We start from the raw sequence: 72089 nt of genomic DNA on the forward strand, positions 1-72089 counted from the left end.
ATGGGTAAGTTCAATCGAGTAATACTATGAAGTAAACACCCTCCTTTGGGATCGCGAGGCATATACGCAAAGACAAGGTGCTTACCCACACTACTATGAACCGATAATGGAGGCCGTGAGATCCAACCCTTGTATCTCTCTCCCACTAGATGTTTTAAATTAAAAGTTTTTAAAATCAAGAACCATAATAATGCTAGACACTTTGAAAACATAATCCTAATCTCATTAGGAATAAATTTCATAATCGTAGCATTAATACATATAAATATATAAACCAAGGCAAGCAACAATGCTACGTTCATTATGAATCTTATATAAACAATTTGCATATAAACCCATATATATTTATATATATATAATATATACGGATTGGATGAATCCATATATATATATATATATATATATATATATATTAAATGATATACAGATTGAATACAGTCAAGGCAATAAACATGCTAACAGGCCTTGTCTCATGCAAATTATTGCAATATATAAGATCACATGCATGATGGCCATGCGGTACAATAAGCCAATAATGTCATTCATAAATAACATAAGAAGTTACTGTCAATAAGCCAATTAAGACACGGCTTCACACAAATAACTACCAAGCCGTACATTAACATAAGTAGTTATTGACAATAACTACTCTTTATGAATATCGTATCTTAATGGTAATGGCCAAGAGAAATTCTTTTTGAAGATGAAATTCCATATTAATAGAAATTCTCTTCACATCAATGCAAAGTCAATCACTTTCCAAATTACAAAATCAAAATCCTATAAACGTGATTATATAGAACAATCACTATAGATTCAAGAATCCCCTAACACCAAGAAAATGATTTTCTTTGATTCTTAAATTCAATCACATGTTATACAAGCATGATATGAAAACCTGGCTCTGATACCAATTATTAGAAAAACTGGTTTTGTATCTCATACAAAACATACGGCAGAAGTAACAAATATGGATCTATTTCATTCATGATTGATAACATGCACTATGCAAATTTCAGAATTTAAGAACAAGATAGCATACCTTGGTGTGGAGAAATTCAAAAACAAATATTAGAAGCACTTGGGAACACTTTTAATCTTCACTCCAATTCCACTTTACGCCCAAGAAGTGTGGTCTCTCAATCAGTTTCCAAGGGAGAATAATCGAGTAGCTTCACTCACACATACACACATTTTCACAATGATGTCTCTTTCTTATTATTTTTCTAATAAAAAATTATGTATATTTCTCCCTTTATAACTAACTGATTATCTAATTGGGCTGGCCTATTGGGCCTTTTCAATTGGGCTTTAGTGTGTGGCTTGGAGTGAGACCAAAAGAGACCAATAAGACACTAGCTTCAATGAGCCTTGGGCTTTTTTATTAACTCTTGACAAGTCCAAAGTTACCATTAATTATATTTAATACCACTATATAAATATAATTGCACTCTAGGTCTTATTAATAAATTATATCTCAAGACTTAATTATACATGCAACCCCTTCATAAAATATTCGTAATAATATAAAATCATGAATATAGACTGCCACTTTGAAAATTACTACATCTTAATCCTTGAGTACCCGATTTAATCTTTCAAGTTATTCATTATATATTTATAAAATCCAGTTTCATAAATATATACTTTAGTAACTCTTTACTAAAGTGGTTAGGCCTAACACTCTGAATAACCAAACTCATTAAACTTATCTCAAGGGAATATTTTATATCTCCGTTAAGAGATTATGAATTCCATCTTGAGAATATATGTTCCATCAACACTAAATGTGGCTGCCCAACATACTGAAGTTTTGACCGTTACTTTAGATTTCACTCCTGATATATCAAAGCAACTTACATATCATGATCAAGTTCATTATTTTCTCAGGATTAAGAGTTCATGCAAATAGAAGTCACGAGATTTATTATTCATTTGACAGTTGTTAGGAGAATAATAAATCTCACAGCGGTCTAGTTCAATATGTCTTAACTCTTAAAATATATCAACATATCAACTAGAAGTCTCCACTTTCATGATCAAGACAAATCATTTTAGTTGATACGTTATAGTTTTCGCAGATGAAATGCCCAATTTCATCACCGACTACGAACTATAAAATCTAAGTTTACAAAGAACTTGTGACTTATATCTTCTATGGCTAAATCATATAAATTACATACTATACATCTCATGGACTATATGATAATGTCTCAATATTCATGTTACCATTATTTTAGATAATAATAAAACAACTTTATTAAACACAACATTAAGTCATACATAATGTCATACATAGCATCATACAATAGGATTTAAGGGTATACATTCTAACACACTTAACTTTTTGTGTTTGGCGGTTCATAAGCTCTTGTTTTAAGCCTTTTTTTTTTTTTTTCTAGGTTCTCTTCAATCTTCCACTGTGCAAGCTTTCAAGTAGTCTAAAAAAAAAAAGACCTAAGTGCCGATGACAAAAGGCCAAGTGTTTGGTTGCCCAAAAAATAAAATTAGACACTTGGTGTTGCCATGTTGGTATCAAATAATATTGGAATTAGCATATTATTTGTGTTGGTATCAAATAACAATCTTCCTAAGCTTTCGACTGGTCAATGGATACCCATACCGAAATGTCACCAACAATCAACTCTAGCATCTTCTTTGGCAATGGTTAAAGGGACCTAGAAGTGGCCATGCGGCGATGCCTCTGGCAGTGATATCAGCCTCTCCAATGGTGTCTCTCAATTGCACTAACGGCTCTTCTATTACACGATGATTTGGGCTTAATTTTCCTGGTAGTGATAGGATATAAAAAGAGAGTGGGATTGTGTGTTTCAATTCCTATTTTCTTGTTTACAAAATTTTAATGTGGCAACCAATTATCGGAGAGTGTAAACAAGGGCTTTTAGAACATTCGCAAATTTTTGTCCATTTTGCAAAAAAAATATACTTTTTCTATTTTACACACCCACTTTTATAAAACACTCGCCTCAATTTGTTTATTCTATCATTTATTTTATTTAAATAATATTTTTCTCACTTTTTATTATTATTTATCAACTCTCCCTTTTTAACCCATTTGAAACTCTCTCTCCATTCACACTGCCGCCTCTACGATGAAACTCACCTCTCCTTCTCCCCCTCTTGGTTGAAATCGCCTCTCCCTCTCTCCCTCACGATCGCAAGCTACGATATACAAGCACCACAATCACTGATCAACAATCCACAAGCAACAATCCACAATCAACGATCCACGATCCATGATCCACAAGCACTATTCCAATCGACCCAAGCACCAACCCACAGCAACAAGTTCACAAAAATTCTCTCTCTGTCTCTGTTGGTGTGTCCATGTGTAGGTGTGTTTGATTTTTGGTTGATTTTGTGGTGTGTCTATGTGTGGGTTTGTTTGATTTTGGTTGATTTGTGGTGTGTCTGTATTGTGGTGGTGGTGGTAGGCAGTGCTGGGTTGCGGTGGTGGTAGTTGGCAAAGCTGGGTTGCGATGGTGGGTCTGTTCGTAGTGGTGGGTCTATGTGTAGTTGGCAATGCTGAGTTGCAATGGTCAGTCTGTGTGTGGTTGGTGGTACTGAGTTATCAGTTGCAGAGATTATGGGTTGAAGAGAGAGAGTCAGGGGAAAAGAGAGAATGTGAAGGAAGAGAAAAAATATTAAAATAATATATAGAAAGCTACAGCAAGCGTGCATATATACATGGTACTGTAGCACTTTGGGATACATACACACTTTTGCAAGCACTAGTGAGGGTGTTTTTTTGATTAAATTGTGTAAAATTAACCCCTTTTTTCTATTTTTCAAGCTTTGATGCAATTGCTCTAACCACATTCTTATTGAATTTAAACTCTTCAAACCTTGAAAGCTTAAACATAGAAATTCAATTTTCGTATTAATCGTTTCACCTTCTTACCTTCATTTTGAGGCTTGGACTCCATCTTGGATTTGCTTGAATACAGCTAGGTGTTGTTGAAAAGCTTGCAACATCAAATTTTTGTTTGTACCATGGTGTAAGGGTGAGCAATAACCACTCAATCTAACCTAGGCCAGCCAACTTGATCCAACCAAAAGTGTCCCGAGAAGTTTTGACCAAGTAGGCGTGGTGAAGCGTAAGATAAATTTGAACAATCTAACCCAAGCAAAGTGTGCCTAAATGGCTATTTGTCTTCTTCCTCTCTCTCACTTTTTTTTTTTTTATAAAATTTTTCTTGTTACCAATCTTTTTCACCATCATTGATCGATGAGCCCTAACAACCATCATCTCCTCTCCTATACTTTTCCTTTTCTTCTTTCTTACCAAATCACAAGTCGTAAACAAGATCTTGCCATGTATTTGACTATTCCTACCTTTTGTGCTTAACTACCTTTTGTCCCTCATTTCGATCAAATTCATGATTATTTGTGTCCATCTTTGCTTGTTTTAACCAAAGTGACTAGTGCATTCGCATTATGAGTAAATTAGCTTTTTCAACAAAAATGACTGGTGTATCTCTAGAAATGTAAAATGACTATAACACACAATTTTGCACCCATAATTTAATATTAGGAAATAATTAAAATGATCATTCTAAGTAACCAAAAAATCATAATTGCATTTCATGCATTAAATCATTCATCCCATATCATAAAAATGATCTTGATATTCTAATGATCGCAATGATATGTCCAGTTCTCAAATCGGACTATCAGACTAAAAGATATCACAAGAAAAGTTTTCATGATTTGCATGCATTTAGTTAGGTGATACAGATCATGTGTGATTAATTGAGAATAATTTTGATTGGTCAAAAATTAAAATCAATTAAATAATTTATGTGATTGGTTGTTGATTTTGATTGAAAATAAGTTTAGTTGCATAGGAATAAAATGGATAATATGACAATATGGTAATTGTTGATCATTATCTTTCAAATAATTATTTTCTAATGATTTAATTATCAAGTTAAAATGGATTTTTTTTGGTAACATAAATTTAAAAACCAAATACAGTTCCCGACCCAGAAATACCAACAAAAAAAAAAGTCCAAAATGAACCAGAAGATGAAATTGGGCCATGCACTGAGGAGTGCCAATCGACACTTCCACAATGCCAATTGGCATAGGTAGTGAATTAAGCCTAGAAACAATTAGCTCAGGTTTAGGCCTATCAGATTTTAATTTTTAGAGATAAAACTTGACCTAATTCATATCTGCTAATTTTCTAAGCAAGCCTAGCTTATTTTTTAAGCAAACACACTTCTATAAATAGAGGAGAAAACTCAAAATTCAACACCCTCTCTCCCCTTACATTAAAGAAATTCTAGAAGTTTTGCTTTAGGAATTTCTTTTTTGTAAGTGATACTATTTGAGATATCAAAGAGGTTCATCTTCTTTGACCTCTAAAATACTCCCCTCTTGAAGAACACATTCATGCAGGTATTTTCTTACCTTGTTTCTTTCCTTCATAATTTTATTCTGTTCTTGTTTTCTTTTAATAAACATACTCTTGTTTCTTTTGATTTTTTTTATGAATGTGTGTTTTGTTTCTTTCATTATTCACTTAATCATGTTCTTAAATTGTTTTTTGCATACTCTCCCTCTATCCTTTTTTCAAATTCACATGCTTAGTTTAGGTTTGAACACATAAATTAATTGACATGCATAGATTTAGGGTTAAACTCCTTTTTAAAGTTTAGATCTGCAAGAAATTTATTATAAAAGCTTCATCCTTTTTTCTTTCTAATAAAAATCAGGTCTGTATTTTTTATTAAAATACATATCTGAATTTTTTTTCAACAAAAGCAGATCTGTATTTTTCATTAAAAGACAAATCTAAATTTTTTCTTCAACAAAACCAGATTTGTATTTTTCACTAAAATACAGATCTTAATTTTTTTTTTTCTTTTAACAAAAACCAAATCTGTATTTTTCATTAAAACACAAATCTGAATTTTTTTCTTTTAAACAAAACTATATATGTATTTTTCATTAAAATACAAATCTGAATTTTTTTTCTTTTTTTTCAACAAAATCAAATCTGTGTTTTTCTTAAAAATTTACACTTCCATAAAAAGATTTGTTTTCTTTCCATTTAAAATTATAAAAACTAGATCTGAATTTTTTATAAAAAAAAAAATTCATTCTTTTCATCATAGAAACTTTGATCTAGATTTTTCACCAAGCAATCTCATCAAACTTTTTGTTTCTCTTTTTGTAAAACAATGTTGCAGATCTAGGACTCTATAGTAGATTAATCTTAGATTAATAATTTAACATAGCATTTGTTATGTTTAAATAATATCATACAAAGGGTACTAAAATGATCATCTTAGAGTCTAGAAGACTGGACTTTGTCCGAGCCAAATGAGTGCCTAACACCTTCCCATTTTGTAATGTAACCCCCAAACTTTAGGTTTTTGGTTCGTAGAGTAGTGCTTTATTTTCTTTTGATAGATTGTAACTAGGAAAAAAAGCCTTGTAACCCTTTTTTTTACTAGATTGTAACTAGGAAACAAAGTTATGTATAGCTCTTTCTATCAAGTTATATTCATTTAAATTAATGAGATATTTGTACTATTCAAGATATTTTGTACTCTTTTTTATAGTTTTCTTATTTTTCTTATAAAACAAATGGCGACTCCATATAATCCCAAAAAGAGAGGCGCTGATGCTTAATCTCTTTTTGAGAGCCAAGTTTGGTCTCTCACAATGACCATTTTACCTTTACTTTGAGAATTTTAATGAAATAATTGATTCATACACTATTTGTAAAAAAATTTTGAAGTTGATAAGAATGTGAGGTAAAATCCTTGGTTTATACCCTTCAAAAAAAAGCACGTCACATTAAATTTTCACAAACTCATGAATAGGATCTACCGCACGTAATACATTCTCCTTTATTTCAAAAAATCAAATCCATCATCCCTATCACAAAGATTACAACCCGCTAAAGATGCTCCAACTCCAGGCTACCGGAGGCACTGACGTAATTTGAAAAGAGATTCCTTCAACCATCGTAGACGTTACTGTTTGCATGGTGGTTAGCTTGATCTAAGAAAAGATCAACGTTCGGGGTCTTTACTTTGCAGCAGGTCTGTGACCCATGCACCTTTTATACACATCCTAAGTATTAGATCAAAGAAGAGAGGCAGAGAGTAATGGTTTGGTTTATATCAAAGAAAATAGGGATTGTTTGAACGGAGAGAAAAGAAGAAACGAGTTTGGGTCAAGAAATGAGGGTCTTGTGCATTTGTTGTGATCATTTTCAAATTCATCTTTTATCAAAAGATGGATGGAACTATTGAACTCATGCATATTCTTGTTGTCATTGCCTTTGTTCTTATGCTTTGAGTTTCTTTTAATTCACTCTAAAGTTTATTTGATAAAAGGAACTATACGAAGTTTAGGCGTAGGTGTGGTCAATGATTCTAAAAGCAAAATTGGCTGTATAGGACGGTGAGCCATGATGGATGGTGGAGAGTTGGTGCAACGACCCGACGTCTTCTTGGTTCCGTGGGTCTTAGGCAACTTCCCCAAGTGTACTGGTTCTACTAGAAACTTAGTTTAGGGTTTTAGTTCTTTAGAATAAAGAGTGATTCAATGTATTGCAGCTTAAATGTAATGTGCAATTGTTTGTAAAAATTTGATGTGACAAAGTATTATTAGAGGGTGTAAACATGGGATTTTACACTAAATTCTTATTAAATTTAGCATGCATTTGCCTAATGCATTTGCAGCATTTTGCGTTTTAAAACTAGGACCCACAACATTGTTCACGTTTTAGCCAACAAATGAAGAAAAATGCAACTACAGTGTTGAGGGCACTATTCACATTTTACTACAGTGTTTTTAGTTTTCAATTTTCAGCAAAATAAGAGGTATCCAAACAGATCTTTAATTTCAACTTAAAAAGGCCTATTGATATTTTTTCAACTAGAAATAGACCCACCTCGATATAAGCAAGCATCATGGGTGTACAAAGTTTTGTTTCCTAGTTACAATATAGAATTTAAAAATTACTAGAAAAAACATATTCTACTAAGTTTTGATCTAAGTTCGGAGGTTAGGTTATAGAATCAGAAATGTATTAGGCACCCAACCCCTTTGGTGAAACTCGTCTTCTAAACTTTGGTGGCCAATGATCATACTATATCATCCAAACAATTTATATCATTTGATTAAGAACGTGTGATTGCAAAGAGATTGAAACAGGCATCGATAAGAATGATTAAACCCTATTCTAGGCATTCACATAATTGAAATTGGAAAACATGATAAATATATGTGCTATGTGTGATAAACTCTAATCTAAGAGCATATGAACAATCATATCACTAAGTGCAGAAAAGTAAAGAATATGATGACCTAGAAAGACCAATGAAATTGTCCAATTTCAAGTTTAAAAAACGTGGGGAGGATTCAACCTAAACTATCCTCAAGGCAACAAATTCACTATGATAGAATGAAAGTTTTATAATAAATTCTTCCCTACATCTAAAGCTACCTCTTATAGTACTTACTCATATGACCACACTCAGCTCCGAATCCACGGACTCTTCTATCTAAATTTGTCACACACAAACGCCCACGTTTGTAATTCTAAGATCCCACTCAAAGTTTTAAATCAGCAACTATGAATGATCTTTTAGCAGGGACTTCAGATCTACCGATTCTAATAATATGTAGATGGAATTCTAGTAGTGACTTTGAAAGGAGAATGCATAGTACCTTTTAGATCTTAGAAGAGCACCTTCAAAGTCTCTTCAAAATGTGTCTTAGGGTTTCCTTTAAATACTAGGAGAATTAGATCTAAAAGCCTAATCACTTAATGGGCTTAATGAGCTATTAGGCTTTAATTAATTTCTGCAGATTCGTGTCTTGATCGGTTGAACCACAGTCTCGATCAGTCGAACCTGGTATGTTTCGAATTTCCTAAACCTACAGCTTCTCTATTTTTGTATTGTGACTTGCAACATCTTGAGAATTGTCTAATATACCCTATAGATTTAAGAATATATATCTAGACAAGTTTGTGTTCATGGTTTACCAATTGTTTTTAAATTGTTAGAACCTAACAAATTGAAACCCTAAACATGCAAAACTAAGAACAACCTAGATCTAACATGCTACCAACCAAGAACACGTGGAGAACTAGAAACTAAAGCATGCTTGAATCTAAAAAGCTAGGTCATAATTAAAAAGAGGAGGTTTAGAAACCTTTCCTACACGCATCAGCACTCCTAAGCACTCTAAGCAAGAAAGCTTATCTAGAGGGAGATTTGTGAATAGGAAGTTGGTAGATCAAGACTAGGAGGACCAAGCTATCCCTTCTAGTGATGAATTGAGATAAGGAGATCCAAGATACTAAATGTACGTTCCTACTACTCACTATAAATAATAGAGAGAGAGAGAGAGAGAGAGAGAGAGAGAGAGAGAGAGAGAGAGAAATTTCATGCTTTTCTATGAAATTTAGGGTGCTTTGAACTATTGATGGAGAGGGGTATTTTAGGCAATGCGGGACTCAGAAAAATTAGGTTTTAAGTGAAAAAGATAGGGGGAAAAGTCAAACTGAGTGGGGAGCAAGCCGAAGCTAAAGATGGAGACCTGGGGGTTCCAGTCCAAGTGTCGATCAACACTTAGTCGTAGACCCTCTTGGATCTTTTCCTTTTTTGTTTCAGTTTTGATCTAATTCCTTCCAAATTTCAGCCCTTTTTTTTTTCCAGACTTTCTTAGTACTTAAGTTCAGCAAATTAATTCCAAAAACTTTCAACTAATTAATCAATTCTTACCTATTGTGCAATGAATCAATAAATGTTTTGTCTTCCGATTAAATCTAGTGCATGCAACCTTTTAATAAACTATATCATCAACCAATAATACTATGACACATCATATCCTTTAATTTAAATTAAACAAAAAATAGGCTAATTAGAATTAAGAGATCATAGTCACGTATAATCGGAACTTAATTCATGCAAATGTACTTTACCGTTAAAATTTGTTTCATTGATATTTTTCAATTTGGTTGTAAGACTATGGCTATTAAACTGTCAATTTGACTGTTATGGCTTCAATATTTATATCATGAATTGTAATTGGATATCAAACGGTCAAAATTACAGTTCTTCCCTATGTTATGGAATGCAATGAGCTACATAGTGCAATACAAGTAAGGTTAAATGAGAGTTGCAAAATTGGGTGTCTACAAATCTCATACAAGTGCAAACCCAAAGCTGGCAAAGCACAAGAACAAAGGCGATGGCAACAAGAATATGCATGAGTTCACTAGTTCCATCCATCTTTTGATAAAAAGTTGAATTTGAAAATGATTACAACAAATTCACAAGGCCCTAATCTTTTGGCCCAAACCTATCTCTTCATTTTTGTCCCATTTCCCAAACCCTATTTTCTTCAATATAAACCAATCTCATAAGTCATAATCTCAAACCCTTTGCCTCTCTTAGATCTAGCACTTAGGATGTATATAGGAGGCGTGTGGGTCATAGAACCATGAAGTGAAGGCGACAAAGGTTTATCCTTTTTTCCAGATCATGTTGACCACCACGCAAATAGCAGTGTCTCTAGTGGCTAAAGGCGTCTTTTTCCAGATTACAACAATGCCTTTTCTTGCTTGGAGGTGGAGCATTTTTAGCAGGTTGCACGCTTGGCAATAGGGATGATGGGTTTGATTTTCTAAAATAAAGGAGGATGTATTGTATGTGGTAGGTCCTATTTATGAATTGTGAAAATTTGAAGTGACATTTTTTTTTTTGAGGGTGTAAACCAAAGTTTTTACACCACATCCTTATTAAATCCAGGCTCTTTTAAGTTTAGTTATATATTTAATGCATGTCTAGTTTTGCTTTTTGATAAATCAAAAAGTACATTAAAGGGATTAAAACTGGTTTAGTTGAAAATGACAGACATTTGGCGAATTTGCTAAAACATTTTAGGAGATCCTTAAAGTTGAAAACAACTATAAGGCTAAAGCTCTATATTTGAACCTTTTAAGGGATGTAGAAAAATCTAGAGTATTCATGCTTTATAAATTGGACAAAGGTTAGCTAAAAAATTAGTCGTAGCCTAAGATTACAATCTTACTCAATAAAATAAACATTATTACATATTTTAAAAATCTAACAGTTGAATTGCATCTTCTTAATGCTCTTAATACACATGTTAAATTTTGTGTTAATTAGATATTATTTACTATATGATCTATAAACTTATATTTTATGCATAATTTTAAATTATAAAAACTTTCAATTTAAAAAATTTATTGATGACATAGCTATTAATTTTTTAATTTTCTAGAAATTTTGCAAGCATTAAGGACATAGAAGAAAATGTAATCCAATAATGGATTTGTCAAAATTCACCTCCAATAAAAAGATATTGAGTAAGATTGTAATGTAAGGCTACAACAAATTTTGTAGCTAAACTTTGTCATCTAGAATTTTAAAGTGTTATTCAATGTAATTTTCTGAATATTCAATATGCTAAAGAGCTTCTAGCACTCTACTATTAACACTCTACTATGGACACAATAAAGAGTCACCACCTAGTTTTTGCAATGGTTTAAGAACCATATATATATATAGCGTCCTCTCAAGTAAGGACCTTTTGATCTTACTACCAAAGATATGGGTTCGGAGTTAAGGTATGTTTTTGGAAAGGTGCTAGACACCCAAAACTGCCCAACCTTATTAAAGGCATCTCAACATTGTATCTATACTCACATACACACTAGCATACATCTAAACACACAACATGGCATCAATCATCCATAACCATACATTTATCAAACAACCTAACATTCATCTAGCATGGCACATCATCACATCACAATCCCTAGCATACATCTAATCATGCATATCATGACATCACAAACCCTAGCATACATCTAATCATGGAATCTCTTAACATATTACATCATCCAAGGCAACAACAAAACAAGGCAAAAAGATAGGCATGACAAACCAACATAGACCATCACATGTATTCCAAACTTTTAGACATGAAATCAAACATCAAACAAACATATTACATCATTAAAATGCATGTTTATACCAATGCATAACTTACTTCACTTACCTTGTAGCAACTCAGCACCTATGACATTATGCATGAACATGTGAATGAATGACATGGTATTAAAAGCAAGAAACTTTAAGAGAAAGCCCTAATCTAGCATACCATAACAAACAAACATGTGAACAGAGAAGTATAAAGCTTAAAAGCATACAAAAAGGTTAAAACAGAAGCATAAGTTATGAAATAAAAGAATAGAAAGTAGAAAAATTGAATTAGGGATTCTAGGCACGAGTATGCTTGCGCATACATAGGCCTGCGTACGCATACTTCGAGCCTACAAATGCATGCAAGAAGCATGCGCATGTAGGCATACCCTAAACCCTAACCCAGAAACAGAAACACAGAAAAAATACTTGAAAGCTTAAATCTAACAATCTAACATGATTTTAAGATATACAAACACACAAACCTAGACTAAACAAACATATGAAAGCATAAATCAAGTAAAGAAACAAAACAAAATGAAATTAAAAGCAGAAAATGAAAGAAAAAGTTTAAAAGAGTACCTCAAAGTAAAAGCTCCTAAGCTTGATTTTTGACCATTCCCCTCAATCAAATTTATTGTAAATCAATAAACATATGATTAGTAATTTTAAAATTCAAAGATCAAGGCCAAAAAAGGGATTAATCAAATAAAAACTTGAGGATGTTTTATGAAAAACTTCCTCTTTGATTCACCTTTTCTAGTGAATTTTAATGTTTTCTCGTGGGATTCTGTGTGTTTTTTGAAAGGTATCATGTATGGCTATTTATATTGTGAAAATGGGGGGGGGGGGGGGTTTGGAATGGCTCCCAAATGATATGGGATCCGTTCAAAACCTTAGTTTTTAATGTAGAAATCTTGTCTTTCTGGTGCTTCTGAAACCCTACCTGCGTGCACAAGCTCATGCCTGCATACGCAGACCTAAGGTTTCTTTTGGCCTTTATTTTTCAAAAATAGATTTTTTTTTTTACTCATTAAAAAGTTATAGTTTCCATTTTAGCATCTCTCAAGTCAATTTGTAATTTGATTGGGCTCTAAACCAATCTTGGGTCTTAGAATTTCAGAATCTTTGGGGAACAAGAGCCCAAGTTGTAAAGGATACAAAATGTGATGTGTACATCTACAGTTAAACTCAAATTCCAAAAATAAAATTAAACGGATACTAAGGTTGTGTTTGGCATTGGCTTAAAATGCCAGTTTTTTTTACTATTTAGCTTATTTTTGCTACTATTCAGCTTAATTTGCTACTATTCATGGGTCCCATTGCACTTTTTGGTACTATTCATGGGTCTTACTATATTATTTCAGTTACCTTTTAACTTTATCTACAGTACTTTCAGTCATGGTTTTAAAAACCGAACCGAGAATCAAATCGTTTTTTTCAAAATTTTCGGTTTTTGATCGGTTTTTTCCCGGTTATTGACCGGTTTTGAGACATTTAACCGGACCGGACTGCACCGATTTTCCCGGTTGAACAGGTCGGACCGGCCGGTCCGGTCCGGTTTTTAAAACAGTGTTTTCAGTAAAAAGTTTTCAGTTTCATCTAAATAACATATTCTCAAACGAGCTCTAAAACTAAGAGCATTAAATGTACCCTATTATTTCAAAATTTAGAAGTTCAGTGGACACCAACTACTTTATTTGATTTTTGATAAATGAAGCCAGTTGTCTTTACCCACCCTACCACGTAAAATTCTACTTCGTGTTAATTTGCCCCACAATTATTACAATATTTTCAAATAAAACACGTTTTATTTATATAAATATACTTGAAATTATCACTAAATTTATCCCAGCAAGCCAAACTTATTTTTAGCATGACTTTAATAATATTATCCAAGTGCTTAATAAGACAATATCACCACCAAAAAAAAAAAAAATCTTAATATCCATTTATTTAAATAAGTTAGTATTGATTTGTTTGTTTAAATAGTAAGAATTTAAGATATGTAAAATTTACAATTATAACCCTTTCACTTTTAATATAATTAAATTTTAAAACGGACCCCGAATCCACATTTTAGATTGCATATTAATAAAGATATAGAGATCATTATTTTTTCATCCTTTCTAATGATGGAATTAATAACATGTTGAATACATTTTTAAAAGTAGGATTCTTCAGATTTTCATAAATCTCAACATATTACAAAACCCAGAAACAATCCAAATTACTAGATTTCATCTTTGAAATCTCTTCTTACTTTCCAGCTAAGGAACCAAACCTAAGGCACGTGTCAAAGTGATCATCTTCCTACAAGCTTCAAGACCTAGCATTCTTTCTAAAATTCAAATGAGATAAGTTATATTCGTTGCTTATATAAGCAGCCTAAGCTGTAGGAGTAAGCATTACCATAGAATTTGAGGTCTTAGCTCTAATCAGTACGTAGTAAAGGTATTTAAATTGCAAAATTATTATATATCTTTTTAGTGTTCGCTACTTATATATATATATAAAAAAAAATCTATAATATAAATACAAATTATTTAAGGTTGATATGCTAGTTTAAATTATTTATATTTTTACTTATATATTATACACTACACTTACATATATTCTATACTGAGATGAAATGATGTGTTGTTTCATAAAACTATTGTACTCTCTAGTCATTGGGAAATAGGAAATTAAGCATCGAAAATAATAATTTGTTTCCTAATTTCACATTAAGCTATATTTGTTACCACTTACTAAATTTTTAAGAGAAATTAAAGTTTGATTGCCCACAGAATATTGAAACGAGGAGAGATAATGTTCGGAAAAGGAGTATCAAGTTCAAAGAGTATGGAAATCATTGGCTCTGAAAAGAAGTTTTCTGTGCTCATTGTGGATGATGACCCCATCATTAGAAAAATCCATAGTGCACTCCTAAGCAAATTTACTAAGGAAATTCAAGATGTCAAAAATGGAAAAGAAGCAGTTGATCTTTACCGATCTGGGGCTTCATTTGATATTATTTTTATAGACAAGGAGATGCCAATCATGAATGGGCTCGAGGTATGTTTGTCAGAGTAGAACCTCACATTTTTTATAAGAATTTTTTTTTAAGGAAATTTTTTATTAGAAAATATGATGTTAAAGTAAACTACTTTCGATACAATAATCTTTTTTTTTTTATTTTTTTTTTTATACACGATACAATAATCTTTAAAGGTAAGGATATGCATGCATTTTCATATATTGATTCAGAGAACTTACAAAAGCAATATATTAGCATAAATGGTTGCATTTTCTTATGTAAGTTCATAATCTTTGTAACTAGGTTCACAAGTGATGATAGTATAAGAATAATTTAATAATGCTTTGTTATTATTCATAATGATAGTTGATAGGATTTTTCAATAACTCATATAATTTTGATTTGTGGAACACAACTTTTTTTTTTTTTTTCTCTATTTAGAGAATTGGGTAATGCCAATTAATTACTAGACTCTTGACAATTTATGTCAACATAATTATTGCAACTTTAAGCAACTATTCACAAGCAAATATGTAAAAATTTTTCTTATGTCATATCAGTATGCATTTTTTTATTGATTCAATAATTAAGGTAGGGAAATTTGAATCCTAAACATCTCTATTGGAATCACCAAAAAATGTTAGTTAAGTTACAAGACTATTAACTATCATCAAATTATTATTATTGCTATTATGTTTAGATTCTTATATATAATATATACTCTAGCTAACGCTCATAAAGGCTCATATTTGTAACTTGTGCAACATCAAGTAATGTTGTCTCAATTTTTTAAATTTATCCTACTTTTAATAACTTCATATAAGAACATGTGCCCCTAATTATATTTTATTTATAGGCGACAAAGGAGCTACGAGCTATGGGCGTCAATAGCACAATTGTGGGAGTCACTTCATGTGATTTAAGCTCTGAAAGAAATGATTTTATTGCAGCTGGTCAAAATCAGTGTTATGAGAAGCCATTAACCATTGAAAAGATCGAGTCTCTCCTGAGCGAGTTAAACAAGAATAACTAATATGCTAATGGAGATAGCAGATGAACCATGTGATCCTTTGTTTTTATGCAATGGGCATATCAAAACTATGTTCTTATGTTAGTTGCTTTATGTTAGTAGAAATATGAAACTTATAGAATTCATAGTTGAGTTAGTAGAAATATGAAACTTATAGAATCCAAAACAACTATGGATTAAAATAAAATGTATGTTTTTATTTTATGTATAACTATGAAAATATTTCCTTACCTTATTTATTCAATGTTTTATCAGTACTAGCAACAACAATATGAAAAAAGAAAATGAAAAAAAAAATCGAACATTAGTTAAATACCTTTGTTTTTAGTAGTGGGTTTCAGTTAGCTCAACTGGTAAAGTCTCTGATGGTTGTATAAAAGATATGGAGTTCAGTTAGCTCAACTGGTAAAGTCTCTGTGGGATTAATCCCCGTCTACACCAAAAGTCGATTGGTGTCTTAATCTGATGATAATGAATGTTCATTAAGAGCAGATGCCATAAGTTGAAATTCTCTTTCAAAAAAAAAAAAAAAACCTTTGTGTTTAGTAAACTTATCAACAAGCATGAAGATTTGTTTTAATTCTTCTTTGCTATGAAAAAGATAATTATACCAGAAATCATACATAACATATTAAAGTTAAATGATAATTAGAATCAAAATTTAATTGAAATTAAACTCAAATTGTAGTATAATTTTGTGTCAAATATTTATTTTAGTTTTCTTAATTTTGGTGCCAAATGAACAATTCATAGTCCTTAGCGAGAAGACTGATCGAGATGAACAGTTCACTACTTAGTTAAGGTTATCTCAATGCCACTACTATTTGTATGTTTTCGTGCTTGAACATAAATGACAATCTAGTTTTATTTGACAATTTAATTTTGAAAAATTAAAGTCTATATTCTTGTGCACCCTTCTCAAGTAGTGAAAACAAAAAATCATTAGGGATCGTGGCGCCGTTTGGTGGGGGTAATTGTTTGTCTTTCCACGACTTCCTATGCCACATGCTAATGACTAATAGTGTGGTGGGAGCCAAAATAGCCAAGTTTGTCATAATAGCTTGGGCTTTGTGGTGTAATCGGAATGAGGTGAGGAATGGAGGCAAACAGAAAACGAGGTGTGAGATAATTGGGCAGCCACGTACTTGGCTGAGTACACTGCTGCAGTCGAGGCAACATGCCTGCCAGCACCAACGGTGGAGTTGCATAACTCTTGGTCACCCCCACGGGCACCTTTGTTCAAAGTTAATGTCGATGGGGCCGTATTTTCATCGCAAGGGGCAGTGGGCATTGGTGTGATTATCCGAGATGAGGAAGGAAGGGTGGAGGTAGCTCTAGGCAAGAAGATCTCTGCTCCATTGGGCGCTGTGGAGGCAGAAGCTAAAACTTTTGAGGCCGGAATCCTTTTTGTCAAGGACATCGGAATTCAATAGTTTATCTTGGAAGGTGATTCTATTATTGTACACCGAGCACTATGTGAAATATCAACCCCTCCACTATATGTGGAACCAGTTATTTTAGGAATGCATACATTATGCAAGGACTTTTGTCGGGTTGAATTCTCTCATGTGCTTAGACAAGGTAATAGACCAGCCCATTTACTAGTCAAACATGCTCTAGGCATTGTTAATTTCATTGCATGGATTGAGAGAACCCTTATTTCCTTGAACAAACTCTTATCCACAATGTAATTGCTTTTTCGCATCATTAATAAAATTTCAGTATTCGTATAAAAAAAATTATTAGGAATGTAGGGGGGAAATCTTCAAATTAAAGAACATAAAAGCATAAAAAAATTCTTGATGATACTATCTAAGTATCCCCTGAATGTAATTTTACATCTCACATAACTCAAGTAGCTAAAGGCAATTTATAAACTACAACCTCGTTGTACTTTGTGTTTTCAATCACATTTTTTAATCTGCAGTCATATTTGAGTATATGAAAATTCCATGTTGAACAAAAGATGACAACACATGCTAAAGAGAAAAAAATTTATTTCACAATATTGACAAGTTGACAGTACACTTTTACAAAGACCCAAGCCACACTTGCTTAGACACGCAAGACACTTTATTTTTGTTTTTGCACTTCTCCACTTATTTACCTTTTGCTAGACACACATCAATTCATAAATATACCTGCATACACACTAGCTCTTGACTTTCTTTTCTCCACTTCACTCACTTCACTTCACCTTACACCATTTCACACTTCACGACATAGGCACCATCACCCCTATTTATACTAGATTAAGGCTGGTTTAACTCATCGACTTTGGACTTTCTAGTCCATTCTTTACCAACAGTAAAAGCTGCCCTTCACCAAGCTTCTAGATAATTTTATAAACTTGTGGTTGAAAGTTATTTCTTCTAGGAAGTATTTATAGAAAGATAGGAAATATCTTGGAGATAATGTTAGAGAGAGAGAGAGAGGGAAATTTTATAGAATCAATGAGAGATTTCTAGAGGCAAGAGAGGCGGTGTTGATTTCTAACACTCCCCCTCAACACTAACTCTCTATCAATTTTTCCTTGATCATCATCTTCTAGTAGTGCTGCATTTGTATACTTGGGATTAGACTTTCGTTGTCTTGACGACCTTCTGAATTGTGGCTATGGACTTTCGTCTTCTTCCTTAACTTCTTCAATTTTTAGTGGATTCTCCTCTGGAGTCCTATGGTAAACACCAGTTTGACATGGACTTTGAATAACTTCTCTAAGCTCTAGCTCAACTTTATCTTCAAAAAGTTGTATTTCATCAATTGTCGTGAGCTGGTCTTTCCTTGAATGCTCTCCTGTGCTCTCAAGATTTTTGTCTTTGATTTTCTTTGGCAATGTTGCTTTTTCTTCCAAATATCACATTCCTTGAGGTGTAATAACGATCATTCGTTGGGTTATAATACCTCTAACCTTTCCTTTGGCTATTGTAGCCCACAAATATACAATGAACCACCTTCTTATCGAAATTACAACGTAGATAACTAGGCACAAATACATAGCAAGCCAAAGACTCGAAAATGACATACCGTTGGTTTGGTCTTCCACAGCTTTTGAAAAGGCGAGACAAACCCAAATCTTGCTTGTGGAAGTCTGTTAATCACATGAGTCGCTGTCTTCATACACTCTGCCCAAATCTACCTAGCACATCGTTTGCGTGTAACATGCTTCGGCAGGTCTCTACAAGATCTCTATTCTTTCTTTTAGATACACCATTTTGTTATGGAGTGCCTGGACAAGTAAATTGTCATGTGTTGCACTCTCGTAGATACTTGCAAAATTCATTTGAAGTATACTCTCCCCTAATCTCCGTACGTAGGCATTTAGGGCAGTATGGTAGAGGAGTTTGAGTAATATTGTTCGGGTGTTTTTGATATACGTGTGGGTGAAAAAGTGTGAAAATGTGTGTAATATTGTTTAAAATGTGAATTATTGTGTTAGAACTAACATGCTAATCAGGGGCTTAATCTTTTTAGCAACTTCTTTTTCCACTTTCATTTGAAACTCTTTAAATTTTGATAAAGTCTACGATTTTTCTTTCATAAAGAAAACCCATACGTACCTTGAAAAATCATCGATGAACGTCACCATGTAATGCATCCCACTGATAAACGCCTGCTTTACAGGTCTGAAGACATCTATATGGATAAACTCTAGGGGCTCCTTTGCTTTAAACTTTGACTCCTGATATGGCAGTTAATGTGCCTTCCCGTATTGGCACCAACACAAACTGTGTCTTCTTGGCACTCCCATTGAGTTAGGCCCTTAAGCATAGACTTGCTCATCATCACCTTTAATTTATGGTAGATGACATGCCCGAATCTTGCATGTCAAAGATCTGCAGTTTCATTTTTCTAAGTTTTATCCACATAGGCTGATTTGGTTGACATCACATACATAGAGTCCATTCGTTTGCCTTCCATGGTTGGTGTACCAATAACTATTAGCTCTTTGTACACCTTAATATCTTCAGGACCAAACAAAAGCCTTACCTTCATTTGCTAGTTGCGTGATTGAAAGCAAATTTTTCTTCACTCCAGGCATATGATATACCTTCTTTAAAGGTACTTGATTATTATTGCTGCTGTGAGGGGTGATTACCATCTCACTAATGTGTGCTATTGGAAATCTTGTATTATCGGTTGTTACTACCCCCTTCCCTCCGTTATACTAGGATACATTTTGCAATTTTTCCTTGTCACTAGTCATATGGTTTGCATATCCCGAGTCAACAACCCAATACTTTTTATAATTTGCTTGGTTGTGACTGGCCGCTACAAGTGCCATCTTTTTGTCTCCTTCCACGATGGTGGCTGCTAATTTCTCTTTTTCTTCTAAAGGCTCTGTCACTACATGAAATGCTTCAACTGCCCAGTCTCCTTTGCTGTCATCTTCTAGGTTGCTGGACGTCGCTATATTTCCTTGAGCTGTTCTCCGCTTGAATCGATAGTCTTGAGCAAAGTGGCCCATTTTTCCACACTCGAAACACTTGACATTATGATTTTTGCAACCCGTGGATCACAGATCATTATTGTTGCATCTTCCTTGAGCTCCTCGATCTTGAGTCGGTCTTTATATTGACAGCTAGAGTGCCTCATCTTCATTCTTTAGTGAGACCCAGCCATTTGCTTGACCAATGCTTTTTAGTCAGCTATCAAATTTTCTAATTCTACTAATGATGGTTGGATAGGCCAACCTTGAATGGCAGCTACAAAATTTCTATATTTGAGTCTCAAGCCATGAATGATTATCCTTCTTATTCTTAATCAGAAATATTTGACGCAAAATCTAATTCAGAGATTTCGCGACATAGAGACTTTACCTTGGTGAAGTATTGTGTGATCGTCATGTCTCATTGTGCCATTGACATTAACTTGTTCTCAAGCAATTGTAACTTCACATCATTCTTCTTTGAAAATAGTGTTGAAAAGGTGTCCCACACTGCCTTTGGTGTGTCTACACGCCTGATGTGCTTGAACATCTTTTCTTCGATGCTTGTCTTGATTGCAACAAAGCATTCCTGACTTTAATCTTTCAATTCTGTAAAGCTTTTGCATTCTCAGGAGGTGTGGTTTCGCCACTAGCTACGATCTCCCACAAATCATGCCTCTGTCGCAAGTAGAATTCCATGCAAGTCGACCATGAGTTGTAATTTAGGTTATTGAGCCTTCTAATGCTACCGACAGCTTAGAGGTCTATCATCACAATTTGGTAAGATCTTTCACACCACCATATAAGCTTGGTCCCAGACCACAAGCTTCAGAATCCTAGACTATACACAAGCAAAATGAACACCTCCAAAAATACTATCTTAGACGGATTCAAATCCTCTAGAGTTCTTAGGGTACTCTACTAGTAGAATTCATTAAATCCTAACCACTCTTTAATGATTTAATGGTCTAGATTCTGCCATGTCAGCATTTCATTAACAATCATCTTAATTGTTTTGTTTACAATATTATTTTATTATTTTAAGAATATTATTAATGAAATGCTGACATGGCAGAATCTAGACCATTAAATCATTAAAAAGTGGTTAGGATTAAATGAACCCTACTTGATAGAGTACCCTAGGAACTCTAGAGGATCTGAATCCATCTTAGACACCATAAATACAGTCCTTGACCGCCTCATATACTAGATTGTTGAACAAAAAAAGACAACTTGTTGAAGAGAACATAATTTATTTCACAATATTGATAAGTTGACAACACACTTTTACAAAGACACAAGTCACACTTGCTTAGACACACATGACACTTTCTTTTTGCCTTTGCACTTCTCCACTTATTTACCTTTTACAAAACACGCATCAACTCACATAAATATACCTACACACACCTACACACTAGCTGTTGACTTTCTTTTCTTCACTCACTTCACTTCACCTTACACCACTTCACACTCCACGACATAGGCACCATCACTCCTATTTATACTAGATTAAGGTCGGTTTAACTCATTGACTTTGGACTTTCTAGTCCATTCTTTACCAACTGTAAAAGCTGACCTTCACCAAGCTTCTAGATAATTTTATAAACTTGTGGCTGAAAGTTATTTCTTCTAGGAAGTATCTAGAGAAAGATAGGAAATATCTTGGAGATAATGTTAGATAGAGAGAGAGGGAAACTTTATAGAATCAATGACAGATTCTAGAGGCAAGAGAGGCGGTGTTGATTTCTAACACTCCCCCTCACCATTGACTCTCTCTCAATTTTTCCTTGATCATCATCTTTTATTAGTGCTGCATTTGTATACTTGGGATCAGACTTTCGTTGTCTTGTTGACTTCCTGAGTTGTGGCTGTGGACTTTGAGGGAAAATATTTTTGTTTCTTTCTTATTCATTTAAATTAAGGTTTGTGAAGGGGAAAATTAAGGGTGGGATATTATTTTTCACTCCCTTAAAATACATGCATATTAGGCATTCCTTACACAATCATATAAAATTATCCAAGCTTGTAAAAGATTAAGTTAGAACTTAAAACTTATAAAAAATCACTTAGCAAGCAAGGGAATCATAACTTTGTTGGGTGTAAGCATGGTAAATGACCTTATGACCAACATATTCCACAATGGACTGAAATGTTGAATGCATCCCGGAGGCCACATGGTACATTAGTTAATGCATTTTAGTGCATTCAACGTTTCATTCCTTTTGCCAATATGGAAAGCAAGCATACTACATTACCAAACAATTTCTTGAGGGTGTGCCCACGAGATCCACCAAGCAAGGATTCTTAAGAAAAAAAAACAAGATACATCAAGCAAGCATAATATAGAGTTTCAATAATTTTTTTTTTAATTTTTAATAATGGGTGGATCGCATGTGCATATACTAATACTAGTACTACTTTTCCTAAAACTCGAGACTTTTTTCTTTCTTAGGGTTGAAACCTAAATCTCAAGTCTTGTTTTGGAAATAAATAATAAGCTAAAGATACATTAGTTATTTAAAATTTGAACTTTATTAAAAATTATTATATAATGATTGACACGTAATTGTTGATAGGATAAAATATTATTTTCTTCTCTACACTTTATTGAGAGTTATTTTTTTGTCTTTAAACCATTGAAGATGTTTTTCTTTCTACTTTTAAACTTATAAAAATATATTTTTTAATCCTTTCCACTTTTTCTGGCCTCTAAATTATCTCCTAAATTATTGAAAAAAACCACTTTATAAGATTAAAGACAATGGTTACAAACCTACAATAACCACTAAAAAAATTAATATGTTTTCATAACAGCTATATTGTATGCTGCTTATGTTCTTAAAACATATGTTAAATTTTTTATCAATTGGATGTTATTTATTATTTAATTCATAAATTTATTTTTTATCCATAATTTTATACTAAAAAAATTTAAAATTAAAACATTAATTGATGATATAATTATTAATCTTTGATTTTAAAAAAATTTTGCAAACATAAAATTGATAGAAGATATAAGAAAAAAAATGTTATCCAATGATGGATTTAAAATTTTTTTTTTTTGAGAATGAGGATTTATAAAAATTTACATCTGATAAAAAAAATTAAATAAAGTTGTAACAAAACTTTATCCTATAATTAAATTAAGTATAAAAAAAAAGAAAATTTTAATGAAATTTACGAACTAAAACAATATTTTAGCCTAGTTGAAACACCGCACGTGCGGTTCATGTTGCCTTATCATCTTCCTCCCAAAATTCAAAAACTCCCATATATCCCCCACCCCCACTCTCAAAACCCCTGCTTTCCTCTCCACTTCACTCCAAAACCCTGAAACTCTGAAACCACCCTTTCTCAATGTCTTCTACTCATTTCTTCTTCTCAACCCACACCTCTCTCCTCTCCAAACCCTCTCCCCTCCTTTCCCCTCTCCTTCCAAAGCCTCTCCTCATCGTTCGCTCCTCCGCAGTCTCCTCTCCGGAGAAGCGGAAAAAAACCCGAAGTCGAAAGCCTCAGCGTCAGCTCTCGAGGGGCGACGATTCGTCATCGTCTTCGTCTTCGTCGGCATTTGCTCTGGCGTCGGCCTCGGCGGCCGAGAAGAGCCTCCGCTTCATCTTCATGGAAGAGCTCATGGAGAGAGCGAGAGACCGCGACTCTCTCGCCGTCTCCCAAGTGATTCACGACATGATTGCCGCCGGCCTCACCCCCGGCCCCCGCTCCTTCCACGCCTTGATCGTGTCCTACACTCTCAATGCCGATCACGAAGCCGCTGTATGCATTGCCACCATTTCTGTTTTTTTTGTTGATAATACTTGTTTACGGAATTCACATTACTTATGGCATGTTTGGATGTTTAAAAAAGGAGGGGAGTAGAGTAGAGGGAAGGGGAGTAATTCAATTACCTTGTTTGAGAGTTTTTTAAGGAAGGAGGGAGAGGGATTTGGAGGGGTTTGGAGGGGTTTCAACTACCTCCAACCCCCTCATTTTTAATTCCCCCAAATTGGAGAGATTTGGAGGGAGAGTAGAGCACATAAAATTATTTATAAAGTAAATTACCTAATTTACCCTTATTATATTTATAAAATTACAATGTTAAAAACAAGGGGAAGAGCTAATTACTCCCTTCCCCCTTACTAATTATAAAAACATCCAAACAAGGTGGAGGATAATTATTCTCCTCTACTCCCCTCCCCACTACTCCCCTCTCCTCTACTCCCCTCTACTCTCCTCCCTCTCTAAACTCCCAAACAGGCCATTAGTGTAAAATTTGTAGGATTAACTGATATTGTTAATAATGATATATTGTGATTGCAGTTTGGGTTACGCATTATAGTGACAAATTTTGTAGTGCTGGTAGCAACTATTGTTCTTATTATTATTGTGATTAGGCTAAAATTCGATTTAGTCTCTTGACTTTTGCTTCGATTTTTTTTTTCAATTTGTCAAATTAGTTACTAAGTTGTGCTAGTATCTCACTTTGTAAATTTGAGTCAATATGGTACTTCATGTTGGTAAACGAGGCCGTTTAAACATTCTATGTTTATAATTTAAAATTTAATTGAAAAAATTCATAAAATGTGTTATTTAATTGATATTGTTGCTTGATGAGTATTTATTATATAAAAAAAAGTGTTAATGGCTTCATTTGTTAACAGATTTTGGAAGACTAGATTGACTTATTTTGATAAAGTGAGGAACTAAATTAATAAAATTAAACCTTAAGGATTGGTTTGACAATTGAAGTAAAAGTCAAGAGACTTAATTGATTTTTAACCTTATTATTATTATTATTATTATTATTACTATTATTATTTATAACTATGGTTTGTTGATGTTGTTGTTGTTTTATTTGAAAATTGAATTTTTGTTGTTCCATGAATGCAGATGCAATCGCTGAGGAGGGAGTTGAGTGCGGGTGTTCGTCCACTACACAAAACGTTTGTGGCGCTGATTCGGTTGTTCGGTTCTAAAGGTCATGCAACTAGAGGTTTAGAAATTCTTGCAGCGATGGAGAAGTTAAACTACGACATTCGCCAGGCATGGCTGATTCTTGTTGGTATAAAATACAATGTTTTTCTTTTTTGGTTATGCATATCTATTCAGTTGAATTTGAATTATTATCTAAGTTGGTGAAGTGCATCTTGTGAGCAGAGGAGCTTGTTATGAACAGGTATTTGGAAGATGCAAATAAAGTGTTTTTGAGGGGAGCCAAAGGTGGGCTGAGGGCTACTGATGAAATTTATGATCTTATAATTGAGGAAGACTGTAAAGTTGGGGATCATTCTAATGCATTGGATATTGCCTATGAAATGGAGGCAGCTGGGCGGATGGCAACCACTTTTCATTTCAATTGTTTGCTCAGTGTGCAGGTGAATCTCTCTCAATGTTGCTTATGGCGTTGTTTTATGTTCTATTGTTTAGCTACTTTCTTTTTTTCCTTCTCCCCTCCCTAAGAAACAAGCCTAAATTTATGACACCTGGGTTTTCAATCAGAACCTGGCAATGAGTGTGCTTGTTTGTAAGTGCTTCAGGATACTGCTCATTTGTATGTTTTGGTAGGAACTTTAGGATAAAGAAATTTGGTAAAATGTTAGGATAGGATAGTTCTTATTTGATTTTGATATTGACCTTCACATGATAATGCTACCCACTAATGTATCACTGTTAAAAAAAAAGGAAGAAGATTGAACTTGAGCTGTGAATTGGAGAAATCTCTAATGTCTTAATGCTACCCACATTCTTCGATGTTGATTTTTCTACTTCTTGATTAAATTTAGAGGGTAAATATTGAATACTCAAAAGTCAAAACTTAAGGCACTATAGAATTTACTATGACAGGTATGAAGTTCTAAAAGTGGAAGTCAAAATCCTTCTTGAGAAACATAATTTACCGAATTTCAACTTTAAAATTAGTGAAATGTTTAACTTATCCATCCCATGAATATCATTATTAAATTTAAAAAGAATGTTTCAAACATTTAATAGTTCAATTTCATTATATGATATAGCCTCCGTAATACAAATTGAAACTGATAATAATCATAAATAGTTGTGATGCGGACAAGAAAGAGCTCAAGGAAAAAGAAGATTAAATATATAAAGATTCAAGAATTGTGGTCTAGTTTTGATGTCCGACATTCTTAGTACCTTTGATAGGTTATTTTATTTATTATTGAGTCTTTTAGGTTGGGATTGGTTCTAATTTAGTTGACTAGAATAAGGGCAATTTGGTAATTTCCAGATTTTTAAAGAAATGGGCTGTCCTAGAGGCCCATGACTATTATTTTATGTTTTGAGTCCTTTGGTTTAGGAGTTATTAAGTTGTCTTGTTTGTTATTAGTATTCCTATTGATTCTAGGAATAGGTTATTTAGAGTCCAAGTCCTTCTAGGAAAGGGATTTACAATAGCCTCTATGTAAAGGTTAACAATAGCCTCTATGTAAAGGCTCTATTGTAGTCAATGTTATAGGCATAGAGATTGATTAATTAAATTCCAGCAGCTTATTTAAAGCCTTGAGGGTGTGATTGCCTTTCTCCTGTCCATTTCAGTTGATCATTTTGTTTTTCCATTTAAATCCTACATACAAGGAAAACTAACATATTTTCTTGAAAAATTTATTATTCTTTATAAGTTTCTTGGAATTCCATCTCAACATTCTCGTTGAAACAACTATGATAATATATAGTTGCTGTTTCCTGTGCTGTGAAATATCTTTGGAGAAAAACTGGTTTGAATGCTTTCCTATGTTTCCCAAATTCGAAACAACTTTTTTTTTTAATTGAGATGCAGCTGATATTGGTGAAATATGAATTCCACATGCACTTGGCCATGGCTCTTTTGACATTGTTCCTGTATCTTTAGTCAAAACACCCAAACACCATGTTCTGCCATCAATTCTTTGTTTTATATCAATAAAACTTATTACTTATTAAAAATGATTCTTTGTTTATAGTGTGCCCCCTTGACCTACTTCCAAGTCAAATGGCATCAAAACTTGACACGTGATGTAGGTTTTTTAAGATTCAGCTCTAAATTAGGTTCTTAATGAGACCTTGAAGGTTTCTTGAATGAGGATTGGTGTTAAAGGGCTTAGGTAAAAAAAATATCAATTCTTAAATATGTTGATGGTTGTTTTGTGTCAAAAATAGTGAGTAGAACATGAAATAAGATAGATAAAACACTAGGCAATCATACCTAGGTTCCTACGCAATCACACTTAGGTAGGAGAAGGCAATCACACCCTCAAACAATAAAATAAGCTGCTGAGATTTTATTAGAATAATCTTACTATCAATAACCTATTCATAGAATGAACAGGTTTACTAATAACTTTCAAAAAGGACTTAAGAATTTCTAAACCGAATTGGAAAATGACTCAAAGCATAAAGTAAGAGTCATGGGCCTTGGGTACAGCCAAGGACAGACAGCCCATTGCAGTTTTTTGGAAATTGCCAAATTTCACTAATTCTAGTGAAACTGAGTTAAAATTGATCCAACATCTTTCTATCCTAAGAAACTCAATAACAACTAAAGTAACCTATGAAAGGTGTCAAAAGTCCCACATCGAGACTAGACCACAAATCTTGAATCTTTTTGTGTTTAATATTTTTTTTCCTTGAAATCTTTCTTGTCCGCATCAACATGTTCCAATAAAACAAAAACCAAACATTTGAAACACCTTTTATGTAACCAAGCACTTAACTAATTAATTTCATGCAGCCAAGGAGATCTTCTCCTTTTCTTTTTTTTTTCTTTTTTTTTTTTTTTTTTTTTTCATTTACAACCAATGCCCAAGGTGTTTGTTAAATTCGCCACAGAAATCTAAGTAAAAAATCTCAAAAAAAACAAGATTGGGTGAACTATCATCGAAAATGCTTTAACATTCAAATTAAAAAAAAAATTTTAAATTGATTGGAATTGGATGATCAAGGACAAAACCTTTGCTCCAGTATGTTAAGAATCAGTAGAAGACGATCACAGCTATATTGTTGTTTCATCATCATCATTGGAAAAGTTATATTTTTTATTACAAGATTTCAAAGTTTAAATTAAAGCAAATTACAAACTTGGTCTATAGCTTGAGAGTTGTTCAATCTATTCAGGGTAAAAATAAAACACTAGTGGTGAATTAATCTTTCAAAGATTTCCTTCAAAAGGATGAAACAAGATAAAGAAATATAAAGAATTTCATAAAATTAAAGACAAAACTCAGCTGACCCAGGAACCAAACATTCCTACAACAACAACAACCAATTACATCATCAAGCATACAAAATCTTCAAAACCCCCAAATGAACCACAACCTGCCGCCGCCGCTAATAACCCAAGCCAAATCCCCAACTTTTAATTTGTCAAACCTCCACATGTGGTTGTTGATGAAAGCCTAGCCACCACTGTCGCCGTAAGTCTCTGATGCAACCCACAATAGCAGCCCCACAACCCTATTGAGCCCACTCCCACAACCGTTGGCTCTCTTGAAGGTTTATTCATTCTATTCATTTTAATTTTTTTGCTTTGTTTGGTTGTTGAGAAAGAAGAGAAGAAAAGTAAATACATGGTGGAATGTTTAATTAAAAATGATGTTTCTGATTTTTTTTTTTTGATAGGTAGATAGTGGGGGAGGGGGAGATTGGCTTTGAACACATATATGGGGCACCACAAAAAATGCCATTACCTTTGGGCTATAACTTGAACCCCAAGATGATGTTTGGGATTTTGAATTTGGTTTAATTGGGAATAAACTTTAACCCTCTGTTTAAGTTCGAAGGAGTTTCAATCATTTTTAGAATTTGGGGGAACAGTATGGCATTTAAAGTCTTTTTTCACTATACCTCAGGAATGTCAGTGTAATTTACTTTTGTTTTGTTTTGTTTTTAACTAATCTTCATGAACTACTAAATATGGTGGTTAGAATAACACTAGAAGTATCAGCTGATGTTTTAATTCTGTAGTAAACTATTCCAGCTTGCTCAAAATTGGCATAGTTGTTTGCTTATAAACTTTGGCTTAAATGGCACTTCCTCCTCCCACAAGAGTGGCTGGAGACTGAGGTTGTGGGTTAAAACTCATTTAATGTGTGTGTTACAATAACTTAACAATTAGATAACAAAATTGACCTAGTTTTTTTTATTTACAGATTTTGCAACAAACTGATTACATTTGTTTCTATTATTTAGGCTACTTGTGGCATACCTGAAATTGCCTTTGCAACGTTTGAGAACATGAAATATGGAGAAGGTTCGCAACAACTTTTTCCTTTTTTTTGTGCTTTTACATGAAGATATTATGCGCTATGAATTTGTTTTTTTTGTTTTTTTTTATAAAATTTTTATAAATACTGAGTTGTATTGGAAAAATAAGAATTCAACAATTACAAACAATGTATTATAGATGTTCATCACAACTAAGCTCTAAGTGTACGATATTCAATAAACTCTAATAAGTTTGAGAAAGAGAAGCTTTCTGATGCTGACAAGTATTCTAATATAGTTTTCAAAGAAATGCAATTTCTAGATCTGTCCTCGGTTCCTCACACACCCTTCAAAGTTTCTTACATTTCTTTCCCTATAGATGCATTGCATCAGGCAATGAGGAGTGGCCTTCCATATCTCACTGTTCCGATGTTGCCCAAAACAGCCTTTGCTAATAAGCTAGTAAATCTACATCATCCTTTGAACGTCAAAAAGAGCAAATACCATATCCCACAACTCTCTACAAGTGATTTAATGTTCCCCATCCCCCTTGCACATACAAAACCAGCTCACTAAAATAATATTATTCTTTCTCAAATTATCTGTTGCTAGGATTTTTTCCAAAGAAGCAACCTAGAGAAAGAAAAAGCTGCCTTTGTTGAGACTTTAGGCTTCCAAATGCATTTCGAAGGGAACTTTTCAACTTCTGTAGGGGCTAAGGCTATTATAGGATCTAATCTTGAACCCTCCTGAATAGATGACCTTCAGCACAACGTATCCTCTCCTCTGACTTCAATTCCCAGTCATGGACTGCTTGTGTAAAATTCTGGGAAGCATGGACACAGCAAATTGGGTGCTGTATCCATGTCGTACGCGACATGGGATACTCCTGGGACACGGCTGTACGCGTGTCTCAGCTAGGAGTGGCAAAATCTGACATGACCCACAAACCCGACATGACTAACCCGTTTATAAACAGCTCATGGGTTGAGGCTAAACGGGGTCGGGTCATATTTGGGTTGACATGGCTAACCCATCTAATAAACGGGTCGTGTTCATGTTCAATATGTGAACCCGTCTGACTTGTTTGATCCATTTAGCTTACAAAATTATTAGTTATTTTGATATTATTGCTTAATCAATAGTTGTTTTTATATGTTTATTACTATATTTATAGTTGTAATTGTATTTTAATTTTAGATATATGGGAATTAATAAAAATTATGTAGGTTTGGTATGACCTATTAATCAAATAGATTATGAAATCAGTCATTTGTATTGATCTTCATATGACTTGATAATTAAACGAGTTAAACGTGTTAGGTCGGGTTGACTTGTTTAATAAACAGGTTGTGTTTGGGTTGAGGATTCCTGACATGCTTACTAAACTGGTTGGGTTCGGGTCAACCCATATAGCTGAATACACGTGGCTTGACACGACATGAACCCGACCCGTGAACACGAATTGCCACCCTAGGTCCCAGATGCTCTTTTTTTTTTTTTTTTAATTTAAAAGTTTTATTTTAAATAATTGGGTACGGCCTGGACACAGCTCGGACACTTTTGAGACACGGTCGGGACATGCTTTGTAAAAAAAAATTGACTAACTAACCCAGCCCATCGCAGATCTTCTTCTTCTTCTTCTTTGCAGATGTTCTTGTTCTTCTTCATCATAGATCTCTTCTTCTTCGTCTTCGTCTTCTTCTTCTTCTCACACAGGAGGGACTGAAGGACAGATCCAAATTCATATTCCCCATTTTGCCTTTTTTTGTGACTTTTGTTCGTGCGTGCTTAGGTTAGTGATTTCCCCCTTTTGCCCTTTTGTTTTGTTTGTGTGTCCTAAGCCAACTTCTTTTTAAAATTTTCTTTTATGAGTTAACTTTTTATTATTCTTTTATTATTATTTAGGTAGACAATAGACACAAGTATATATATATAGGCTAGGCTTTAATATACTTACAAAAGAATTATTAACAATTATTTAAAAACAAATAAAATTTTTGTTATAAAACAAATTTTGTAAAATTTGAAAAAAAAAAAAAATAATCTACGTATCCCAGCTGACTAGTGTGCTAATTTTTCAAAAATTGCCGTGTCATTGTACCGTATCTGTACTTGTACCTGTGTCCGTATCTGTACTTGTACCTGTGTCCGTATCCATGCATATGCTTCCCTGGTAAATTTTTGATTCCTAGTGAATGGATTGTGTGATTGCATATGACCACTAGTAGTTCTCTTATTCTGTGCAATACGATGCAACTCAAGGAAAGACTCCTTAATCACCACCCTTGAAGTTGATGAAGGTAGAGATTCCACCTTCCCTGTATATTTTTCCAAAGGCTAACCCCATACAGTCCATTCGCGGCATTGGTGGACCAACCTCCTCCCATAGAGCCATACTTCAGTTCATTTATTCAGAATTAGTTACAGGGCAATTGCTTTGTTTCATAAATGTTTGGGAAGCTTATGCCTTTTTCGGTAGTGCACTATCATTAATGGTAAGATGATTGCCCAGTTGCTAACTGACTTTGATAAGATTTTTGCCATGGGATCTGGTGTGATCATTTTAGTGTATGTGCTGCACTAAAGATGTACTTTGGTTATTTTACAATATATATGAATTAGTAGTTTTCTAGTTGTTTTTATTCTACTTTACCCCCTTTTTGAATGGATCCACTACAGAAAACCACGTTTTTGATAAGGAACATGAGTTTTGACGTAAAGGAAACAAGAGAAGAGAAGAGATAGAGGATAAATCCTTGGGGTTGTTCTCTTTTGTTACTTTTCCTGAGATGTTTGATTGCTTTACTTTTAGTGTTTAATATTGGTATTCCTGTTGTATACATCCTGTGTACATGGGTGGCACCTCTTTTATGTATTATTAAATGAAATATTTACTTATAGAAAAAAAGGGTAGAGATAGAAGAAATTCCTCAACAAATACAATTGAAGAGGAAATAAGGTGGAAAGGGAAACAAAAACTATGTCAAGACAAATCAATGTCACTAGTTAAAATAGTTCTGGCCAATGCCTTCTTCTGCAAGGAGGTTTCTCCTTTGCATTGGCCTTGTGTGGGTTTAGTGAATGTTCTTGTTTTTTGAGAGTTGCAATGCTTTCTTGTATTAGTCCAATTTTTATCAAATTAATTGGACTTATTGTACGTGCAAAAATTGGTCAAGAGGCACCTTGATTTAAACTGTTTGCTACATATTTGATACTTGTTAATTGAAAAATAAAACTAAATTGTACTCTTATTTTTTGGTTTGCCAAAGGTTTTTAAGCTCTCTTGGTTGACTTTTGCTTCTTTTCACACTGTTTTTCTTTCCTTTGGTGCTTCATAGTATCCGATTTCTATCTATGTTATTTCCGTTGGAAGTTGGAAATGTTTATGACTTTGAAACTTTACAATATCCATAATTTGAAACCAATTAGTTTAACAGAATAATATGTAATCCTCTATTTAACCTCCGCAATATTAACTTTATTGATTCAATTGTCAAAATAGACTCCTGATTACATTATGTAGGTTTAATTTAGTTAAATGAACTCTCCAGCCTGTTTTCAACTGTTCAAGGTTTGTACTTAATTATCTTTTTTTCCCCCTGGGTGTTAAATACTTGTAATTATTTTTGCATAACAGATTATATGAAACCTGATACTGAGACTTATAATTGGCTGATCCAAGCGTATACAAGAGCTGAATCTTATGACAGGTACTTCAGTAGCATATCAGCAATACCAGATTTGGTTTATTTATGAGCAACAATGTTTTGATTCTTCAAAGTATTTAGGGTCAAATCCCTAGCCGAGTGCTTTGACAGCCCTAATTTTTTGGTAAAACCAAGAAATGAAAACTTAATAATATGTTGCCCTTAAATTTTACTAGCTTTAGTCGAGTAAAAAGGGTCATCTTTAGAAAGGTTCCCAACGTTATCATTGTCAAAGAAGAAAATGAAATAAAATAAAATAAAATAATTGATCCCTATTTTTGGGGTTAAGTTCCCAAGAACATGGAACTCCTACCAATGTGCCAAGTTTCAGTTAATTACTTTGTCACGATCAAGTTTTTTGGATTCCTTTTTTTTTTTTTTGGATCAACAAGTGTATTGGAGTTTCCTCCAGACTTACTGTTATATACTGATTGTTTTACAATGCCAATTTACTCCATCTTGATCGTGCTCAGGGGCGGACCCACTTAGAAGAGAGCCCCCCAAACTTTTCTAATATTATAAAATTACACCTAAAATTTCCTAAATTCTTCAAAAAATATATGGTTGGCACCTCCCCCTCCAAACTTCTCAAATATTAGATTTTTACCCTTGAATTTTTCTAAAATTTTCAAAAGAAATATGGTTAGCCCCCCAAGCTCTTCATATTTCATGTATGACACCATTAAATTGGTTCAATTTTATATTGTTATTATTATTTTGGCCCCCCATTAACAAAATTCTAGTTCCGCCCCTGACCGTGCTCATTCCTCAGGGTTCATTCTATTCATTTTATCAATTGCTTTTTCCTCTCTAGGATTTTCCAATTTGAATATTCTTAGAGAAAGGTAAATCAGTTGAAGGTCATATAATTTACCACGTTAAACAAATTTCTTCTCTTTTTCCCGTTATCAATGGCACAAATACTCAGTGGTTTGCCTACTACCCTTCCCTTGTTGCAGAATCCTCCTTCCTTCCATTTTCTCCCTGAATCCCTTCCAATTTAAAGGGTAGAAGTATCACTTGGTTAGAAATGTTTTTTCTTTCTTACGTCATATTTGAATTTAGAGGGGGAGAGTTGCTGAATTTATTACATGTACGAATTTACTGGTAAGCAATAAGTGCTATTGGTTTTGAGCAACGTGGGGCTATCTAACACATAGTTCATGATTTTAAATTGGATTGGACAAAAGTTCATAGATAGGCACAGCATTTGGCACTGCACAATCCCTTACTGCATAATAGTTTACCCCACCAATTTTGCAGAAGGTCATAGACTGTTACAACAGTCTTGTCTACCAAGAAGAATGCTTGGTTTTCGTGAATGGATATGAATACAAGTAAATTATAATTGTCAAAAAGTGGACACTAAGACGAATCAAATTACCAGGTGGGTCCCATCTCATTTTTATGTTGAGTCAAAACTCAGAACTAGTTTTATTTTGTTTTACATATGTAATGGTAATTAAAAGTTGCCATCATAGCAAGTAATTAAGATAAGGCATCATACAAAATAATTATGTGACCACTATGAATGTTGTAAATTGTAATTGCCTTTAAGAATATCCTTCCATTAAGAAAAGTAACTTGATAATATCCACAATAAAAATGTTGATTGATGATCCTGTTGCAACAATGCTTGGTGCTAGCTGCTGCTAGTTGAAATTACAAGGCCTTTGGAGCACTGCTCTTATTGCTAATACGAAATCAGACACTGAGATTCAAGATTAGCAGATGAAAACAATCGTTATTATTGAAGAATGAAAATTCTTAAACAAAGATCTCCACAATCCTTTTACATGAAAGGAAAAAAAAAAAGAAAAAAGAAAAAAAAAGAGAGTGAGAAAACTACCTGCAAATTATATAATCTTGTTGTATTATCTAATTGACAATTAATGACGTCTATGCATTAGTTTTGCATGAAAAAGAACAGTTCAGGAGTATTTTCTCTAGAAAGTTATACTTTTCCAAGAAAAAAAAAAAAAAAAATCTCTAGAAAGTTATCTTTATTGGCTTGCTTTAGTTTCTATGTTTTGAACTTGAAAATTTCAAGTTAATGTATAACATACATTATCTTGTGGTTTCGTTGTAATGTACTTGTAGGGTGCAAGATGTTGCTGAGTTACTAGGAATGATGGTTGAAGACCACAAGCGTTTGCAGCCTAATGTGAAGACCCATGCGTAAGCAAGCCTCTTTCTATGAATCTTAATCTTAAGGAAACCTTTTTCAGTTGAAACTTAGGTAAATCATTTATGTGAAATTTATATTATTTTGTATCTTTCCTATCTTAGTGATCATGTTTAATATATATATATATATATATATATATATATATTAAATGAGATCATTTAATAAATTTTTATTGTTGTTCTTGTTATTTTTGAAATAGGTTAACTCTTGTTACCTGAGACATAAACATTGAGTAGGGTTTTTGTTGCCATTGATTATGTGTCTCTTTGAACAAACTGCAACTGAGTTGTTGCAATAACAGTTAGTCGATGAGCTTTGACTATAATAATAGTCAATATCATGCAATTAAAAATGAGTCCATATCTCTTTATATTGGTTATGGATGAGTTTGCTTGCTCCATAAAATTGGTTATTGTTCATTAATTAGGTTTAGAATTATTGAGTTCAATAATATAAGTTGTCAAGGTGTTACCCTGATTCTGTTGGTATAACAGTTGACTCTTTTCCATCAATAATCAATGATTGACTCTTGGAGTATAGGATTCCTAAATTAATATCTGACTTTCTTTAAATACATCAAATCCTTTCAGGAAGGGATCCTAGTTTCCTTTCCTAGTTCCTTTTCTAGTAATATCTGTGGGGCATTTTTGAATTCAGATACAAGAATGGTCAAATTATTTGCCTGTGATTAGTGGTCTGTTATTAGAATTGCATGTAACCTGGTATAGCATGATTGTTCTTTGGTTAGGTGAGAGGTGGCAATGAAGCTTCTCTGTCTACCTTGGACAAAGTAAAAAAAAGTATAAGCAACAAGCACAATGCATAGTGTTGTTTATTCAAAGTGATCTTGGAAAGCATAAGCTGTGACTCTAACCTCTGTCATAAAATTCTTGGCAGGAGATGCATATATAGTTTACCTTAATTTAAGGTGGTTTCTTCATCTTTCCTGGTGCTCTTGAGACCAAATATGCATTTACACAACTGGTTTTTCTGAAATAATTTTTCTTTGCTCTCTGCCTTTTGCTACATGGAGCCAAATTTTCTTTTTGTCTGCCTAGAAATACATCAATATAGAACTAAAAGCTGTATGCGTTTTAGATTTTTTGATAATATCTTAAATTCAACTCTTGTTCTTTTCTAATTCCAATAATCGGTAGATAACATTATGCATTCATGTTCAGGCTGTTGGTGGAGTGCTTTACCAAGTATTGTGTTGTAAGAGAAGCTATTCGGCATTTTCGTGCCCTTAAACGCTTTGAAGGCGGAACTAGAGTTTTACATAATGAAGGAAACTTTGGGGATCCATTATCCTTGTATCTTCGGGCTTTATGTCGAGAAGGTGTGCATATACTATATTATGTTGTAACAGTGATACATATTTCTAATCATTTGATTTCTTCCTTTCTTTCAATACATATTTGCTAGAGATTTTGAACCATGCAATCTAAAATCGTGCTTGAATAAATTGTAGCCTAAAATTTATGCAATAGTGGTGGCTAGAAGTTATGCCAATCTGCAGTTAATTTGTATAAGCTAGGTAGCATGGGAACCAAACTGTCATGCAAGATACTTCTTCAAAGACTTATGCCATTTTGCATTAGTGAGAGTGTCAATGCCTAAAATTGTTTGTAGATGTTAAAATAGTGTCTAACTGTCTGTCAAGTCTTTTCTATCATCTCTTACGTGATAGTTGTTAGATCATACATGAAATAAATCAAGTCGAAAAGTGTTTCATTGCCCTAAGTGGTTGATGGAGGATATAAGCTTTAATGGGCTCTGATACCAATTTTGATGTTGGATCTTTAGAAATTTGACACTATATTAGGATTCCTATATGACCTTGAAGGATTCTTGAATGAGGTTTATTGTTGAAGGGTTCAAATATGGTTAGGTGAATAAAGATTAGATCTTGAGGGAATTTGATGGTTGTTTGGCTTTGAAACAGTAAATTGAACTAGAAACAAATAATATGAAGGCAATTACACCCTTAAAGCTCTATCCCAATTTTATTGACTAAATTGCCAAATTGTTTCCTAGAAAGTTTAGGACTTCTAAAGAATATTTTCATAGAAAGAATCAGACTCCTAATAAGAAATAAAATTAATTAAGAACTTCTAAACCAAATAGAAAAAGAACTCAAAACATAAAATATGACTCATGGGTCTCTTGTGCAGCTCATTCTACAAAATATGGACTAACCTAACAACCCCGGTTTTGGTAAAACTTCATGAATATTGAAGCAACAACTTTCTTACGTGCAGCCTGCAATGGAGATTAGGCTTATTAGGATTAAGTTTAGTCTAGGGTTTCTAGTAGTTTCTGTTAGCCTTGTATGTGCTTGCTTGTGTTTAAACTAAGGATTTATAAGATAGAATTTTTTTTTTGATAAATAACAGAATTATATATTTTTTTTGATAGGTAACATAAAATTTTATTAAGAAAAAATAGCCAACCCGAGTACATTGGCAATGTATAGTGGGGGCATAAATCAAGAACCAAAATTACAATGATCAAGTAAAAAAGGAGGGAAAAACAAGAAAGATGCAGCAATGCCGCACTTCAAACAAGGAGATTATGTTAGAAAAATGACTTAATCTCTAGCAAAGACCGTTCACATCCCTCAAACATCTAGCCTTTCGTTCGCTCCAAATACACCACATCAAGCAATGCGGCATAATTCTCCAAAATTCTATATTACGATGTTGTTCGAATTTACCTTGCCAAGACTCAAACACCTCAATTACATTATGAGGCATAACCCAATGAAGACCAAACAAACAAAACACCAAAGACCACAGCTCAAAAGCTATGGGGAAATGAAACAGAAGATGATCCACCGACTCCCTACACCTCTTACACATGTAACACCAGTAAAGAACAATAATATGCCTTTTGCGAAAGTTATCAGTTGTAAGAATCTTACCTAAAGAAGCTGACCATGAAAAGAAAGCCACCCTTGGAGGAACCTTCAATTGCCACACCAACCTCCAAGGGAAAGAAAGAGTAGGAGGATTGAAAGAAAGATAAAAACCTCTAACCTCAATACTCCTTACTGGCATCCAAATAACCTTATCAGGGCCAACTCCATGCACTTTCGAAGATTAAACAGTGTCCATAAATCTGTCAAAAGAATCTTCCTCCCAATCCTGCGGTGAACGACGAAAATGAAGATTCCAATGAATTCTCTCACTAAACCAACACATGACCTCCGCCATTGAAGAGTCCCTTGCCTTACTAAGATAGTAAAGTTTTGGAAAAGCCTCTTTGAGAGTACAATTCCCACACTACACATGCTTCCAAAACTTCACTCTAATACCATTACCCACATCATACCGTAGAGAAAATTAACCAGCCGCTTCTAATAAATTTTTAGAGGCTAACACCATACGCACTTGTCACTTTTTTCGTGCACCAACCACCCTAAACATTCCCTTATTTCGTCTCTATAACCCTCCTCCGTAATGTATCTGTCTCTAAATCATACCTCCATAACCATTTGCCCAACAAGGCAGGGTTAAAACTTCTCAATTGTCTTATACCTAGCCCCCACACTTGCATTGGCTTACAAACCTTAGCCCATTTCACCAAGTGTAATTTAGCATCCCCACTACTACCACTCCAAAGAAAATCTCTCTGTAACTTCTCCATGCAATTAGCAACCTTCCCAAGTACAGGAAGAATGGAAAGGAAATAAGTAGGTAAGGAGGAGAGGGTACTTTTAATAAGAGTTACCTTACCCCCCTTAGATAAATAAAGCCTCTTCTATCTTGCTAGTCTTTGCTCCATCTTCTCTAATATAGGACTCCAGATTGATAGCTCCTTGAATTTAGCGCCCAAGGGAAGTCCCAAATATTTCAAAGGAAGGGAAGAATGTCTACAACCCAATAGCCCCACCAACACATCCAGATTATGTATCTCTCCAACTGTCAACTGGTACCAATTCTGATTTTCCCAAGTTAATTTCTAAACCTAAAGCTTCCTCAAATCTAGTCAGAATCTCCCTCAGAGTAACTAACTGATTAGGGTTAGCATTACAAAAAATTAGAGTGTCATTTACAAATAAAAGATGAGACATCCTCATCGAAGTACTAGGGGTAGAACCTATATAGAAACTCGAAAGCTGTCCAGTAGCTACTGCCACATCCAGCATACGGCTCAAAGCCTCCATGACAACATCAAAGAGCAACAAAGATAGAGGATCTCCTTGCCTAATTCCCCTAGTGCGTCCAAAAAAATCTGAAGGACTCCCATTAATCAAGATGGAAAATTTAACAATCGAAATGCAACATATAATTTATTTTCTCCACATATCCAAAAACCCACAACGCTACAACAAATACATTAAAAAATTTCAATTCACGTGATCGTATGCTTTCTCCACATCCAACTTACACAACACCTTAGGAATCTGTGTCTTCAATCTACGATCAAAACATTCAGAAGCAATTAACATAGAAATTAAAATTTTCTTACCTTTCAAAAATGCATTCTGAGAATTTGAAATAGGCCCATGAGCCACCCTTTGGAACCGATTAGCCAACACCTTCGAAATAAGCTTGTAAATCCTACCAACTAAACTGATAGGTCGAAAATCCTTGATTTCCACAGCATCTACCTTTTTAGGGGAAAAAAAGAAGTATTAAGACTCTTCTAAAAAACAGCTTGAGTATGGAAGTTCTGAAAGACTACCATAATCTCTTTCTTCAAAACACTCCAACAAGACTGGAAGAATGCCATGGAAAACCCATCTGGGCCAGGAGCCTTATCACCATTAAAGCCATTAAGCACCCCTTACACCTCTTCCTCGTCAAACAGCCTATCTAACCAAATAGCATTTTCTTTAGAAATTCTAGTTTATTCCACGTCATTAAGGACAGGTCTATTAACCACATTCTCTTACTAAAGCTGCCTATAGAAATGAGAAATGCACTCTGCTATGTCCTCCGGATCCGAGGACAGTTCTCCATCCACCATAAGCCTATCTATGGAATTTAACCTCCTAGGAGAATTGGCTATATGATGGAAAAATTTAGTATTCTTGTCTCCTTCTAATACAAAGCACTCTAGATTTCTGCCTCCAACAAATTTCTTCCAAAAGAGAAGTTTTTTCTAGCTCACCTCAGATTCTTTCCAAATCCAGCTTTTCCCTGTCCGTTAGTCCACGACTCTCCTCAATAGTTCTCTTGTCCACTAAGATCCCTTCACAACTGTTTCCCCCATTCTTCTACATTTCCAAACACCTCCACATTCTATTTTTTCAAATCATTTTTTAAAAGCTTTAGTTTGTTTGCCCAAAAAAAACTCGGAGCACATTGAAAATGATAAGATTCCCACCAAGAACGCACCCTATCCGCAAAACTGTCATCCTTAAGCCACATGTTCTCAAATTTAAAAGGCCTCTTGCCCTGATGAAAAGAACCACCGTCTAGGAGAGTCGGAAAGTGATCCAATAATAACCTAGACATTCTTTGCTGGCAAACCATAGGAAACTTATCCTCCCAATCTGCTGAGAACAAAAATGTATCCAGCCTAGCCTTCAAAGCGACTTCTCGAGAATTAGACCAAGTAAAAGTTCCTCCTTCCAAGGGGAGATCAATAGACCAAATAACAGAATTATATTAATAGAAAATCCAAGTCTACCGGGGGTGTACATAAGATTGAAATTTAGTATGTTTATGTTTCTTTATTGGTTTGACTTACGTGTAGGAGAGATTTTTTTTGCCAAGCAAATCTATTCAAGTCTATAAACATAGGTAGCGTTAATGTTGGTGAATCTAATCTACTCTTCTTGGTCCATTTTGTAATAATTTCTTCTTTTTAGGATTAATGGTTAATAATATGGTTTTATAGCAGAGGGTTTTTTATCCAAAATTTGTCTTTTCTCATTTAAGTTCAAAAACCCATGTGTTCAGGAGTGTCAGAATTATTATTGATGATTAAATCTGTCACTTCACATACTTATTTTGTAGGACAAGTGACCTCTCAAGCCAAAGTTTGACACCATATTAGGACTCTCTATTCCAAATTTTTATGCTTTAAGTAAACCGACAATGTTTATAAAGCACCCCCTACACTAACATGATTATTTGTAATAACAAAAATTAAATGTTAATGATGGAGTTTCATGTTTATTTTGAGGCATGGTTTCTAGTTTCTCTGCAGTCTTCTTTTTCTTTCTCAGTGTGAATTGGAATAGCTCTCTATTTTGCTGTTTCAACATGTGCTACTAACTTACAAAATAATTTAAACCTTTGTATGTTGAATTGTTGATAACAATATTATTTTGACTAATAATTTTTATGTAATGAGGGCTTGACTATTTGAGTTGAGCCATGTATGAGGCTGGCCATTGTTGTTTAGGTTTTTACTTTAGGATCTAGCATAGTAGCTTGGAAGATTTCTGTTTAGAAAATAATTAATTCTTAGTCTACAATGGAATCACAAGTTATGTCACCAGATGTTGTATTAGGACCTTCTAGTAGTCATTATCTTTGTTCAAATTCTATCATTAATTAAAAATCAGTATACATTTTTCAGGTTAGTTTGTAGTGCTTCTACCTATAGTTTATTGTTCTAGCTTTTAGGTTTATTACAGCTGTGGGATTACTACCTCTTTAATAATCTGGTAGGTTCAAACAATACATATTTATTCACTGTGTTTTTTACTTCCGTTTTGGATTTTTCTTCATTTGACCTCACTAAGAAATGTTTCTGAGCTAGTAGTCATGTTTAAATCCAGGCAGGATTGTTGAGTTGCTAGAAGCTTTAGAAGCTATGGCAAAAGATAACCAACCAATTCCACCACGAGCCATGATCTTGAGCAGGAAGTACCGGTCTTTAGTGAGCTCATGGATTGAACCTCTACAAGAAGAAGCTGAACTTGGATATGAGATTGATTACATTGCTAGGTTTGCTTTATAATCAATATATTACTACAGTGCTGCGAGTCTATTCATTGACATTCATTATTTTAGTTATTTCATTGAGTGTAACTTGCAAGCTAAAAAGTGTACGTTCCTGTGTACTAGAGCTAAGCAACATTTTCACTGATGAAAATACCAAGTACACAGGGAGTATACATGGAACAACATATCAAACTCTCTAAGTAAAAGATCAAGCATATTCAGGAATGAACACAATGAAAAAAGAGACCTTCATGTCTTTTTTATACAATTTTGTATTATGTTATACGTTTTAGCCCTCCATTCTATAATTTCTTATTTTTAGATTTGCCGAATGCTCTGTTCCCCTATTGTGCACAGCAGCATTGTTTCTAATCTATATCTGTATTATATTAAGAAATTTTGTCTCTCTGCCACTTAGATGTAGACAAATGTAAGAATATTGTATAGACAAATATGTTCTCAATATTTCATTGTTAGGCTTCTAAATAGCAAAATAGCTTTCATGGTAGACCATCTTGGCATGAAACTAAATTGATTCTTCAATATTGTTATTTTGTGGGTTAATCTATGTTCTATCACTTTTTCCCAGTGTTTCATCATGTGACTGAAACTTAATTCCATGGCAATTTGTACAGTTTAAAACATCTCCTTTGTTCAAGCTCCACCACCTAATTCTTGGGTTCTCTGTCTACTGTATCTTCTTTCCATCTTCTAATACAAATATCTAGCACTAGCAGCTTATGTTGTGGTTACATTCTTTCTTTGTATCACCTTTACAATTTATACAACATTTACTATCAAATTTTGGAGTAAGGATGAAATCTGTTTGGCTAATGATTGTCTAACTTTTGATGTTAATTTGTGTGTGAATCTCTTCTTGAATCAAAGTGTTCATCAATATCAATTCACTTATGGTTGTGAAGTCTAAAATGGCATTTCTTGATTCTTTCTTACTGCATTCAAATCCCCCTCTCTTTTCCAACATTATCCTTCAGGTCTCCTCCAATTAAAATATCCAAGTTGGTAACACATGCATCAATTCATTTATTTAAAATTTATTTCTTAATGTTTTCTTCCAACTCTATTTGAGGAACATACACTGTAACTATATTAATTGTCTCTTCTCTTAAATCAAGTTTTTTATCAATAAAATTTTATCCTCTATCATCATAACCTCAACAATTCTTCAAGAATTTTATCTACGATTATCCTTTCCCCATTTTTATTTTTATTTTTTTATGGATATTGTAATTTATATCTTGTATGTTCAACTTCCCTAGATTTCTCACCTAGCCACTTAAGTGTGAATTTGTTTATTCTCCTTCTGGTCATTGTATCTATTATTTTTCCCAGTTTCCCAATTAAAGACCCTTTATTCCATCACTATGTGAGTCCTATTATCATGAAATAGCATCTTTACCTGTTGCTAGTGGAATCAAAACTCAAATATTGAATAGAAATTGATGGGTCTTTTGACGTTTTATTTTGCTTCAAATATTTTATTTGATCATTTATTTCTTCATTTGTTCCAGGCATGTTTTACCATTGGTCTAGTGCATGCCCTGATCATAACTTTACTGTAAGGTATTGAGTGTCTTTGCACATGAATCAGGTATATTGAAGAGGGTGGGCTTACTGGTGACCGCAAGCGATGGGTACCTAGAAGGGGGAAAACTCCTCTAGATCCAGATGTTGCTGGGTTTATATACTCTAATCCCATTGAAACCTCCTTCAAACAAAGATGTATTGAGGATTTGAGGGAACACCACCGAAAGCTTTTGAAAACCTTACAGAATGAAGGACCTTCAGCTCTAGGGGATGCAACAGAATCTGATTATATCAGAGTGGAGGAGTGGTTAAAGAAAATCATAAAAGGTCCCGATCAGAATGTTTTAAAACCCAAGGCTGCTAGTAAGATGATAGTATCTGAACTGAAGGAAGAACTAGAAGCACAAGGTCTGCCAACTGATGGAACTAGAAATGTTCTTTACCAGCGTGTGCAAAAAGCAAGGAGAATAAACCGCTCTCGTGGTCGGCCTCTATGGGTTCCTCCCATTGAGGAGGAAGAAGAAGAGGTTAATCTCCTCTTTTTAATTTACTCTTAAATCATATACATATTTCCTGAATACTCATATATCAATCTGTATTTTTTTCATCTGGCAGGTTGATGAAGAGCTTGATGAACTAATATCTCGGATCAAGCTTGAAGAAGGAAATACAGAGTTCTGGAAACGGCGCTTTCTTGGAGAAGGATTTAGTGATGATCATGAGAAGCCTCTGGACATGAGCAAATTAGAACCTCCAGATGTGTTGGATGATGCTGATGTAGAAGATGCTGCAAAAGAGGTGGAGGATGATGAGACTGATGAGGAGGAGGACGTAGACCAGACTGAGAGCCAAGATGGAGACAGGGTAAAGGATAAGGGGGTCGAAGCCAAGAAGCCACTTCAAATGATTGGAGTTCAATTGTTGAAAGATTCTGATCAAACAACTACTTCATCCAAAAAGTCGAGGAGAAGGTCCTCTCGAATATCAGTGGAGGTATTAAAGTCTGTAATGGTTTCATTTCTTACTATTCCTTTTTTTTGGGGGGTGGCTGTTTAAGTTTCTGATATCAACTCAGTAGGTTAATTTTTTAACCTGATGCCACTGTTTCGGTTCCACAACAAGATATAAAAGTCAGGAAGAGTTGCATTGTTTTTTTTTTTTGGATAAGTAACATAAGAATTTTTATTAACAAAAAAAACCAACCAAGTACACTGTAAGTGTACTACAGCGGCACAAATCAAGAACTCAGATTCCAATGATCAATAAGAGTTGCATTTTTTCTGTTTGGATAAGTAATGTAAGAATTTTTATTAAGAAAAACAAGCCTAAAATGTGAGAATACAATATCTTCAGGCATGTGGAGTATTTGGGTAGAGGGGTGCTAGGACTTTTGAAGGAACTGTGTTTTATTATGTTAGACTAAAATTACTATTATTTATATCACATTTCAAATAGATGATGATTTGAGAGTTTTCTTCCAGGGCCTTTTTCATATTTGTAAATATCTGTAATTTGGATGTTCTTTTTTTCCTTTTTTATTTACTTTTGTGTATCTCTTGTATATGTCTCATGTACTAGGTTTGATGCCCTTCCAATTTAATTTTATTTGAAATATATTTATGTTAAAGAAAAAAGAATATAGACCTGAAGTTTGTTTGTTTGTTTTTTTTTTTTCCTGAGAATCAATATAGGCCTGAAATTTGTATAGCAGAATTAATGGTCACTGTCCAAAAATACAACTTAACTTAGAAATTTTTAGTGATTTGTCACATATAATATGAATCTTTTTGAACTTATCAATAAAATAAATGCTAGTCTTTTTTTTGTTTTTTTTAATAAGTAGAAATGCTAGTCTTTTTGGCTTTATAATTTCTATGAATATGAATATCCACTGAAGATTGGATGTATTAGTGGAATATTTGAGTTTTTTAAGTTGTAAGTCATATTAGACTTATTGTCTTTCTTTCTTCTTTTATAAACCCAAATTAGTTCATTCTATTCCTTTTGAAGCCAAAACCCTAAAATTTTCCACCCTTCCAGATAGCAAATCATCCCTCTTAACATCATTAAAAGCAAAACCTTTTATTTTTGCCAGAAAATTCTAGCAAGTAGTTTTCCATGTTTCAAATTTCTTTCATCCATCAAAATTCAATTTTTTTCAAATCATAAGTCAAACCACAAATCCTAATACTTCCTTTTGGATAATCCTGTATCCACAGATTCTCCTTAGCCTTACTGCAAGTACACTTAGATAGGTTTCCTCAATCTAAGCAATGTCACTAATATGTTTAAATTATTATAATAATAGTCTTTTTCATACCTGGTTTCTTGGTCGGATGTGCTTTGATTCTTTAATTGAAAAATTTAAGAGCATATGCTCGGTGTGGAATTCTGTATATTGGTTTTTTGCTTTTGTTATTAGGGTTCCACTAACTGTGGAATAGGACCACAATCTGTCTTTGGACCTATAATCTTACCTTAGAATATGTTCTGTATATGGATGCAGGACGATGATGATGAGGACTGGTTTCCTGAGGATATATTTGAGGCATTTAAGGAGCTGAGAAAAAGGAAGGTGTTTGATGTGTCAGACATGTATACATTAGCTGACGCTTGGGGTTGGACATGGGAGAGAGAACTAAAAAATGTTACTCCTCGAAGATGGTCGCAAGAATGGGAAGTTGAGTTGGCAATTAAAGTTATGCTGAAGGCAAGTCCTATACCTTTTTCTCTCTTCTTTCTTTGCATGTGACATTAGTAATCCTTATTTTTGATTAGCACAATATTTCTTCCACAACCTTTATCCTTTGTCCTCCCCCCCCCCCTCTTTTTTTTTTAATAAGAAAGAAAAAAGTATATTCAAAAAACTACTTTATGCAAAGAAGCACAGAGCATATCAAAGATTACAATAAATAGAGAAAAGCAGGAACAAAGAAAAGAAACTAATTACAAAGAATAGAGAGTTAAGAATCAAAGGGAGAGATTCACTAGATGTGAGTCCCCATGCCCTAGACCAATCAAAAAGTGAACTAGTAAAAAAGGCAAGCAACTGGTTACCAGATCTATCTAAATCTTCAAAAATCCACCGATTATGTTCCCTTCAAATACACCACATCAAACACAACGGAACTAAATTCCAAATGTTAGATGAATGCTTCCCCAACCAATTCCACCAACCTAAAATGAAATCTGCAACCGATCTTGAGAGGACCCATGAAATCCCAAAAGTTCTAAAGACAAAACTCCTCAAATGATGAGCCTTGTCACAATGTAGCAACAAATGATCCACTGTCTCACCACAGCAATGACACATGATGCACCAATCAATGAAATCAAAAACCCCTACTTTGCAAATAATGGCGTCTCTTTTTTTGTGCGCCTGACTGCCTGTCATGTGGTTCCTTGAATTCACTTTTCTTTTGCCCTATCTTTGAGTAGTTGTTAAAAATTGAAGCTGCAACTAGTGCTGCCAAGGAGCCAAGCGGCATTAAGCCTTGAGCTACTTGAAGTTATTCTTGATGAAGAAACTATATCTCTTGCCTTCTATCTTGAATTGAGCTTTGACTACCAAACTTGAGCTTGGCTTGTCAAAAAACTATCGGCTTGAGCTTGGCTCAGTTTGGTTTGTTAAATTTGTCAAGTTGACCCATGCTTGAATAGAGATTGAGCCTCACTTCAATTGAAGTCTTGAATGTGTGTTGGATTTGTCAACCAGTTAACCTTATAATGGCTTAAAATTGCAATCCTGATTGCCATACAGTAGTTCTTAAGGCAACAAATATGTTTGAATTCAATCGATTCCAATTGAATTCTTAATTCAGCGAATAAACTGATATTTTTCTGAGTATTTGAATTTTTAATCAACATGAAAGCCAAAAGTTTGCCTTCTTGTTGCTCACTGCATGGAAAACTTGGAAAAAAAGTACTCTTAAAAATCAAAAGAAAACGTAGAAAAAAGGTGTCTTGGGTCAAAGGGTTCCCTCAAATAAGTGAAAGATTGGAGAACAGATACCTGTCTCTTTCTCTCTCTGCCCCCACAACTCACTTTATTGCTTTAAAACTCCCTAAAAATTGCTCAACTTTACGTCAAAATGCTGTCACAATCACTCTTTCGTCTTCAAGATAAACGAGAGAGAGAGAGAGAGAGTCCATGGTGGTTTGGCTGTTTGGATTCTTTAGGTTTTGGGTGTTAAGGAATCATGCTCCAATCGTAACATTGCAAATTCGAAGGCACCTGCTAGTAGCTCTACCAGTTTGCAGCCTTAGCTACTGTATGCATTTATAAATGGATACTTTTTCTATGCAATTAGTTGAAGTTTTGATCAAATTGGATAACTTTTTTACTGCGCCAGTTTATATGGAGAAGATCTTTCCTCTTCTCTGAAATGGTGAGGCCAAAATTTACCGGCTAAAAAGAGGGAAAGAAGCCTGTTGAAATAAGGAAAGTGGCCCAGCTGAGTGGCAAGCATTTGTTGGAAGAAGAGAGCAGGGTTCACATAGCAATCCAAACAATCACTGATTTGATATCCGCTTCATGTTATGCTTTACACTAATGAGGCGAACAGTGATCAACCAACTTAATGTCTTCCCTAACCAAAGCGGACTCGAGGGCTCTTGGTATTGACGGGGATGAACCCTATCAAAGTGAAAAGCAGCAAGCGGAGATTGAAGAAGCGAGCCCATATTAGAGAAAGCCATTGCATGCTAACCCCTTTCTATTAGTAAGGTTGTCAAAAGGCTAAACTTGAGTTCCTTAATGAAAAAACTAAGAAAATAGGGGTAAGTGGGCACAACAAGCAAGAAAAGGCCCCTTACATACATGGCCGTTGTGTAACTCCTTGAGAATCATGTCATTTGCCTGTCACGTGTTGCCACTAGAGTTATGAAAACTTGAAGTAATCTCATGACTCGCCCCAATCTCTAAAGGGGCTTATATGAGCGGAGTGCTTAAGCCCCAATAGAGATTGGGGCAAGGGTGGCTTTTTCAGTTTTTTTCCTCGTATTGGTCTTAGTGATCTTTCAAAAGTCCCCTCCTTGTTTGTTCTGGATTTTTTATTTTGATAAATAATTAGTTAAGCCTTCTTAGTCAAAAAAGAAGCGATATTCTTCCTTGACTCTATATCAAAAAATTTAGTCTACCCTTTTGTCAATGACAAACCTCAAATGTAGCTTGTTAATTTCACAAATATCAAATGTATGAAAAATATTTTAGATGTATAATTAGTTACAGGAACACTTGCAATTTTGTCTTTTGTCCTTTTTGGCTGCATTGGATTTTATGTTGGACAAGCTTCATCACTGTAGGTGATCACTAGGTCACACTTCTTGTACCTGTATCAGATAGAAAAGCATATTGAAATCTAGAATTTGTTGATTCAACTGAACCTTTAAATTGTGAATGCATGATGGTGATGGCGTTTTGGGGAGGAAGAGACTCATTTGTGGAGACGGGTCATTGCATTAAAGCATGGGGTGGATGGGGGGTGGTTGGAGAATGAAAGCCACTGTAGAAATCATAGATGATTTGATGTAGCTTATGGAAAGAGTGTCATTGTAGGGTAGGATGAATTTATGCATTTTGAGGTGGGGAATAGAGAATGTGTACGATTTTGGCATGATAACTGATAAGTGGTGTGGAGATCTACCCTTGTACTGTTTGGTAGTTGACCGGAACACTTTAGTGGCTTCATACTTGGAATGCAATACTGAGGGAGAGAGAAATACTAAGATGTTTGCTTTATAAACAGTTTTAATGACTGGGAGTTGGATTTGGTTGTTTCCTGGATTGGATTATTGCATTCAAATATAAGGAGGATAGGTGAAAAATTTGTTACTTTATTGTGATTTTGCCAATGCGATATGGGGCCATGTGCTTAGTATTTTTTGCAGTTAATTGGGTGCAGCCACATATAGTATTTTTTGCAGTTAATTGGCTTTTGTGGTGGGAGCGGAATCCCTGTACTTTTTTGAACATGTGGAAGGCTCAGAAGTGTAGTTGAAGCTTTCATCTCTTTTATTTTTTATATTTTAATGATAGGTAGTTGAGGCTTTCATCTCTTACTTGTTGAATGATTGACTGTTCTGGATCTCAGTGACAGTGGTACTGCCACCAAGTTTGCTAATTCAATCTGTTAATTGTAATTATTTAGACATTCTTGTGCTTTGTATCGTTCATGAGGTAGTGTTTTTTTAAAATTTTTTTTTTTTTTAAAGAATATGATAAATTTACTTATATATAAAAAAGAAGTGTCATGTTCCTAAACTGCAGGGGGTAACTGCCACTTCTCAAATTCTCTCGTGTGAAAATGTTATTTTTCTAGGTGCACATAATCTTTTTATTACAGATTTTGAACTCACTATGTCAACATCTACCCATTCTTGTGAGAAGAGGAAATGCTATTTGAGTTTGATCTCATTAGCAACATATTTGTTTACTTAATACTCCCTCTATTTCAATTTATTAACTTTTAAATTGAATATTAATATACCCCTGAAACTTTTGGCTTTTTATTTTTTGAATTTTCCTGCATTGTTTTGCAATTTGAGGACTAAAATAATACATTCTAAACATCTATAATGGCTATTGAGTGGATTTTTCAGATTTTATATATATGTTTAACATTTTTGGTTTAACTACATATTCAAGTGGCCAATAGTAGTTGGGCATCAAGAATTTGTAAGGACCATCGCAATGGGATGAAGAGTGTGTTTTACTGACATAGCTTAATATATATATATTTTTTTTTAATGCTATATGAACTTCTTGTATATATTAAAGCGCATGTGCATATTTGTATCTGTGCTTTCTAGTGACTAGAGCTGGGATGAACCTAATTAGTAAATATCTATTTCTGTTGAGATACATCCATGGAAGTCAAAGGTGAGCCAGGCGCTTGCCTAGGCACCTGGGCGAGGCAAGGTGCTAAGGCTAGAGCCTAATTCCCCTCCCTCCCTCATTTATTTTTTAAATTTATAATTGCATTTATTCTAATCTTGTTGTAAAACCTAAACTATATTGAGAATTTGGCTCCTCTCTCTAGTCAGTCTAGCGCCTTTTTGTCACCTCACGTCTTGGGCAATACAAGGCCTTTGTGCCTTAAGGTTGCCTTTTGCCTTTGACTATGTTGAAAACATCGTTCAACCCAAGAGATGGAAAAATTTACTTGTTTTTCTAAATACTTTTACAGTCCAGAAAACGAATTGGCTGCATTGAAACTTACCTGAGAGTTTGCCTATGATCTCTAGCTCAAATGGTACCTCATTCCCTTAAAAGTTCTTGGTGGAGGGTGAAGTTGTGGTTCAAGATCCATTGGGTGCATGTGTAACTTACCAATAATAAAAAAAAAAAAAAAAAAATCAATCGTTGATCAAAGAGTTACTACCTAGAGGCTAGCATTGATCCTGAGTTACAGCATCAAGTCCTATTTGATAATACCCCTAAGTATTACATTTATTTTTAGTAAGCAAAACTAAGGTAGGAAGGGGGCTGTTGAGGGTGGGAAGGTCTTGGTTTAAATTCTGCTGCTGAACAGAAAATGAAATATTGATGTTATGTTGCTAACACTTTCCAAGTGATTTAAAAGGGCTTTATGAGTCCTACCTTATCAGGACAGTGGTTGAGCAAAAGTGTAGTAAAAAACTTTAGTAAGTTAATGTTTTGATTAACACTAAATTTATCAAAACAAGTACATTTTGACACTTGTTTTGCCAAGAGCCTTGTAACTCAATTGGCGTCTCTTGGTGTTTTTAATGGAGACATCCAGGGGCCAAATCCACCCCCTCCCTCCCCGCCCCAATTCTAACTATCGAATCAAAAAATGTTTGTTATATTTGAATATATGATTTTTCTTAACTTGACACATATAGCATGTATTAATAGTATATTAAAACCTAGGCCTGAAGGATTCACTTGTGATTTCATTGATGTGGAAACTTTACCACTTCCTTACAAGCATCTTCTGTAATTATCTTTCTTTTTTTTTTTTTTTTCTTTTTTTTTAAATGATATAATTCAGGTAATAGAATTGGGTGGAAATCCCACTATTGGCGATTGTGCCATGATATTGCGCGCAGCAATAAAGGCTCCGTTGCCATCGGCTTTCTTGAAGATCCTGCAAACAACGCACAGTCTTGGCTACGTATTTGGGAGGTAAGATCCTGGTCTTAACTGATAAAGAAAGATCATATTTTTTTATTTGATTGTAAAGAAAGATAGATTATGAGAGATGCGATTTTCTAGATTCAGTTTGACCACTTTCCATGTGCTGGGCATCACATCTGTATGTTGTTTACATTATCAATTTTGGAAGTTTGCTTATATGCCCATTAAGTAAAGGTGGAAAACCTTGCATGGATAAACTTGATCTCTTTATAGAGCAATATCAACAAAAGAACGCAATTTAAGAGTTGCATGATTAGTGGGACAACATGGATGGACTTTCTCTAATGGTTCGTTTGGATTGAGGGAGAGGGAGAATGAGTAAAGTAGAGCAGAGTAGAGTAGAAATAACCTAAAATTAGCCAATTTTCAACCAATTCTATTCTATTCCCCTCCACTCCTCCCTCAATCCAAACGGGCCCTAAATTGTTGATGCATTAGATTGATGTAACAATGTGATTCTTTTTTTTAGCATTTTAGTAGTTTTCTTGCATTCGGATACAATGCATATATATATTTCTTTGAGCATGGAAAGTTAGAAACTTCATCGTGGTTATGTAATTCATCAGAAAAAAGTCCAATCCAAAAAAGCCTTAAAATTGCCTATCTTTTTTGGCTATATGAAATTATTACCATAAAACTTATCTTATTGTGTTTCCTCTATTGCAGTCAGCTTTATGATGAAATCATCTTGTTATGTCTCGATCTTGGGGAACTAGATGCAGCCATTGCAATTGTTGCAGACTTGGAGACATCTGGGATCACGGTTCCAGACCAAACATTGGACAGAGTGATTTCTGCTAGACAAATGATTGACATTGCAGTGAATGATGTAACATCATAGCCGTGGTTTAGGCTTCTATCTCCCTTTTTGTATAGTCTGATTCGTAGCGAATAGTATTTGTCAAGTTGCTATGCAATTAAGTAGGTAGCAGATTCCAGTGCCACTAATTCATAACAGAATTTGGCAACTGTAGTTTAGGTTTCAATAAGCACAAAAATAGCTTAATTAATAACAATATGTCAATATATCTTGTGCATATGACATCCAAATGAAGCCTACCTGATCATTTCCCAAACAATCGCGGAACTCTTGAATTAAAACTTGTCAATTTCTTATTGAGATCCTCAGATGAACCAAATCACTGACACTAATCATATTCATGTGCATTCATGTGTCTACACTAATAATTTGGTAGTTCTATTCATTAATGTACCTCTAAGCATAGTTGTTAGTATTGTATGATATACGATATGTATCGTGTAAAGTTTCATATAGTAAGGGTGTATAAGAAGTGTTCATGAATCGTATGATGCATTGTGCGTATCATATGAATCTTATCATATCGTATAAGTTTTATTATTATTATTATTATTATTATTATTATGGGTTGCAATTTGCACTTTTATTTGAATCTAATAAGTTGTTATATTTGTTTTGGACATAAAATTACTAGGTACTTAATTTAGTCTAATAAAATAACAAGTCCATAACAACTTCACTTTCTTATTTACAATTTTTTTTTTCTTTCTATTCTATGAATATTGAATTAACTGATAATATAATTGTTTTTTATTTTTATCATTATTCTTATAAGTCTAAGAAACTAGAATGCCAAGAAGAAATATATATATATATATATATATATATATATATATATATATATTACATTATTAAAATAAATGAACAAGATGAGATAGTAAATTTTGATTCTGATGAAGAAATTCAATGAAGAAATAAGTTTGTGAAATGATGAACATGATGATAACATTCACTTAGATGAAATTGGTTAGGCAAGATGATGAATATGATGAAAAAAATTTAATATTTTGAGACATTTGTAATGTATTATCACTTTTGAGTTTAATCAATTTGAATGTGTGTTTTATAAACGCATGCTAATTTGATTTATTTAGTTTTATTACATAAGTGATGATAAATTAGGCATTAGTTGAATATATTCAAAATTTATAATTAATTTACCTTATATATATATATTTATAATTTTTTTATAAATTTTATTAAGTGTTTGTGTATCTTACTATACATGATACGATATGATACGATACATGAAACGATACAATACAAAATACATAAAAATAAGAAATTGATTAACAATACGATTCACGTTTTGACAACTATGCTTGTAGGGATTATTGTGTGAAAAAAGATACATTTGAACATAGCTCTGATACCAATAATAAATTGAAGAAAATAAAAGATTTAGAGAGAAAGAAAGAGAGAGAGTTTGTGTGGTTTGGTATGAAGGCCTACATCCATAGAGAAGTCTTTGGTGACTACATCTTTACTATTAAGCACTATGTATTACAATGTATCATTTTCTTCGACTGTTCAAGAGTTGGGATTAGATTTGATATTGGTAGTAGATTTCTCTTGTATGTTTAGAGAAGAATGACAATAATAATTTGTGCAATTGTATTTGTTACAGTGTAGTGACATGCCTAGTTAACTATCAAGATAAGATTTGCGGATGAGAAGGAGAATCTATTCTCTTTGTAAGTGTTTCTCAGATAAATGAGACGCGAAATTGCCTATTGATTCTTTGGCTGTAACTTTTATATAATTCAGTTTTAGGGTCTCTTAAGGTGAGAAATTGATTATCTACATATCATACCCCTGTTTAGAAACATTCTAACGCTGGAATTGCCACTTTAATTTTTATAGAAAATTTAAAAGGAACATGTAATTATAGAATTGGAAAAGAAAAATTACAAGTAAACTCTAATTGAAATAGAAACATATAATTTACATTCTAAGATTCGGGTTTGGAGCTAAGGTAGTAAGGTGTTAGGCACCAACATTGCTAAGTTATAAACCGTTTTTTCTAGTATCTAATGGTCAAAAGCATCTAATGTGCGTTACTCATGGGATGTTACTCGCTTTTACTAAAGGCTCTTGGAGATTGTGGATTGATCCTAGGTGTGCAAGACCTAGATATGTTCTTGAGATTGCACATTCCAAAGAGGATTATGGTATGACGTTGAGCTATATTTATCATAGTGACAGTTTAGATGTCACTTGCAGTTATAACATTTTAAAATGTGTATTTTGAGAGATACATGACTTGAGCTGAAAGCTTTGTTAATATCTATAGACTATAGAGCTCTCACTTATAGTGATGAGTGATATTAGGAGGCTAATATTTTATGAACTAGCCAATATGCTATTACTTCATTTTGAAAATTGTAGTAGGAAATTATTTTTATGGTACATGGATTAGTTTAAATTATATTACATTTCATTTATTGTATTTGGGAAATTGATTTTGATTTTATATTATGCTATTAAATTGAGTGAACATTTAAATTGTTGGTCAAATATTACATCGTCTATTTAAATTATACATACTTGCAAACTAAAAAGATAATTAATGTTAGTTGCTATTTTATTTTAAATAGCAGCTAGCATTAAAAAGATAATTAATGTTAGTTGCTATTTTATTTTTAATAGCAACTAACATCATAATGAATCATTACTTAACATAAATTCAATTGTTTGATGATATGGAAACCTAAATGAAGAGAATTCCCAAAGAATGCCCTATATGAAAATAAAATTTACAAGTTTTTCTTAATTAATAGTTTTCTCATGCAGTTGGTCCTAGCAGGTTTGGGGCGTGAGCGTGACATTCAATGGAGGTCCCGAGTACATTGGCATTGGCAAATTTGATGGAAGTTTAGAAAAAGAGGCTTCAAAATTAGGAGCATGCGTCACTTGCCTTATAGAGGGTCGGATTGACGGATCAGGATGGCAACACCATAAGCCAACTACCATTAAGCACTCCATTTGCCGCTTATCAAATTCCATACATAATTCATTATCAACGGCTTGAAATAGTAGGTTTTTTCCATAGAGATCCCACACCCACTCTACAAGCCTTACCCTGTTTGGTTCTGCTTGTGGCTCAATTGGCTTTCTTCCACATGCAATCTCAAGGAAAACAACACCAAAACTATAAATATCAGATTCTTTAGACGCCTTGCCAGTGGTGAAACACTCTGGGGCTAGGTAGCCCATGGTACCTGTCAAAACAGTTGTTTGTGAGCCCAACTCATGGTCTACAAGTCTTGCAATGCCGAAATCGCCAAGCTTGACATTGAAATTTGAATCTAACATGATATTGCTAGACTTTATATCTCTATGAACCACACATTGTTCCCACTCTTCATGAAGGTACAACAATGCAGCAGTTAATCCCTAGCTATTTTATACCTTATTGGCCATGTTAGTGTAATTTTTGCTCCAAATAAATGAGAATCAAGGCTTCCATGAGGCATGTATTCATACACAAGAAGAAACTCATTCCGTTCATGGCACCAACCAATAAGCTAAACCAAATTCCTATGTCTTAGATGAGTAATGATGTTCACTTCTGATATGTACCCCTTTTTTCCTTGTTTTGATTCTTTTGAGACCTTCTTAACAGCAACTTCTGTGTTGGATTCACATAACAAACCCTTGTAAACGCCTCCAAAGCCTCCCTCTCCAAGCTTCCCCTCTTCAACAAAGTTGTTTGTTGCACGGCTAAGTTCAAGGTAAGTGAACCTCCTTGGCACAGTTCCTGCACAAATTTCATCATCCACACACATATCATCAATAAACTGCCACTTTTCTAAATCTCTTGTGGGTAAAAATGTTAATTTTTCTTGAAGCGCATAATCATTTGAAGTTTGAACATAGACTTTGAACTCATGTGATGTCACTTTCTAATCATTCTTGTGAGATGAGAAAATACTATTTGAGTCAAAGCTCATTATTAACATATATATATATATATATAGTTTTTATGTTGATAAAAACATTTTTTTATTATTATTCCCTATGGTAATCTAATTTATTATATTTTTTTATGTGGAGAATCAAACTTTTTAACTTAATATTATTATTACTATCTAAAACTTATGATTTTTTTTTTCGGGTGTGTATTACTAACATATATCTTAATTTTATGATAATGCACAAAAATCGTCAGTGAGTTGATCGTCCATACATGTGCTAATGGGTGTACTTGAAGAACAAAAGAGAAGAACCAATCAAAGGGCACCGGTGGAATACTAGCCAAAGATTTTCCGAAGGTTAAGTCAGTGATAGAAGAATCTCAAAGTTCTTGAGAGCGCAAGAGTTAAGGAGAATTCACGTACCTCAAGAAAGGTTAGGTTGGCGGTTTATATAGTGGTAGAGCGTTGACTCGAATCCCTTGATACGAGGGAGTTTCCTTGTAGAGAGAAGGGTTCTGAGATATTCGGGATTGCCTTTCCATATATAAGAGATCTGATTGCGCGACAAGGCCTTTGGTAGTGATGTGCAAGTAATTTCCATGCTAAGTTATGTAAATAGGCCCCACACAAGCCGTGGGGAAACCCTAAGGATGGGTCGCTCGGGCCAAGAATCGTTTGACTCGTCGACCCCTGGAGGATCGTCCCTCTCGAGGATTGGTCATCCTTCTCAGGGATTGATCGTCCCTTGTAGGGCCAGATCGTTCCTTTTGGGAGACAATCTTAAATTTTGAGTTCAACCGTCCCTTTCTAGGGTTGGTCCAAAATTTTCCTCATCATTTTAAAATTTTAATGCTATTCGGACTTTTTAGTATATATTATAGACATTCTACTGCATATTTGTATCTATGCTTACTAGTGACTAGAGCAAGAATGAAAATAAATAATGAATGTATATTTCTGTTGAGAAATAATATTGTTCAACCCGAGAGTCTGGAGAGGATAGAACTCGGTGGCTGCAATGGATTTACATGAAGGTTGGCAATGCATACTACTGCCATCATATGGAAGCGAAGAAACCAACAACCAATCATAATTAATTTAAAATAAATTTATCTATAAAACCACCACATCTTTGATTAAAGAGTTTGCCTATGAGGTCTACCTTAATTGGTACCTCAAAATAAAATAACATAAATGCAAACTTTTAATCTGTAACATTTTTCAAAGGTTGTAATCCTTCATCAAGAGTCTCCCTTTTATTTAACTTTTTTTTTTTTTTTTTCAACAGTCATCAATAGACACTCTTTCACCAAGAGGCTCTCCATTTTAGTAAGAGGCTCTCGTTATGGATTAAATCGGGAGATCCATATAGACATGCTCATTAGAGTTTCGCCCGCTCAATATTTCTTTTTAAAAAAAAAAGGGATTCAAAAGCTGCTCATACTAAATAATTTACTACATTCATTCACTAGTTTCTTTGAACCAGCAATTAACATTGTGCCGTTATTGTTTAGGGTTTGAACTGAATATCTATAACTAAACGATATGGAAGTAACATTTTATCATTGAAATGTTTTTGGGATTGATGTCAAACTATGATTAAATTCATTTCCACAATTTTTCTATGACCACAATTTTGTGCCGCAATTTTGACACAATTGACTGTGAGTGTAACAAATCATTTTTTTTATACTAATTTATCACTTTTTCTCTAGCTATCATTGTCAGCTGCATTAGAGCAAATCACCAAATCCAGTACACTCTCTAAAGCTATATTTAGGAGGAAAATTCACAAAAATCAGCTCCAACAACCTCTTCAAAATCTAAAAAAATAAAATAGATTAGCTCCAGTACTCTCCACACATCGAAAGTTACTGCTGCCCTCCAAATAAATTCTTATGACTAAAATATTCACTAATTAAAATATTCAACCACTCTCTCCCTTTATTTGTGCACATTAAAAATAAAGAATAAAAAAGATTAAATAATTAATGAAAAAGTAATATTTAAATGTGATAAAAAAAATGGATAAAGAGTCTAATGAAAAATGTATTTGAAAATTTTGTTAGATAAAACTGTTTGCTTTCTCAACAGTGTGAAAAATTGACTAAGTTGTTAGAGATGCTCTTAGGATCATGACACAAAAATTATGTTCAAAGACTTCCTCATTAAGGGAGTGCTTATAAATTCAAATAATTTAAATTCCCCACTTTGTGGGTGTCTATCTAAATCCCTCGTTATGTTTACTATTGGTTTCTTAGAAGATAGAATGTCTTCCACAAGAGGCATCTTAGTGTCCTGGTTTTGTTCTAGTTTGCAAGTAATTCTTAGATACTCTCGGAGAACGGAGAATGGTGCTTCTTCTTCTCACATTTATGATGGGGTCCGCTCATTAAATTCATGATGGTGTCCACCATAAATATAAGAGGAAGAAGCATCATTTTATTATACTGTAGAAGTACATAAGAGTTTTCCCTAGTTTGCTAGCTTGTTTTGTTTCCTGTTGTTTGTTTTTTCGCTGAAGTTTCCTGTTATTTGTTGGTCACTTGGTCCTAGTTTATGTGTATATTGATATTGGGTTCTGTGTTGGGTATGTGTTGTCACTAGTCAATGTTTATAGGCTAGCTATCACTTTTTCGTTTGAATGTGATTAACCTTTAGCCCCCAAAAAATAAAAAATAACTACTAGTGAGTCAGTGACATCCTTTACCTTTAAAAAAAAAAAAAACTTTAAAGGCCTTTTATTTACATTGATGAAAAATTATGAAGTTTAGGTAGAATGAGTGGACCTCATTCTGGCACCCTTGCTTTGAAACTTCAACGGTTAAGTAATTCATACAAAAAAGTTGATTTTTTATATTGTTGTGTTTGGTACTTGAAGCTTTAAAGGTCACAAGAGGGTCTAGTGGTATGAATCCTTAAAAAAATGGAAAACAAATGTAACAAAGTGATCAGCAAGTGAAGGGGTAAAAAAAAAATATATATATATATATATATAAAGAAAGAGTGAGGTGGAGTCAGATTTGTGCTTGCGGGTGTTACTGATATGAGAAATATTTTAGTGTTAATTGCCTGTTGGTTATGTCTCCTTGGCTAAGTGGTTGCGCTCGGGCTCCGTGGGCTTTTCCGCCGACCAAGGAAACAGCCTCTTATTTGGCTCTCTTGGCATTGAAGAGAACTTTTTGTTAAAAATGTACAAACCCCATCTTGTGTTTTCCTTTATCTCTGTCTCTCTCTTACTCAGACTCAGTTCTTTCTTTTGCCTTGGTTGTGTCACAGATTCTTCACTCTCATAGTCATACTCAAACCCCCACAAGCATATATCCTCACCCCTCGTTGAGATACTTCTTTGGAGACCAGGAAACTTACTTGTGTTGGGGTGTATTCACAAATCTAACTGTTAGATTACATATATCATTAACATTATTATATATTTTAAAAATCTAATTGTTAGATTGCATATTTTTTACATTTTTAATTTATATGTCAAATTTTGTGTCAATCAAATATTATTTACTATATAATCTATATAATTATATTTTATGCATAATTTTGAACTACAAAAAAAATTGTAATTTAAAAAATTTATTGATAACATAGCTATTGATCTTTAATTTTTTAAAAATTTTGCAAGCATAGAGGACATAAGAAGAAAATATAATCCACTGATGAATTTGTCAAAATTCACTTCTAATAAAAAGATATGAAATAAGATTGTAATCTTGAACTATAACCAATTTTATAGTTAGACATTTTACTTTAAATATTAATATTTATATACTTACAAATAAAAAATTTCGTGCAAAGTGCGGATATAAAGTATAAACTCGTTGGGTCATATATTTTTTCTTCTTCTTAGATTACTAATTTAATAAATATAGTGATCCTAGCCTACTAGTATAACCACGTGAAGTGCCCAACGACCCTCAACCCCACCAAATTAGCTCACATTGACTGAACTGTAGAAGACCATGACTAGCTAACAAGATGGGTAAAATAAAGACCTAAGAGTATCCAAAATTTCCATCTATTTTGCACAAAAAAGCTATTTTTTAATTTTATACACCCATTTTTACAAAACACCCACATCAGTTTATCTATTTTACACATTTATTCAATAAAATATTCAATCTTTTACCATTTTTTATTATTCTCTCCCTCACTGCCCCTCTCTTTCACAGACCCAACATGCAAAGGAAATTAGCGGTTTGTTTGTTTGGTTTTTACTTTTATTTATTTATTTCAGAGGGTCAAAAATTTTAATTCCCAGGAATTTCGTTTCCTTGAGAATTCAATTCCTTAACCTCAATATTTTGAAATCTAGGAAAACCGGGTTCGAATTTTGATTTGAAATTTAAAACTGGGTGTGAGCTCTATTGTTTTTGTCGGCGTCCGATTCCGGCGGTCCGGTGATCGAAATGGCTTCGCTTATTGGTTCTAATTGGTCTTCTTATGCTCCTCTTAGCATTGAAGATCCAGGTCCTTCAAGGTACGCTTTTTTGTTGTTAATTTTTTTGTTTTTAATTTTATTTATTTTTTGTTTGGTTGGTGAGAAAGTGGTGGAAAAGAGTAGAAATAGAAGGAAAATGATCGGCTCCACTCAAATTTGATTGAGGTTTATTGCAAATTTATTTATTCTTTTTTTTTCTGTGTTTTTCTCAGCAACCAAACAAATCCTATGTAATACTAATTTCTTGTTTTACTTGATTTTGGAAGAAATTTTTTGATGTGGTGTTCTTAGTTGATGCATGGTGTGGCGTTCTTTGATGATCGGCAGTAGTGAGAATGAGGTGAGAGTGAAAGCAACCAAAGAGACAGAGAGAAGGAGAGAAAAAATTACTAAAATATTATATGCAAGTGCTATAGTAACCGTGCATATATATGCACGGTTACTATAGCAAATATGCAAATATGCACATTCTTAGAAGCACTGATGTTGAGTATTTTTGAGGCAAAATGTGTAAAATTTGTATCTTTTTCTATTATGCAAGACTTTGCATCCACTGATGTGGATGTTCTAAAGTTTTAAAGTTAGTGTTGACTAATGTCAGTTCAGATGCGGGTTGGGCTGGGCTAGGGAGAAAAGAAAATAATAAAGGACAAAATTTAAATACAAGATTGGTTGGGTATTTGACTATAACCTTACTTAATATCTTTTTAGTGAAATTGAATTTTGACAAATCCACTATTGGATTATATTTTCTTCTTATACTCTCCATGCTCGCAAAATTTTTAAGAAATTAAAGATCAATAGCTATTTTATCAATAAATTATTTAAATTTCAAATTTTTGTAATTTAAAATTATGCATAAAATATAAACTTATAGATCAAATAGTAAATAATATCTAATTGACATAAAATTAGATATATATATATATATATATATTAAGAGCGTAAATAATATACAATTTAACGGTTAGATTTTCAAAATATGTAGTAATATTTAATTTATTGAATAAAGTTGTAGCCTTAGAGACTACAACTAATTTTGTAACTAAAGTATGTCTAATAATAAATAGATTTCTAGGTTACTTTAAGTCCAATTATCAAAATAGCTACACTCTATTTTTATTGTCTACTTTTAAGTCCAATTACGAAAATAGCCACACTCTACTTTTAAGTCCAACAAGTAACAACCCACTTATAATCCTTTAGAAAAAACAAACCCACTTATAATTTTATTTTAGAAGACCCACTTATAATCAAATAATAAAAGGATATCATTTTAGAAAAGAGTATAGGGATTATTTCTTCAAAAATTGAATGAAAACCATTTTGATATTGAGATCTGTTTGGAGCATACAATAATTTTATAAGCTTGTTCGTACTAAGTGACCATATGCAAGAAAGACTTAGCACCAAAAAGATGGACTTTGTCATTGCCTAACTTAATAGGACTTTTAAAGTACAAATCAACCTAGAATTGAAGAACAATAACATATATTATTATTGATATTGTAACGAATTACAAATACCAAATTACAAGATTCCACAAGTACAAAGCATACCTTAAGTTACAATACTCCAAAGTTTCCAAGTCTACTCCTCGATAACTCATGCTAGATGATGCGCATTTACAGGCATGAAATTATTTTTCCATTAATTGGAAAAGAAATCTAATTTTTTCAGATCACCTAACGCCTATTATAGTGAAATATTGAAGTTTACAAGCAAATTCAGATCCAATACACAAATAATCTGAAAAGAATTGTGTAAGAAATAAGTACCAGATACAAGTGTCATATTTTTTTTCAATTTGTCTCTTACATGATTACATAAGTCACTACTAATCTATTTATTTACTTTATTTTTTAAATAAATAACATCTAGACATAAGTCACCATTTCCACTCACAATTTTTTTTTTTTTTTTACTTTTCACCTTTTTAACTTTCACTCTTTACTTCTTTAAACCTTTTTCTTAACTTTTTTGAATCAATGGTTGAGATTGAAAGTTGCTTTTTACAACTATCAATCTCAACCATTCAAAGGAATTGCATCAGGTGCAATACCCTTATCTCAATCCGGATTTATGACCCGAGTTTGAGAAGAAACAGTTGAAGTGTGAATGTTTGAGCATTTCATCATCTATTAAGTATAGTCAATGGTATGAACAAGTCCATTGTTAAAAACAATAAATAGAAAATAATCTTAATGTTACCATACAAGAGTAAGTGATACTTGTGAGTAGTAAAGTGATGCAGCGTAGTATTCTAAGCTGCATTGTGTTTCCTTGTGTATAGGCTTTTGTTACAAATACTAAGTCTTGTGTTTATTCTAACTTTCATAAGTGGTTACTAACTAGTTTATTACTCAGGTCCTATGTTGTAATGCTAGTCAATTGCATCCATTTTTGTCTTTGTATTAAAGTAGGAAAAACTATTTTATTTGTTATCTGTTTTTCATTTGAAATCTAAAGTACAGCCAAGAGCTATTCATTCCAATGGCACATCTAGTTTCCCAATATTGAGGCACAGCCAGAATTCCTATGAAAGCTGTCAGCAGGCAAGCTTTTGGGTAAAATGTGAATTTTTATAAACTATTTTGTAAACATACTTCATTTTTCAAACCATTCAGGAAAGATACGTTTAAATAAAAGTTTACATTCATGATACATGCATGGTTTCAAGTTCATTACAAAAGTTTGAATTATCATATACATTAATGCATAGTTGAAGCTAACTCCACTTCAGCTTTGCTTGAATATAGAAGAGGTTTGCTTGGGCCAGTTGACATAGACGAATTAGTAGAACAACTACTACATGAACATTGCGTTTGATCTTTAGATCTGGTGAAACCCGATGAAGTATTGGATAATTTACATAGGTCCATTGGGGGCCCAACATACATTGGCACTGGCAACTTTGATGGAAGGTTGGGCAAAGAAGCTTCAAATTTAAGAACGTGCATTACTTGCCTTATAGAGGGCCTGCTAGTGGGATCAGGATGACAACACCATAATCCAACCACCATCAAGCTCTTTATTTGCCCTTCATCAAATTCCATACCTAATCTTTTATCAACGGCTTCAAGGAGTTGACCATTTCCATAGAGATCCCACACCCACTCTACTAGCCTAACCTTGCTTGGTTCCGCCCGTGGATCGACTGGCTTTCTTCCACATGCAATTTCAAGACAAACCACCCCAAAACTATAAACATCGGATTCCTTAGAAGCTGTACCAGTGGTGAAACACTCCGGGGCAAGGTAGCCCATGGTCCCAGCTAACACAGTTGTTTGTAAGCCCAACTCATGGTCTACGAGTCTAGCAAGGCCAAAATCGCCAAGTTTGGCATTGAAGTTTGAATCCAACATGATATTGCTAGACTTTATATCTCTGTGCACTACACATTGTTCCCACTCTTCATGAAGGTAGAGTATTGCAGAAGTCAATCCCTGAGCTATGTTGTACCTTACTGGCCATTTTAGCATAATCTTTGCTCCAAATAGATGAGAATCAAGGCTTCCATTAGGCATATACTCATACACAAGAAGTAACTCACGCTGTTCATGGCACCAACCAATGAGTTGAACCAAATTCCTATGTCCCAAATGGCTAATGATCTTCACTTCTGACTTGTACTCTTTTTTTCCTTGCTTTGATCCTTTTGAGACCCTCTTAACTGCAACTTCCACATTGGATTCACTAAACAAACCTTTGTAAACTCCTCCGAATCCTCCCTCTCCAAGCTTCCCTCGTTCTGCAAAGTTGTTTGTTGCATTGAGAAGTTCACGGTATGTGAACCTCCTTGGCCCTGTTCCTTTTTCAAATTCATCATCCATATTGCCATCATCACCCGAATCTTCTGTATTTCCACCGGCCCTTTTTCTCCAACAAATAAACCAAAGTAGACCTATACCACAACTCACTACACCGGAACTCACTGCTAAACAAATGATCAACGCCAATTTTTTTTTCGTGCTCCCATTTCCCGTGTTGTTTGTTTGATCTCCTGTCTCCTTTGTTTGATTAAATCCACCTCCTGTGTTGGTTGGTTGAGTAGACACATTTCCAGCCTCTAAAGTTGAATTAAATGACCAAGAAAGTATTGTATGTAACTCAATCGACGAACCTGTAGTAGCGGAGAAACCAACGCTAACCCATTCCGGCAAAATAGTCAAGTCAACAATAGATGAAAGATTGATTGGTGGTTCAGTAGCATAAGTAAGGAACGCACTAAGAATTTGGGATGTTGAGTCGTAGCTTACCCTTACATTTGTTGTTGACCCATTCGTAATATTCATGCTTGGTGGCAAAGTCTCACTTTTGTTTGAGACAATGGAATTGATATCGAATCCCACATGAGCATACAGTAACGAATCCGACGGATCCCAGGAGTTTTTAAAAGTGTCAATCTCAACGGCAACAATTTGATTTCGAGTGCCGTTGATAGCGGTTTCACGACTAAACAGTCCAAGATACCCGCCTTCTGAATTGTTAGGGATACTTGAATTAAATGGTGTGATGAAGAAAGCAAGCCCATCACCGGCACCAGCATACATATTAAGAGCTTTAACGATGAAGGAGAAGTCCGTGGTGAAGTCTGTAACGTTAAGCTTCCCTGTGCTATTATCCCAAAGGTGAACTCGTTCATGATATAAGGCACGACCAACACTTCTGCCGATGGAGCCGTCAAGAGTATCCTTTGTGAGTTGGAGACCATATGGGTTCGTATATGCATCACCTTGTAAGGTTAGCTTACTGTTATCTGTGTTGAAACTAGGGAAGTTGAAGGAAATTGACATTGCATTGGGAAGTAGCAACAAAAAGAAGATGAAGAGCTGATTGAAAAGAAATTGGACTTTTTGAGGAGGTTGAACAAGGCCAAAAGGTACGTTGGAGAGCGCCATGGTTGAATGCAGAGAGGAATGAGTGAAGGTCAGTTAGATTGTTTGATGGAAGGAAGTACCTATTTGTAAGCCATGGTTAAATTGGACTTCTTTTTTTTTGGAAATTGGTCTAGTCGTATGTCATCATCATAATTTGTCCTTCCCCGTCAATATTTGCCAGCTGCCAGGTCCACCAAATTATATAGTAGCTGCCAGCTGCTATATATTACTCTAGACTAGATTAATCAATGATGACCATGTGGACGTACAACTTGCTCAATTTTCTGACGTGTAGTACCTCCACCCAGCTGTACAAATAAAGATTAACACTTGGCTCATAAATCACATACATGATTGTTGCCTTTTTTTTTTTTTTTTTTTTTTTTTTAACTCTGATATTCAAACGAGCTCTGGCAAACCTTCGTTCTCATTTTACATGGTTGTTTTGGTAGTGTAATTTGAGATAAGATTTTTGTAATTTGAGATAAAATTTTTATAATTTTTTAAAATACATGTGGATAAAAAAATATATAAAAATATGTATAATATTATTTAAAATGTAAAAATGTGAATTTGAACTCAAATATCTAACACCGGTGAGAGATATAAATCAAATTTCTTTAATCAGCAATCAAATCAAGAAAGTACTATTGCTTAATTAGTAAACAAATAATAGAGAAAACCTGTTCTAGAAGCTCTAAAAGTTGGGCGCGGCTGCTCCTTCAAATAACCAAAGAAACTTCTATTGGTCAATAAAGTCGGCTGCTTCACGCGGTGTCCAATTACCAAGCCCAAGTTTGAACTTGGATTTCCTAATAAGGACCAACGTAGAAATTAACAAAGTACCATTACGACTGAAAATAAATAACTTGTGAAAATGGTATAACATTTGTGGTGTGAATGTGTAAAAGTTACCACATTTTTTAGTTTGCTTAATATGTATTGTTCATCACTTTTATTTTTATTTTTTTTTTCAGTCATCAGATTTTGCTCTTTTTAAAAAAAAATATTTATATGAGTTGACATATATATTATTACTAGTTAAAAATCTGTGCAATGCATGAGAAAACTTTACATAAATGTATAATTTAATTGTGTTTTTCTTGAATTGAAACAAGCATAATATTTGCTGTGAAAAATGAAAAAAAATCTTTAAGAAAAGTCCATTAAGAATTATCAAGATAACCGACGCAATTAAATACTTATAGTTGTTTATATGGCTACATATGCACTTCATAGATGAAATAAAACTAAAAAAGAAATATTAATGTAGCAGCTCATATGAAAGCCAACCATAATTAGTATTACTATTGCTAAACGCTCTAATTTTTTTCCCAAGTACTCCTCTTTAATCCAAATTTGATTGAGTTGTTTAAAAAGTTTAGAAATAAAGCCTTCAAGATATGTAACAAAACATCATTGAATTGATTGAACAAAAAACGATTTTAAGTATTTGTACATCCAAGACCCCATGGCTGCTTCCACATATTCAGAATGCAAAGGTAGAAGTAGAATAACATCATTGAATAGTAATCAATTAGATAGTGAAATTGCAGTTAATATGACCTCACAAAATACAGTACTTTAAGAAAGCAAATCTTCAATATAAGGTGTATCTAGTCTATCAAATATCAAAAAATGAAAATTAGACAATCTGATGCTAATAGGGTCGGCTCAACAACTTTGAGGGCCTTAGGCGAAAATTTTAAGTGGAGTTTTTTTATATATATTTAAGTAGGTTAGTCATTTTTTTATTTTCTTCTAAATTATTTTGTTTTTCATTATCAATTATTGTTACATTAGATGTTTGAACATTATTAGGACTATTTTCATTATTCTCTTTTTGTTGTATAATTTCATTATCTTCCAACTCTTTTTGATAAGTTTCTTGTTCATTTGTAATATTTTCACCCAACTTTCTATTGTGTTTTTTTTAATACTAGTAACAAATTTATCCATAGATCATTTTTGAGATTCAATTTGTTTTTCAATTTTTCTCTCTTTTTTTGAAGTTTTTCATATCCAGATAAATATTTTCTAGTAGACATTTATAATGAGAAAATATTTATAGACAAATAAAACACAATTTATAATTAAAAATGATAATTTATCTAAAAATAAAATTTAAAGTATAGAACAATAGAACTTGGTTATTGCAATTTTTTAAAGTAGTGACCACTTTAAAGTCTAAACCTGCACAAATAAAAATTAATTAATACATGGTTCAATAAATTAGTATCACTATAATACAAATGAGTTGATATAATACACATCAAATTATTAATTGATATAATAATTTATAATAATAGATAAAGTGAGGAACCCTATTCATATAAAAAAAAAAAAGTGAGAAACTATGGTCTTATAAGCTGTAACTGTGGGCTGCACTGCACAGTTGCGCAACTGTGCAGCCTGTGCTGCTGTGCGCTTGTACTTCTATCAGCTAAGGGTTTTTTTTTTTTTTTTTTTTTTTGGGTGAGAAACCACCCTATGGCTAAGTTTTAAAGCAAAAAACGTGTCCTATCAAACGTGTCACATGATGGGACTCCCATCAAACAATTGTGCAGTAAAATAAACTAAAATTATATGTAATATAAGTTAAATAAATAGAAGACTTGACTCTTCATTTTCGGAAAGACAGAGAGCCTCTCTGAAGTCTGAAGATTAGGTGCCCGTTTGGTTGGGCTTTTAGGGGCTAAAACGCAGATTTATGTAAAAGTTGGGTTGCTTTGGGCGTTTGGTGAAGCAAAAACGTCCAATCCGTTTATGGAGGTCTGAAGGTCCATAAATAAAAAGTTCAGCAGCGTTTTCAACTATCTGTTGGGCGAGTCCGAAAATTACCAAATTACCCTGACCTTCATTCCTCTCATCTCATCTCTCTGCTCCGCTGGGTGAATCTTCTTCCTCTTCTTCTGCTTTCTTCGTCTTCTTCTTCGTCTTCTCTGCTTCTTCCTCTTCTTCTGCTTCGTTTGTCTTCTTCTTCGTCTTCTCTAATCTGTGTGGGTGGGTGGGTATGTGTGTCTGGAGGAACTGAAGATAAGAAGATCAGGAGATAAGGACGAAGGAGATAAGGACGAACAAAAGATGTGGAGGAGAAAAAAGTGAAAGAAAAAAAATAAGAAGATCAGGAGATAAGGACGAAGGAGATGAGGATGAACAAAAGATGTGGAGGAGAAAAAAAAAAAAGAAAAAAGAGTTTTTGGGTTTGGTTATGCAAGGTAGAAGAAAATATAATGACTAAGAACACAAATTATTTTACAATTTTTTTTTTTTAAAGTTGTGATGTTATAGAGTATGTAGTGGAGAAAAAATTATGGGTACTAGAACAACTTATTTAAAAGATAAGTGTTAATAAAATTTTATTTTACAAAGATTAATTTTAAATTAGTATTGTGAAAATATTGTGACATTTTATTATATCTCTAAACTTTTTAAGTTAGTACTATTTTTTTTTAGAAAAAAAAATAATAATATTGACATAATATTTTTATAACAATTTCATAATAAAGTTTACATAGTAAGTTGTTATTAGTTCTCATCTAGACCTACTAGTGACATTTTTTTTTTCCTACTATTAACAACTTGTTATATAAACTTTATTGTGAAATTTTTGTGAAAATATTGTGTCCATAACTTGCATTAAAAGAGATAATTAAAACAAAAATTCTTTTTATATAGACATTGTCCTTTTTAGTAATTTACCCTTCAAACTGCCACTTTTATAAGTGCTAGCCAAACACTCAGTTTTTTCAAAAAACACTTTCTAACAGTTTTTACCAAATACTCAGCTTTTTGAAAAATAACTTTTTCATTATGCACTTTTTAAAAACTCAACTTTTTCATTATGCACTTTTTCAAAAAGCCCAACAAAACTCACCCTACGTCTGGAGACTGGTTTCAATTTTGAATTTGCTGTGAATTGAAGGGAATCAACAAAGAAAAATTTCAGTGACTGATTAAGTTTATGGAAAAATATCAATAATCAAGATGAAGACGAAGACAAGAGAGGTAAGAATATAGATGGAGAGGCAGTGAGATAGAGAGATGAGAGATTTATAATCTTTATTTTAGCATATTTCAAGACAATTAAGTTGTATTAGTAATGAATTTTTCAGGTATTAATTTTGATTTTAGCATATTTTAAGAATGAGTTAAGAAATTTGTCTTCTAAAATTTAATTTTGTTAGCTGAAGTTTGACTATTTTGTTTTTTCCATTTTAATTTTATGCATTTTAGGATATAATGGGGTATTTTTAATGCATTTTATTGACCAATAAAAATGCTTAAATTTTTTTTAATTAAAATATATAGATAAATATATTATATATAAATTTTTTTTTTACAAGTGGGGGCCTTAGACGATTACATCAATTACATCACCTATTGAGCCGGCCCTCAAGCTAAACTATGGCCTTTCAATCAAATGAATGATATAGTCATAATTATAAAGAGAGAGAGGTAAACCTGAATAATGTAGATCAATAATAGTGTAGAAATGATCTAATTAATGGTTTTATACTAAATATTTATTTATTTTTTGTTTAATAGACATAAGTAAAAAGTAATTAAATTTAAATTTCTTTATTACTGATTTTTTTAATTTTTTTGAGATAATTACAAATTGCTGTTAACTTTGCAACTTGAACTATTTTATTTTAAATGATAAGAAAAGAATGAGGCAATCCAAACTTGGCAGTAGCCTTTAAACTTACTACAAATCTTTTGATCAACCATTAAAGATTTTATTAGTTGAGTTAATTGGAACTCATGGTAAATAATTAAAATTATTTTAGTAATAGGAGGGGGTAAAAATAAATTGGTTCCAAAGAAAAAAAAAACGAAGTAAAGAGCAAAAAATGATTATATAAATAGGAAGGAGTGTTTTGCTAGCAAACAAAGAAAACCACATCAAGGGTCAAAATTCACTTTTTGGAAACTGGAAAGAAACGAATGAAATATTATTGTCCTAAAAAAAACTAATGAAATTGTAAAATTAACAAAGATAAATTTCACAAACATACCCTGAGATTTGGCATAATACCATTCAAGTCCAAAGGATTTAAAAACTGACCACTTCAGTCCTTAAACCCAAACGACTTATAATGCCGTTACCTATTTTAATTCTATTCCAAAACTCTCCTCTTTCTCTCATTTGTCTCCTTCAGTCTCTCTCCTCTTTGTCCCAGAGCTCCTTTCTCTTCTCTCTATATGGCTTCCTCGTCCCTTTCTCTAACCTCTCTTTGTCTTTGTGGTGCGTTGTGGTGGTGGAGTTGCAATGGTTTGTGAGTTTTGGTTAGATCTGTGTTAGGAGATTTGGGTTTTTGTGTGTGTGTGTGTGTGTGTGTGGATTAGCTTTAGAATTTTGTGGGTTTTAGTTTGAATATTTTGTGGGTTTTTTGGTTTGGATCGGCGGAGGCGTGTGGCGTGTGGCTATCGCCTCTAGAATTTCCCATGTTGATTCATCTTCCACAGTCGTAGTCACAGAACGCACGCACCGCCACGGTCTCGACAAAGCCATGATCTAGACATTTCCAACATTCACACTCGACGGGTCACTAACTGAAAGTAGAGACTAGGGAGTTGCAATTGCATGCAAGTGGATGAGATCATGAATTAAAAGAGTGGGAAGCTCCCAAGGTGACCTTCACATGATGGGTCACTCACTAATTCAACCTGTTTACAACATAGAGATGTAATGGAGATTTTTCATAGAGAGCCAGAGCTTTGGTAATGGAGTGAGTTGCTTGTGCCGGGGTTTGACATTTTTGTGAATTTGAGAAGATTTTTCTTTTTTGGGGTTTTGATTTGTTGGGTTTGGTTTTGGATTTGAAG

At 33.6% G+C, this 72089-nt stretch overlaps 3 protein-coding genes and 1 pseudogene across 3 annotated transcripts; 2 read left to right on the top strand and 2 right to left on the bottom strand.

The window, feature by feature from the left end:
• The first annotated feature begins 14816 nt into the window (after positions 1–14816).
• LOC142628653 (two-component response regulator 24-like) lies at positions 14817–16057 on the top strand. Its single transcript, XM_075802704.1, has 2 exons — positions 14817–15062; positions 15881–16057. Exons 1-2 carry the CDS (start codon positions 14817–14819, stop codon positions 16055–16057), a joined length of 423 nt encoding a protein of 140 aa, XP_075658819.1.
• Positions 16058–23791: 7734 nt separating this feature from the next.
• Positions 23792–53310, top strand: LOC142629772 (uncharacterized). The gene is made up of 13 exons (XM_075803807.1): positions 23792–24257; positions 25371–25542; positions 25638–25855; positions 29664–29724; positions 33319–33391; positions 35489–35566; positions 36758–36915; positions 42316–42484; positions 44094–44556; positions 44645–45022; positions 46536–46739; positions 52045–52178; positions 52857–53310. The coding sequence occupies exons 1-13, from the start codon at positions 23844–23846 to the stop codon at positions 53029–53031; spliced, it is 2697 nt and encodes an 898-aa protein (XP_075659922.1). The 5' UTR covers positions 23792–23843; the 3' UTR covers positions 53032–53310.
• A 2499-nt stretch (positions 53311–55809) lies between these two features.
• Positions 55810–56798, bottom strand: LOC142628654 (L-type lectin-domain containing receptor kinase IX.1-like; annotated as a pseudogene).
• A 7189-nt stretch (positions 56799–63987) lies between these two features.
• LOC142629773 (L-type lectin-domain containing receptor kinase IX.1-like) lies at positions 63988–66360 on the bottom strand. Its single transcript, XM_075803808.1, has one exon. The coding sequence runs from the start codon at positions 66276–66278 to the stop codon at positions 64089–64091; it is 2190 nt and encodes a 729-aa protein (XP_075659923.1). The 5' UTR covers positions 66279–66360; the 3' UTR covers positions 63988–64088.
• Between the last annotated feature and the right edge of the window lie 5729 nt (positions 66361–72089).

Source organism: Castanea sativa, chromosome 3 (genome assembly GCF_040712315.1).
Source record: "Castanea sativa cultivar Marrone di Chiusa Pesio chromosome 3, ASM4071231v1".
NCBI lineage: Eukaryota > Viridiplantae > Streptophyta > Magnoliopsida > Fagales > Fagaceae > Castanea > Castanea sativa.

Coding starts and splice junctions, on each gene's coding strand:
- LOC142628653 (XM_075802704.1), top strand. CDS start 14,817: ATGTTCGGAAAAGGAGTATCAAGTTCAAAGAGTATGGAAATCATTGGC. Junction 15,063..15,880: donor CAATCATGAATGGGCTCGAG/GTATGTTTGTCA, acceptor TTTTATTTATAG/GCGACAAAGGAGCTACGAGC.
- LOC142629772 (XM_075803807.1), top strand. CDS start 23,844: ATGTCTTCTACTCATTTCTTCTTCTCAACCCACACCTCTCTCCTCTCC. Junction 29,725..33,318: donor GAACATGAAATATGGAGAAG/GTTCGCAACAAC, acceptor TTTGCATAACAG/ATTATATGAAACCTGATACT. Junction 36,916..42,315: donor TCGGGCTTTATGTCGAGAAG/GTGTGCATATAC, acceptor GTTTAAATCCAG/GCAGGATTGTTGAGTTGCTA.
- LOC142629773 (XM_075803808.1), bottom strand. CDS start 66,278: ATGGCGCTCTCCAACGTACCTTTTGGCCTTGTTCAACCTCCTCAAAAA.